The sequence below is a fragment of the Thermobia domestica genome, chromosome 16, assembly GCF_964235325.1.
Source record: "Thermobia domestica chromosome 16, izTheDome1.hap1.1, whole genome shotgun sequence".
Taxonomy (NCBI): domain Eukaryota; kingdom Metazoa; phylum Arthropoda; class Insecta; order Zygentoma; family Lepismatidae; genus Thermobia; species Thermobia domestica.
In genome coordinates, this window is record NC_137469.1 from 106,221,558 (window position 1) to 106,293,646 (window position 72,089).

A 72,089-nucleotide genomic window follows, 5' to 3' on the forward strand; every position below is an offset into this window, starting at 1 on the left:
CCGTGAAATTGTGAGTGATTTCCGGCAATCATTCAATGAAATGGGTTGCAACATGTCCCTTAAAATTCACTTTCTAGACTCCCACCTGCATTTCTTTCCTGAAAACCTTGGTGCTGTTAGTTACGAGTATGGGGAACATTTTCATCAGGACAATTCCTCCATGGAGAAGAGATACCAGTGACAGTGAAGTTCAAAAATGCTAGCTGATTACTGTTGGACACTTAAAAGAGATGTTCCAGAAACCAAACACAGAAGAAAGTCGACAACTTAAACATATTAGTTGAGGTAAGTAAGTGTCCATTTATTAAGAAGATACCATTCACTTCGTTTGTATTATTTATTAAGTAGATATAAAATGGTGACGCGGTGTATAGATCATTGAAAATATGTTTTATTTCAAATCCAATAAGATATAAACCGTGCTTATATTGTAATTTTTGTGGAAGTTATATGTAATTTTATCTGCACTAATGAATATTGTAAAATGAACAGTACACATAGCATATTTTTTATATAAATATGTTTATTTCTCTAGATAGAATAATGCTATTCTTATGAAACTTAGAGGGCTTAAGTATAAATCAAGCTAACATACAATATAATTTGTGCGTTTGTATACCTAAGGTACCCAAGCTACAAGTATGAAAATGGTTTAAAAAAAAAAAAAGAAAAAAAGAAAATTGAGGGGAAATTTTCCGAGAACACCTCTGTCACGGGAAAACTGAGGGTGATGGAGAAAAGCTGATTGCAGATTCGAATTCTACGTGAAAAGTTCTATTAGAATCAGGTATTTTCTTCCGTGTGCCAGAGAAAAAGATTTTTTTTTTCGATTAGTGTAATAGGTACCATTTTCAAACTCAGCAACCGTTATTCAAACCGGTTAACGTTGATCGCAGATATTAAATATACCCACATCCGTATATTATTTAATACAAACGAAAATTTTACCTCCACATTTCTGCACAAACGATGTATAAACGATCGCGACAATTTGTGGTTCAATCGAACATGGTGAGGCGAGCACATAGACAACTCCACTTTTTTCGTTCTGTCCACGCACCTGATAGCGTAGAAAAAAATTTTCGCCTGCGCATTACTGCACAAACGATGTATAAACAATTTAGATAATTTTCTTTTGAATCGGACGTACGGAGGTGCTACCAATTAGGTAGCCTATACTTTATTATCGTTTTGGCGCGCCCACAATTGTGTACAAACGAAAATTTCGCCTGCAAATTTCTGTACAAAACCGTAACAAACAAGTGCAACAGTTTGTGGTTGAATTGGACATCATGGGAGGCCTATCAATTAGAGCCCCCACAGTTTGTTATCGTTTTGGCGGGGCCACATTTATGTGCAAACGAAAATTTCAGCTGCATATTTATGTACAAAGGCGTACAAACAAGTGCGACAGTTTGTGGTTGAATTGGACATGGTGGAAGGGATACCATTTAGACAGACCCCACTTTGATTTCGTTCTGGCGGCGCCCCTAATTGTGTACAAACAAAAATTTCGCCTGCACATTTCTGTACAAACTATGTAGGAACGATTGCGACAATTTGTTGTTGAATTGGACATGGTGGAGGGGCTACCATTTAGACAGCCCCCACTTTATTTTCGTTCTGGCGGCGCCCCTAATTGTGTACAAACAAAAATTTTGCCTGCACATTTCTGTACAAAAGGTGTAGAAACGATTGCGATAATTTGTGATTGAATTGGACATGGTGGGGGCTAACATTTAGGCAGTCCCCCAGTTTTTTTCGTTCTGGCGGCGCCTCTAATTGTGTACAAACGAAAATTTCGCCTGCACATTTTTGTACAAACGAAGTTCAAACGATTGCGACAATTTATGATTGGATTGGACATGGGGGGCTACCATTTTGACAGCCTCCCACGTTGTTTTCGTTCTGCTGGCGCCCCTAATTGTGTACAAACGATAATTTTGCCTTCACATTTCTGTTCAAACCATTTACAAACGATTGTGACAATTTGTGACTGAATTGCACATGTTGGTGAGGGGCTACCATTTAGACAGCCCCCCCTTTATTTTCGTCCTGGTGGCGCCCCTAATTGTGTACAATCGAAAATTTCGCCTGCACATTTCTATATAAACGATGTACAAATGATTGCGACAATTTGTGCTTGAGTAGGACATGTTGTTGGGACTCTACCATTTAGACAGCCCCCACTTTGTTTTCGTTCTGACGGCACCTCCAATTGTGTACAAACGAAAATTTCGCCTGCACATTTGTGTACAAACAATTCAGACCATTTCTGATTGAGTCTGATAAGGGGGGGGGGGGCTGTCTAAATGGACGTCCCCTTTTCACCTCTACTGAAATTAAATTCTTCCTCGAGAAAATCTGTAATCAACACTGTCAGTAGCTACGTCGTATACCATGCCTAATTATGTACAAAGGCAGTTATGGATTTTAGAATGGGAGGGGTGACTACGAGAGGAGTCAATTTGTTTCTGATTGTTTCTAAGAACGTCTTGCAAAATGGAACCAACAATGCCAATTTGTTGTGCAGAATTGTATATAGTATAGACAATCATTTAACTCAGCATTATAAGATTATTCAGCAAGAGAAAACTCGATTTACGGGCCGGGCCGTTCAAAAAATTTGTTGCCACTGATCAAAAAAATATTCAATATATTTCATTCAATCAAACATTTTCTTGTACAGCCCATATTCTAAAAAGCTACATATAATCAATCTATACTAAAGCCAACAATTTACTCAGTATTATCTGCTTATTCTGTAGAAAAATATGGAAGCTTGATTTAGGTGCCTTTCAAAACTTTTCTGGCCCTCGATCACAAAAAAACAATATATTTCATTTAATCAAACATTTCCTTGTACAGCCCATATTTTAAGTACTACATATAGTTTAGCCAAACTAAAACTAATAATTTACTCAGTGTTATGTGGTTTTTCCATAAAAAATATGAAACCTCGATCTACGGGCCTATCAAAAATTTTGAGAACCCTAATCCAGAAAATTCAATATATTTTACTCAATCGAACATTTTGTTCTGCGCCTTATATCTCAAAGTAGTAATTGCAAGACTTGGCCTAACTTTGGACTTTGACCCCGACTTTTATGACGTCATAGGTCAAAGGTCAATGACCTTGGCCCGGGGTCAATGACCGAAGGGTACATAGGACCACCCCCTCTAAATTTTGGCAGGGGTACCTTGGCCCACCCCCTAAATTTTGGCAGGGGTACATAGGACCACCCCCTTTAATTTTGGAAATTGCCAAATCTAAAAATTTGGTATGGTAGCCTAGAACCATAGTATGTACCTCTATCAGTATTGGGGGTCTCTGTCGTTCCCTTTCATGGGTAAAAAATTGCCAAAAATTCAAATTTCGGGGGTTTTTGACCTAATTTATCCCCTTTGATGAGGTGCTATTACCCTATATGGTTATATGGACGTATACAGGGGTCCATTACCTTTCATTAGACATGGGAATATTAATGCACCCCTAGAAAATTTGGGAGGGGTACCTTGGCCCACCACTTAAATTTTGGAAATTGACCAATTTAAACATTGGGTATTATAGTACAGGACCCTAATATGTATTATGATAAATTTGGGTGGTCCACCTCATTTCCTTCTAGGGGTACAAAATTGCCAAAAATATAAACGTAAGCAATACGTTATACCACGTGTTTGGTTTTGGTCGATTTTATCCCCTTTGATGAGGTGTTATTATCCTATATAGTTATATTGTCATGTATAGGGGTCCATTCCCTTTCATAAGATATGGGTATATTTGTGCACCCCTTTAAAAATTTGTGAGGGGTACCTTGGCCCACCCCTTAAATTTTGGAAAATGCTCAATTTAAACATTTGGTATTATAGTACAGGACCTCAATATGTATCATGATAAATTTGGATGGTCCACATCGTTCCCTTTTAGGGGTACAAAATTGCCAAAATATAAACGTAAGAACCACGTGTTTGGTTTTTGGTCCATTTTATCCCCTTTGATGAGATCCTATGATTACAGGGGTCCATTTCCTATCATAAGACATGGGTATATTGTTGCACCCTTCTTAAATTTTGGCAATGGGGGTCCACTGAAATTGTCCAATTTAAGCATAGTACAGGACCTCAATATGTTTCGGTGGTCCTATTGTCAAAATTTTAAGTACAACCACGTGTTCGGTTACTGATTCAATTTATCCTATTTGATAAGGTTATAAGGTATGGACGGGTATCCCCTTTCAATTTCGTAGGACCCTTCGGGTGTAGTACAGTCACGTGATCGATGATTTGGTTTTGATGCGCGACGAGGTCCCTGGTCAATGTTCTCTAGGAATTAGGTGGAAACTTTGCCCAGGGTTCTCGCCTTATATCGCACAGTTCTTTAGGAGAATCTGATAACGTTGTATGTATCATATTGATGGAATGGACAATAAAAACACATAAATAAGCATAAATTGTATTTTATTCATTTTTTTCTGGTTTCTTCTTTTTCTTTCTTATTGACAATGTTTGTATATTGAGCTGGGTTTCTTCATTAGACCGCCTCCTCTTCTTGATTGTAATGATTTGTTTCCATGTTTTGCAGCATAGCACCCGTTTGCAAAGCTTCGTATTGTGAATTCTGTAAAAAAGAACGAGGAAAAAGATGATTAGTATATAAATAGATGATGATAAAACAAATACACTTACAATGATAAATATGATAAAATTACCTGGAAGGTATATTGCAGCAGTCTACGATCATTAACCGTTGGTACTGTTGTGAACAACTATTGAATTTCACGCAGAGATTTTCCTTGCGCTTTACAGCACAAATAAAAATAAGCATAATAGCCACATACAGATGAACCAAGACTTTGCATTTGGCTATTATTATATTTGTAGTACATACAATGAAGTTTTAAGAATGCAACATGTTGTGGTACATAAGGAGGAAGGCCATAGCTGTCAAAATATTCTCCAACACCGCGATTATCAATATAAATTGCAATCCAATGGCTTCCTAGTTTTGTAGGTGGATCTGTATTTACAATGATTGCCAGAGGAAGAGAAATCCGTGAGGGCAACTCATCACTTGCAAATACCCCGGTAAAATGATTTCTGAACAATGAACTACCGTTTAAAGCACTAGCTAATTGTAATGTATTCAACATCGGGAATGGAAATGATACATAACGTATACGTACCTTGTAATTTAAAAGTCCAGGATAATGTTGCGCTGGTGGTCGATCTCTAGGAGTGAGGAAAACTCCCCATACACAATACAATTTGCAGGTGCTGCTAATTTCTCTTGGAAATGAACTTCCAATCGGATGGCTCCATGTCGTTGTAAATTCCAATAGTGACAATCTCCAGCAGAAGAATCGGGAGTTAGGTCAAATTTAAACAGTGTATATCCATTCTTGTAGTCGGCTCTTGAAATTGTATTTCCAGTATTGGTAAAATGTATGCCAGAGCCTGAGAACAATGTGTGGTACGATGAAATGTAGAGATTTTCTTCAAAGTTGGGTTGCAATGGTTTTGAAGGTACAGCTTTTCCATCCACGTACAATGTAAAGAAATTAATGTTTAGATGTTGAAATTCAAATGGATTGGTGGTAATAGTTCCACTGGATGCTTCATTCGATGTAAATCCTACAATAATACGATTTGGCAATGTTCCCATAAACAGGTTATCAATAGTTTTGGATTGTATATCCTTCGGGATGGTAAATGATTTCATTTGAACCCTTGTCAGAGGATACTTTGCCGGTGTAGATTGTAAAATTTTATTGTGTGCCAATTTGACACTAGGGCTGATGCTGACTTTTTTCACCTGCAACGATGCATCTAGAATATTGATTTTTGCATTGACACCACTTTCACCGGCCATGAGACAAAAGTTTGGCTTTGCAGGAATAAGTTTCACACGTAATTCCACTCCATGAATTAAAAATTTATCTTGATTAAAAATGTCACAATGAAGATGTCCAATCATATCGAATTTCATACTTTGTTTTGTCAGTTCATAGCGTTGTTGAAATCCTTTGTTCTCACTTGTGGTTGCGTTCATATGACCAGCCGTATCTTGAAACCACATTGCTGTTTGTAAATGTGTATTTTTAGCTCCATCACTATAATTGAGCAGTTTTTCCATGTACGAACGATATGGATGATTATGTGACGGAAATGAAATCAGTTTATTGTTCAAGTAGATTTGTACTTCACTAAACATAGCATTTAGAAAATCATTGACAGGTGCAATTTCTTTATCCGTATTGATGAAGGGGGAACCATCTGGTTTCACAATTTGTGCTTGAATGTATAATAAGGTTTGTGGCAAATCAATATATTCATCACTGCTACCACTCACTACAAATTCTATTGGTGAATTTTCAGCTATTGAACTAATTGGTTTGTAGCCAATAATACGATTGTCCAGAACACTGGTTTGCGTGGGTAATGTTGAAAAAATGTCCAATTCAGTTTTTACACATTCAGAGGATTGATGATGTAAGAAAGCCATCGTTGAATTAATCAAAAATATCTGGTGACGATGCCAATGATTTCTTCTTCTTCTTATGTGATAATTTACGTCTCTTTGTAGGATTGATGGTGTTGTTGATCGTTGGAAGGTCAACCTCAAACTGAGAGCAGTCATCCCATTTTCGTTTATGATATCCACTTCCCAGCATAGTTTTCAACTTATTTTTAGCCTTTTCTTGTAAATTTGATTTTGCCTCTTGCATCCGTTGATGAAACGATTCTTCCAGCGGTTGATTCGAGATCACAACATCATTAATCATATTGGCACCTGATTTTAATAATTCTTTCCCCACAGTTTTAGCTCTTTGCTTCACAAGTGGTAACACTGAACGAAATAAGCCACCAAGGAAACTTCCAATGCCATGTCCTGCTTGATAGGGACTTCCCACATAGACGTTGCCGATACCGGATAACGCTTGTTTTTGGTAGTATTGCAAATACGGATCAGTCATAACGACGACGACGGAAATGTAGTTTTGTACACACCGTTCCAAAGGTGAATGGCATACGATGACCTGTGCTATCCCTTATATCGATTTGTATTTGCTCAAAATTCATTTTTTCCACCGGAACATAATGTGCAGGATTAAAGATTTGTACTGCATGACTTCCAAAAGTATGATTCACAGGATCCATGTTGACAATTCGTAGCAAGGGTACCATTGTATCTCCAACAATGACAGATTCAATAATGTCACAATAGACGTGCATTTGTGATGGTAAGCCTAATCGTACATCCGGTGTATATTGTCCCTTTTCCATATCTTTTAAATCACTTTTCGGTTCAAATCCAAGCATTAAACTAACACTTGGTGAGATTTGTACAGAAGTATGGATTTCCTTTTTGGGATGTCTTATGAGGCATATATTATTAGTTGCGTCATGAGATATAAATAAATTGGTTTCTTTATGATGTATATTAATTGCATGAATAAGATCCCGTATATTGTTATAATAGCGTACAGGGATCGTTACAACCTTCCACGGTTCTTGATCATTACTAATTGATGATTTGTAATATATTTTATTGTTTTTACTGTTAATGTTCAGCAAAGAATGTGGATAATGAATCTCTACAATTGCCACATCCCATTTCTGGCGAAACTCTACACGTCGTTGTAATTTCGTAATATATGAAGTCAATGTATTTTCTGGAAAATAATCCATGGAACTATTACTGGGAAGTGTAACGTAAAAATCTTGATCAGGTTCCATTCTTCTTCTTCTTCAATGAAGTTGCAGGGATCCACGAATTGAATGAGGAAGGATATCCTTTCCACTGGACGAGATACTCCTTTCTGCGACCTTTTGTTCTTGTACGTAATATTTTATCGATGAGGAACGTCGAAGGGAGCGGTACTGGTTGTAATTCCTCTCTGTAGAAAACACCATCGATGAGTTGATGATTTAAATCCTCTAGTCGATACACTGGTGGGTTTCTTGGTACAATGGCTTTTACTCTGAATATTTCCCAAGTCCAGTTCTCGAGGTAACCCTTGTCAAAGATACGTTTTGTTTTACTTATACGAACAGTATCACCAACAGATAAGTCCGTATCTTGTTTTGAACGTTGTAGCTTTTTGTCGTATAAGTTATGTCACACCTCCAGTAAATTGTCCTGAGAAACGTTTCCAGGTGCCATTTTAATACTGGAATGCCGACTTTCATTGTATGCTTTTACAAGTAAAGGCAATACTTTGATGTAATTGTATGTTTGACATTTGGTAAAGTATTTCCACATACGATGTTTCAATGTCTGATTAAATCTTTCTGCGATGCTGGCTTTAATATTTGGATCCTTTGTTGTAACAAGCTGCACGTTGTGTTTCCTGAGAAACTTTTGTACTGTCTTGTTGGTAAATTCAGTTCCTTGATCACTACGTAGCACAATTGGTTTCCTCTCCTGGAAAATCATTTCAAATGCATTCACTATATCCTCGGCACTTTTTGATTTTAGTGGTACAGCCCACCCGTACCGACTAAACACATCAATCACTGTAAGAATATAGCGGTAATTGTCATTATAATTTTGAAGTGATTGTAAATCATTTAAATCGCATTCCCATTGATCAGCAATATTGTTGACAAGATAAAAATCTCTACGGAAACGACGACGTACAGGACGATGTAACGTGTAGGTAGGTTGTTTGTTTAACCAAAGTTTTATTTTGGCTAGAGGTATAGATTTTCCTGTGGCTTGCCATAATTTCTTTGCAGTAGAAAACGATGCAGGATGTGCTGGATTGTAATAAATGGATTTCAACTTTTTGTTCATGGTTTGTACGTTGACCATTGTGGAATGATACGTTTTCTTTTTGGTCGGACTTCTAAAACATCATCATCATCATCTTCTTCTTCTTCTTCTTCTCCGGAAGAAAATAATTCAGGTGCCGGTTTTGGTGGTGCAGATCCTTCAGATGCTGTTGTACTATTATGCGTGACAATATAGTTTAATCTCCGTGGATTACCAATCAATTCTTGAGGTGTGTTTGACGATGCAAGTTAGTTGCAAAACAATTCCCAGCCTTGAGGATTAGAATGTTTCCTCGGTCGATTCACATCGCACATTAAATCTACAATATTGGATCCATGTAGTTTATTATCGTTGATGTACACTGTTCCTTTATGATCCCACGTAATTGCGTCATCTTGTTTTAAACGACGGAATAGTATTTCGGCTTTCTTACGATACATTTGTGGTATTGCGGCTAAAATTTCTTGTTTCGTGCTATCGTCAACATTCGAGACGTCACCATTAGGTTTCATTGATGTAATTGTAAGTGGTATTGGTTCTTCTTGTTTACGTATCACATAAAGATATTTCTGTAATATTCTATTGTACTGATTCCATTTTTCTTCATCACTTGGATACGATGTATTCAATATAGATTGCATTTCACGATCGAGATTAGATTCTCGATTTTCACTCACACGGGATGATGATGCATGCATTCGTTGAAGCATTTCTGGTGGCACTAAAACCATCTTCTTGCTATGTTCCATGATGTTTATTGTTTAAACAAAATACTGGATAACACACTTCCTACAATAGGTGCAAGTAATGAATTTAAGAATCCTCCTTGTTGTACGGCTAAATGTTTCTTCTTTTTATCCAATGATTTTGTATTGTCTACGAGATAGCGGAGCGTGTTCTTGTAACGCTTTAATCTTGACTTCTGCGCACTTGTCGGTGGAACATTGCCTTTTAAGACATTATAACAACATTCACAAATACTATGAATTAATGAAGCGTCTGCATTGGCAATAATAGCTTTACGCAATCTTGGTTTAGCTTTGTGCAGAGCACGTAGCAGATCAGCGTGTTTCACTGTAGGAGACATCGTGACAGACTAAGTCATTCTTTTCACATGCACAATAATTTAAACATGTTTTGTTGGTACTTAAACATAATGATGCAAATCGTCGGGAAAAATATTTGTACGAAATCGCATTTCATCGGGTGTATCTTGTTTAAGATCCATCAGTAAATAACCATGTGGATTTCTTGTTGCGTCTGCATAACTTTCTTGTAGAAACAGTGGATGCTCAAGCATGATTTGATAACTCATATGCTTGATTTGTGACTTGTCACGTGGATTTTTAAACAACACCAAATACGAACAATTTAAACTCATATTTCTATTTGCTTTACTTTGATGAAATGCATTTTGTGTTATAAAAATCACACTAATATTTCGATGATGTGATCCTTTCATGAACATATCAACAATATCACTATTCACTTCTCTCATATGGTCATCAATAATAATCAAATGTGGTCCATCTTGAGGCTGAAAATCTTTCATTCGTGGAAGTCCTTCGTGAAATTCTACTGGAACCGGCATTGTTGCATACACGTCTTGCCATTCTGCATAATACCAATATATCTTACGAAATTTTGCATTGATCATGGTTGGGAGATGTGACAGTAATCGCTTCACAAAATACGTTTTTCCACACCCACTAGGCCCTGCGAGAATACAAGTAAATGGATGTTTCCACTGTGTATCCATGATGAACACTAACACCTTGTTTCAAAAATGATGCGTATTTAAAGCGAGTACAATTTTTTTTGTTTTAGTTTGTAAATTCTTGCCCTCACTGGTGTGAAAAGGAAAAAACAGTTCATCTGTTTATCGAGTAGTTGAAAACCGTTTATTTGTTAATAGAATAGTTGAAAACCGTTTATTTGTTAATCGAATAGTTAAAAACCGGATAAAGTTTAACGGTTAACCGTGAAAGCTGATCACTGTTTCATTTAAATTTTATTTGAAAAATTTTCATTTCAAATTTGTTTTGAAATTTTTGTTTCAAATATTTTGTTTGAAAAATTTTTTTCAAATTTTTTTTTCAAATTTTTTGTTTGAAATTTTTGTTTGTAAATTTATTGTTTCAAAATTTTTACTTTGAAAATTTTTCGTTTCCAATTTTTTTTTGAAAATTTTTCGTTTCAAAATTTTTGTTTCAAATTTTTGTTTTGAAAAATTTTTTAGTGTCAAGATTTTTGTTTAAAAGTTTTCGTTTCAATTTTTGTTTTGATTTTTTTTAGTTTGAAAAGTTGAAAAAAATTTAAATGCCAAGAATCTTGTTCAAAGTTTCCACCTAATTCCTAGAGAACATTGACCAGGGACCTCGTCGCGCATCAAAACCAAATCAATGATCACGTGACTGTACTACACCCGAAGGGTCCTACCAAATTGAAAGGGGATACCCGTCCATACCTTATAACCTTATCAAATAGGATAAATTGAGTCAGTAACCGAACACGTGGTTGTACTTAAAATTTTGACAATAGGACCACCGAAACATATTGAGGTCCTGTACTATGCTTAAATTGGACAATTTCAGTAGACCCCCATTGCCAAAATTTAAGAAGGGTGCAACAATATACCCATGTCTTATGATAGGAAATGGACCCCTGTAATCATAGGATCTCATCAAAGGGGATAAAATGGACCAAAAACCAAACACGTGGTTCTTACGTTTATATTTTGGCAATTTTGTACCCCTAAAAGGGAACGATGTGGACCATCCAAATTTATCATGATACATATTGAGGTCCTGTACTATAATACCAAATGTTTAAATTGAGCATTTTCCAAAATTTAAGGGGTGGGCCAAGGTACCCCTCCCGGGGTGCACCAATGTACCCATGTCTTATGATACATAATGGACCCCTATACATGACCATATAACCATATAACGTAATAGGACCTCATCAAAGGGGGATAAAATGTACCAAATACCAAACACGTGGTTGTACTAACATTTTGGCAAATTTGTACCCCTAAAAGGGAACGAGGTGGACCACCCAAATTTATCATAATACATATTAGGGTCCAGTACTATAATACCAAATGTTTAAATTGGGCAATTTCCAAAATTTAAGGGGTGGGCCAAGGTACCCCCCCAAATTTTTAAAGGGGTGCACAAATATACCCATATCTTATGAAAGAGAATGGACCCCTATACATGACCATATAACTATATAGGATAATAACACCTCATCAAAGGGGATAAAATCGACCAAAACCAAACACGTGGTATAATGTATTGCTTACGTTTATATTTTTGGCAATTTTGTACCCCTAGAAGGAAATGAGGTGGACCACCCAAATTTATCATAATACATATTAGGGTCCTGTACTATAATACCCAATGTTTAAATTGGTCAATTTCCAAAATTTAAGTGGTGGCCCAGGTACCCCTCCCAAATTTTCTAGGGGTGCATTAATATTCCCATGTCTTATGAAAGGTAATGAACCCCTGTATACGCCCATATAACCATATAGGGTAATAACACCTCATCAAAGGGGATAAATTAGGTCAAAAACCCCCGAAATTTGAATTTTTGGCAATTTTTTACCCATGAAAGGGAACGACATAGACCCCCAATACTGATAGAGGTACATTCTATGGTCCTAGGCTACCATTCAAAATTTTTAGATTTGGCAATTTCCAAAATTAAAGGGGGTGGTCCTATGTACCCCTGCCAAAATTTAGGGGGTGGGCCAAGGTACCCCTGCCAAAATTTAGAGGGGGTGGTCCTATGTACCCTTCGGTCATTGACCCCGGGCCAAGGTCATTTGACCTATGACGTCATAAAAGTCGGGATCAAAGTCCAAAGTTAGGCCAAGTCATGCAATTACTACTCTGAACAACTACATATAGTGTAGACAAACCGAAACTATTACTGCACTCACTATTAGGTGCTTGTTCAGCAAAAAATATGAAAACTCGATTTAGGGGCCGTTCAAAAATTTTGTAGACCCTGGTCCAAAAAATTCAATATATTTAATTCCATCAAACCTTTCGTTGTTCGCTTATATCTGGAGAACTACATATAATGTATTCAAACTGAAACTAACAATTTACTCAGCATTATGTGCTTATTCAGTAAAAATATGAAAACTCGGTTTAGAGAAGGTTAAAAAATTTTGTGGCCCCTAATCCAAAAAAAATCAATATATTTCATTCAATCAAACATTTTCTTGTACGCCCCATAATTTGAGAACTTTACTCAGTATGATGTGCTTATTCCGTAAACAATATGAAAACTCGATTTAGGGGCCGTTCAAAAATGTTATGGCCCTTGATAAAAAAAATCCAATATATTTTATTCAATCAAACATACAATTTATTGTACGTCTTATATCTAAAGAACTACATATAGAGAAAAGAAACCAAAACTACCACTTAACTCAGTATTATGAGCTTATTCCGTAAAAGATACGAAAGTTCGATTTAGGGGCCATTCAAACATTTTGTAATATCTGTTCCAAAAAATTCAATATATTTAATTCAATCAAACATGTTGTACGCCTTATAACTGGAGAACGGCATATAGTGTAGACAAACCAAAACTATCACTGAACTCAGTATTATGTGCTTATTACGTAAAAAATACGAAAACTCGATTTGGGTGTCGTTCAAAAATTTTGTCAACTGATCCAAAAAATTAAATATATTTCATTCAATGAAACATTTTCTTCTACAACTCGTATTTTAAGAACTACATATAGTGTAACCAAACTAAAACAAACAATTTCCTCAGTATTATGTGCTTGATCCGTAAAAATATAGAAACTTGATTTTGGTGCTGTTCAAAATGTTGTGGCCCCTGGTCAAAAAATTTTAATATATTTCATTCAATCAAACATTTTTTGTACGCCTTATATCTGGAGAATTACACATAATATAGCCAAACTAAACTAACAATTTGCTCAGCATTATGTGCTTATTCCGCAAAAATAAGTAAACTTCATTTAGGGGACGCTCAAAAATTTTGTGGCCTCTGATCCAATAAATTCAATATTTTTCATTGAATCAAACATTTTCCTGTACGCCCAATATTTTGAGAACTAGATATAGTGTAGCCAAACCTAAACTATCACCTAACAGTATGATGTGCTTTTTCCACAAACTATACGAAAACTCGATTTAGGGGTCGTTCCAAATTTTTGTTGCCCCTGATCCAAAAATTATCCAATTTTTTGGATTATTCCTAAAATTGTTTACTTTTCAAAATATAAGTACATAAAACTTAAAATTCATGCGTTCTGTGATATATGGATACTACAATAAGAAATTCTTCTGATCACTAAAAATTCTTCATAAAACTAAAGACTTTCGGTTGACCAGAGTTTTGTAGAAAGTTTACAGAGTGGGAAAATAACAGAATAGTTACAAGTGTAAGTCCGGAAACTTTCCGAATTAGGTGAGGTGATTTTGAGTTTAACGTCCCTTTCACCAGCGATGCTATATGAGACGAGATCTAGTAATTAACGTGGAATCCGAAAACATGAGCACCCGCCGGGGATCGAACCCGGTCTGCTACCACAAAGACGCGTACGCTAACCGCTTACCCACGAAGGAACTCACTTTCGGAATTAAAACAATGTTCCAATATGTAATTGATCGGCATATTTTCTTGATATATTGCTGTTTAAAATATTTAATCCTTTATTTCAAACACCCCTCAGGCAAGCGAGCACTCAAATCTACATCTGATAAGCTTTTGAAACATTTTCAAAACTTATTATTTGTCATATGTCAGGATAATATCAAACCATTGTCTTATCTTTCCCTAATCATATCTCAGACTCTTTGAACACCCATGGTGGTCGTCAGTGTCACTGGTCTCTGAGTTTCTTCAACAATTAAGACAATATAGTACCATAAGTTGCATCTCTGTGTCAATTCATGTTGCCATCTCTTGTCGGTAATGTAATTTTAATATTCAAGAATGTTGAGTGAATTAAATTATATTAACTAACAATGATATCAAAACTACTATTTCTTCCAACAAACTATAATATTGCTTGCTAGGTTTGTTCAAGTAAACACAACTGGAATGTGAAAACAAAGGTCAAGAAGCAATGGATTTGAAAGTATGCCCTACATTAGTGAGTGTAATTTTAATAAATGTAAACTCTCAGATATGTTTTACTGTTAAAAGAACCAAATTCTAATTAGAACAGAAATAATGCACGTTCCACTCAACGACCAAAATTGTATTTTGAATTTAGTTATAATATTTTTAGCCAGGAAAGTTGTTAATATATTCTTAAATTACTTTAGGTTGATAAAGTATTATTAAACAACAAACTAAAATTATATTGATTATTTCCTGTAATCACTAGTGTTATTACCTCTATTGTTTTAGTATATTTTACTCTCGATAATACATAATATATTGAAGATAAAGGTTTGATTGAACTTAAATAAACCTATAATAAATAATCAACTAAACTCATTGATTAATAATCTTTGTTAACTTTGGCAATACGAGGCACAACCAAGATCTGGTGAATTGTACACTATAAGGTCAACATAAAAAGAAATGATTTTACTGGTATGGATTTAGCAATATATAAGACACTTTCCAACATATACACAATGCTATTAAGCTTTGTCGTAAAGCGGGATCAGCTGTTGTATGCATGTAGCAAATAATTCTACTAAGACTCGACCAGGATGGCACAACAATCTACTATTCAACTGTGCTTTCAAAACGTTGCTAGGCCAGAAATCGTTTCAGCTGGAAAAACGTATAAAAGTCAGGTGCTACATATAGGAGGAGGTCAAGCAGTACACAGAAGTGCTTCCCAGTGGCGATGCAATCGAATAAATGTTTATCTTCCTGATAACATTGCAATAGAAATGACGAAGAATTGCCAGACTTTTCTTCACGTTATCCGCCGCCAGTTGTTTTGGAATCCATTGTGCACACAACATGAGAATCCGATCACCGTGAATAGCCGGTTCTGTAGAACTAATTGCTGCATACTTTCCACGAATTCAGGAGCAAACTTGGAAGGTTGGGCATTATGGCGTATGTTATGGACGTTGCACGTTAGACGTTTATGCACACAACATGAAAAACATTTCTAACATTTTCATAACTCTGCACAGATAACATTTCATAAAATTAGTTAAGCATTAGGGTGTTTTGGACCGTTGCCTGGAAAATATTTGAAAATGGGTCTAACAACAAAAAAATACATAATTTCTATAACACTCATTAGGCTACATCCAAGAAACAATCCACAAACGCCACTGGCAGAAACTGCAAGAAAGAGAAAAAGATAGAACTAATCATTAATAGTGTTGATATTTATAATCTAATTCTGGATTCATACTTTGATTAAATTACTTAGCGAGTTGTGGTTATGATGCAACTGTTATATCTACAAGAATAATGGTAGAGTGGTACACTTTCATTACAAGAAATACTTTTCAAAGCTTAAAATAATTAAAAGAATTAACATTAAATTTAGCATATTTCATTAGCATACATAATAACATATTAAAATATTAACATATATATTAACATAGATATTAACATTAAACAGTCTACTCGTTAGGAAATTATACGTGAACATAAACACGATATTAATACTATCATCTGCCATAATTTCAGGGTCTTACTTCAAAGATTAATAAAATCCTGATAAAATTTGTTGAAATATGCGAAGATGTGTACTCTTTCAAACTAATATAGGATAATCAAAATGGACACGTCTTTCTCGAAGTTTGCGTGAACATGAAGAATATGAAGCCGGTTATTTACGATATAAACACTGCCAGCAGTTAAAAGTTTCATAGTCCAGCACAATACATTATTATTAGATCCTTATCAAGTTTAAAGAGACTACAAATAAAGCAATGCTATTTTAAACAAAACAACGAGGAATCATTAAAATCGATCCATTTATGTTGAAGTTATGAGTGCTCATACACACAATTATTGTATGAAGTCTGTCAGTTAGCTGAACCGATTATCATTAGTTAGCTGAAAAGACTATATGTAGTTTCTTTTGATGTTCGCATTGAACCAGAAGAAAAGAATACTCTTTCTAGCAAAAGAAGAATTGTCAAGGTCAGCCAATCTTTGGCGAAGTTATACGTGCTCGTACACAGAAATCTTAATGATGAACATTGTCAGTCATGAAAAATTTTCACAGTATAGCTCCGAAGATTATAGGCCAATACTTATGATATTTTGTTGACGCAACAAGAAAGGCTACTATTTCAAACAGGAAAGAATCGTCAAAATTTGTGAAATTTTGTCGAGGTCATGCGTGAGCATACACAAAATCTCTGATGAAAATTGTCAGCCACGGGTAAGTTCATGGTCCAATTTCAAAAGTAGTACACTGGTTAACAAGGAAAATGCTTTAGAGGTAAAGGTAACAAATTCTTACTAGTTTTTGGGTGCTAAACACGAATATGATAATAGGCTTTAAAGATTAGTACGAATTTCAAAGAAATATGTTAAATCCTGGATCAGTACTGGAGTGAAATATAAGGGTTAGTGGCATCAACAGCTGTGTTCATTTCAATAATTATCCGTTGTTAGACTTTTAGCTTTATCACTATCCTTCCGCTATCACTTTTTTGCTGATAATGTTACTTCAACCAAATCAAGCTTCAGTTTGTATTGAAGTGTTTGACAAGGAAAACATGATTTAGAGTGTTCCTTTTTAGTTACAATTTGAACTCTCAAATGTACTCCTGGTAAGATATTTGGTAAGTGTGAGGTGTTTCTTTTTTCGATACAACACTGTACTAACCATAAACATATGGCGTAAATATGCTAATAATGCCGAGAAAATTATTCTGTTTGCGAAAGAGTTAAATTTGTCAGTAGAAAATAAAGTTGAGTCCAATCGCAAAGAAAGCCTAGCACAAATTTTACATGCGTAGTGATTTTGCGTAGCAAATAATTTGCACTCTTAGACGTGGTCGTGGTGAAATATTATGTTAGTATATGACTGCTTTTTATCGTTAATGGCAGTACTAACCACATACATGTCGCGTAAATATGTTAACAGTGTGCATAACATTTGTTATGTTTGCGGCGAAATAATATTTGCCCATCAGAAACGAAATTTCACAACACTTGGCTACTTGAGAAAAACCAAGCATGCCTTTTTCAGTTCCAACAATTGGAGAAAGCGAATAGATCACACTTAAAACTGCTATTTTTATACAGTTTCTCCAATTACGGATCTATCCATAAAGAAAAAGTATACTTTCACTTATTCCAATATTCATTGAGCTACTCTCTCTGTACCGCATTGTGAAGAGCTAAAGTTTCCCCAACCTGAGGCATTTTATTCCAATTTCGTTCAATGAAGAGCAAGAGGTGGACAAACCCGATGAAGATACGCCAAATTCTGTTGCAGGTTCTTCGTTATCCTCCAATCCTGACTTCATAAGCAACATATCATCATCATCTAACTGCTGTATGATAAATCAACGTGAATCAAATTACCTTATAATGAACTGTGAGAAAATGGCACAGAACTTCTCGCATCCAAACTCGAGCTGAGGGTAGCTCTTGCTGAAAATCTACAAGTGTCCGCGTTTCGGACATGTCAGAAGTTCCTAGGAGAGTATTTTTCAAGGAATGTGACAGAGTGCGTAATAAAAATATAACTGAGTTTATGAATAATCATAACATGAAATATTTCCGATGCATAGCGGATGTTCAAGGACGAATTAAAACTAAGTATGAAAGTTGTCTTAGTAAACAATGAAAATACGTTGCCATTAATTCCAATTTGGTATGCAGTGCACTGTAAGGATATCTTTTTCAACATGAAAGAAACTCATAAAAGGCATAATTATAAAACCAATGCAATTAGAATATTCGTGGCGACCTCAAAGCTCTAGCCATTCTTCCTGGTTTACTGCACTGCGTTACGAAACACTGCTGTTTTAATTCACGTGCCATAGCCGGATAAGGCTTCTCACTACGTACAAAAAGACTGAACAGTTCATAAATCTTCAGGAACAGAAAACATTTAACATGTTCTTTGATATATTCCAGCAGTGTATTAGTTCCTCCTTGACATGTTAAATTGGGTTTAATTAAGACCTTCTTTAAGAGTATGATCTAATTCTGTAATTATTTATGTAATGATCTAGTTCTGTAATGATCTAATTCTGACTACATTCTACGCTAACTTGCAGAAATTTGTGAAACTATAACAAGGAAGGGAATATATATTAACCCTCAAATTCGTCAATGTCACAATGATCCCCAGTTGGGTGCAGTGTTAGAAGATAAGGAGAACCATTCAAGTTATTATTTCCGAAATGTGACATTCTTTTTATAATCGTACGGGATTACAACCATAAGGAGTCAGTGACGTAAATCCTTTCAAGCAATGGGATGTAATATGTCGCTAAAATACATATAATACACTCTAATATAGACTTATTCCAAGAAAACTTCAGAGCAGTCAGATTTGAAGATGACGAACATTTCCGCTAAGTTATATCTACAAAAGGAGAAAAGATATTAAGGTCACTGAAGTATATGCTTGATGATTATTGTTGGACAATCCTTAGAGATGTTTCAAAACAACAATACAAGTGACATGTAAAGAGATGCCGCCTTTAGTATCAACACGAGTTAGTTTTCATCACTTGCTATTTGTACACACGTGTTAATTAGTTATTAGCGCCACGTATCACATATTTCTTACGATTGAACTTAAACTGTAAGCAATATCATCATTCTCGTTTTCATTGCCTCAATTACATGCGGAAATCTACTTTAAGTTTCCGAAGCAAATAGAAAGTTAAAATTTCTTAGCTAATGTTATCATCTCCTTATTAAGTTTACACAAAACCGCAAGGAAAGAGTACCCTCTCAAAGAAAAAAAGAATCGTCACAATCGGTGCATCTACGTCTATGCGTAAACGTACGCATGTTAAAGTTGCCTAACAACAATTCTTACATTTCACCCATTGTTGTGTTTTATGGTCTAACTCCAAAGACCAGCACTACGTTCAAATGAAATTTGTATGGAACAGCCGGGAAAGTGTACTCTTTCAAACACAAAAGTCATCAATATCAGAACATCAATATTACAGTTATGTAACAACATAAACGCAGTATATATATATATATATATATATATATATATATATATATATATATATATATATATATATATATATATATATGTGTGTGTGTGTGTGTGTGTGTGTGTGTGCGTGCGTGCGTGTACCGTATATATACTATATAAAGGACATTTTAAAGTCCGTTAAAAAACCCAAGTCTCTCACGATAGTTATTTGAAACACGTGGAAGGAAAGACATTCTTCCGAGGCAGTTCTAATTCACTGGTTAAATTGTCACTGGAGCTTTGTATGAAGAAATTCTCAAATATCTGCTGCGGAAAATCACACACGTGGAACGGGAGTATCAAAATGACTTCTAGGGAAAGCTACTGCTTGCGAATAACCCGTCCCACACTACATTAAGTTTTGAGTAGAAAAGACGTATTTTTGTCTTACAACACTTTACGTACTTTTAAGTCCTTTCCTACTATGATTACTTCATCTTCCCCAAATTATGTTCACTCTTAAGTGGATTTTCTTTCTAGCGATATTTTCGCCATCTAGAAAGCATGGACAAAAAACGTGAATGACAACACTATTCAGAACTTCTAGAAGTAATTCCATGACTTACTGTTTCATGCAAAACAATGATTAGACAAAGGATATATCTCAGTGTGTATAAACTGAAGTATAATCACCCTATTTCTTATTCATTTTTTTGTAGATGTAATTTCGTTTCCTAATTGTCATATTCTGAATATTACAAAAAGAAAGCATTGAATATTAAAAACAATTGTTTATTTGCAACGCAACGATGATAATGCAATTTAAAACCTTGTTTTTCAAATTATGTGATGGTTGATTAGGAATATGGTTTTATCCAGTGATTATAACTCTTACATTTAGCTCTTCCGCTCTCTCTTGCGTGTAGTAAACCCTAATTTTGAAAAATTAAATTCATTATCTATAATACACACACACACACACACACACACACATATATATATATATATATATATATATATATATATATTGTACATAATCATTATTTTCGTTATATAATTTTTACTTCATTCAAATGATCGAGTTTCTTGTAAAATTATGCTGGATAGTATTTGTGTTTGTAGTTTACCACTTATTATTCTTCTGTAATATTAAAACAGTTTTCTCATGTAAGAACGGAGTAAATAAAAATATAATAAATGTGCACTGTTTTCTAGAATATTCTGTAAATCAGTTCATTAAAAGCAATCTGTGTGTCACTGCTTAGAGATTGTTTGACAATAATGTAATTCGACAGAATAATAACTGTGGATTACTATTAGCAATAAACCACGACATATTTCATATTATTAAAGTGCATCTGTCAATTTTATTGAAAAGTACGCATGACATTTTACTCTAATTTGGGGCTGCTGGATGTACTGTATTGATTTCTTGTCTTTCAGCTGTATTATAGTTTTAGAAAATATTAGAGTTTAAGAATTACGCATAATTTTGGGTTATATATTTTTAAACACATTGTTGAGTTGAATCTGAAAAGTGGTATAATGAAAAGCTTAAGTAGTATATACTTGTGTACCTGTTTTATTTAAAGCAGATTCCGTGGTTATTGTACAACAATATTTTTTAGGTTTAGAAATAAATTAGTTTTTCTCGGCTGTCTCGGGAACTAGGTATGGCGGTATAAGGATTTAGACTCACACACATAATTTTGTTTAGGTCAATGGATTCTATGTACTATGTTTCTAAATTTCTTCAATACTAATAATATGGTGTAGTTATTAACTAACTAACTAACTAACTCTATGGCCTATGAAACCCGGAGGTTCAATGCCGCGTTCACAAAAGTTCTCCACTGACTTCTATCCTTAGCTAACTGCATCCAGTTTCTACTTTGTATTCCAATCTCTGCGAGATACATCTTAATATTGTCCTCCCATCTGCGCCTAGGTCTTCCTAATGGTCGTTTTCCGATTGGTCTTCCAGTCAGGACTTTGAAAGCGTTTCTACTTTTTTCCATCCTAGCTACATGACCCGCCCACCTAAGGCTCCTAGACTTAACGACCCTAACAATGTTGGGTAGACCATATAAATTATGTAGTTCCTCGTTATGAAATTTCCGCCATTCCCCATTCCCGTTCTTCTTGGGTCTGAATATTCGTCTCAGGATCTTGTTCTCAAATACTTTCAGTCTATGTTCTTCCCTCAGAGTAAGTGACCATGTTTCGCAGCCATACAGAACAACAGGCATAATTATCGTTTTGTATATTTTAAGCTTCAAATTCGTCGATAGAATTCGCGACGACAAGAGATTTTGAACCGAATAGTAACACGAATTCCCTGCTTTTAGTCGACATTTAATTTCTTCGTGAATATGATTTTCCTCTGTTAATATTGATCCTAGATATTTGAAACTATCCACTTCATCAAAAGTATTATTAAATATTTTAATGCATCCATAATTTGCTGTATTCCGGTCCCGACGCACATCCATGTATTTAGTTTCCTCTGCATTTACTTCTAAACCCATGTCCCTGCAAGCGTTTAATAAGATCTCTGCATTTCTTTCTATTGTTCTCCTATCATCCCCTATTAAATTTACATCATCAGCATATGTCATAACCTGGTGAATACCGTTCAACTGTAGGCCCTGATTGCTATCTTTGATTTTCCTTATAGAGTATTCCAGAACGAAGTTGAATAATAATGGCGACAACGCATCTCCTTGTTTCAGGCCATTTTCGACGTGAAAGCTCGTGGACAAAAATTTTCCTACACGGACTTTACTTTGGGATTCATTTAAACATATCTTAATTAATCTAATTAGCTTTCTCGGTATTGCAAGTTCTGTAAGGACGTTGTATAATGTTTCTCTCCTAACCGAGTCGTACACCTTTCTAAAATCAATAAATAGTTGATGTACCGGGGTATTGTATTCCCACTTTTTTTCGAGTATTTGGCGAATGGTAAATATTTGGTCGATAGTTGATCGATTTCGTCTAAATCCGCACTGTTAATCTCCAATAATTTCATCTGCCTATGGGGTCAGTCTTGCTAACAGAATATTTGAAAGGATTTTATAGGATGTTGACAGAAGAGAAATGCCTCGATAATTATTACAGTCAGTTTTGTCGCCTTTCTTGTGAATTGGAACAATGATTGATTCTTTTCACTCTTGTGGCAATTCTTCCGTGTTCCAGATAAGGAGAATGAGTTTGTGTATCTTGTTCCACAATTTTTCGCCTCCAGCTAAAATTAACTCAGCCGGAATTTCATCTACACCCGGAGATTTGTGTTTCTTTAATTTCTTTATAGCGATTTCTACTTCTATTCGGTTGAGTTCTGGAATATACGGTTCTGCGGTGTGTATCACCTTTTCTCCACGTACACTAGTTTTTGGTTGCGTGTTAAGCAAATCGTCAAAGAAATCTTTCCATCTATTTAAGATGCTATCCGTATCAGTGAGCACTGTACCGTCAGATTTCTTTAATATATAAGCAAGAGGTTGATAGCCTTTCTTAAATTCGTTGATTCCCTTATACATGTCCCGAATGTTTTTATTTTTACTATTATCTTCAAGTTCCTTAATTTTAGCTTTCAGAAGATCGCGTTTCTTTGTTCTAAAAGTTTTGGAAGTTTCCCGCCTGATATCTGCGAAATTTTGTGTAGTTATTTCATTCGGATTTTGTAGCCAGCGTAATTTTGCCTGTTTTCTCTTCTCTGCTAGTGTAATTATTACTTCTATCAAATTTTTAAAATTACATTCGTACTTTAAAAATATACTCAAATCTTAACATAAGGTAAAGATAACTCACACTTAATTAAACAAACATACATAAACTATACAATATGAAAGGAATATTGTCAAGAATGACCCTCGCGTACCTCGATAATACTAGATCTGTAATTATTGTTGAAAGTGATAATGCTTGTAGCGGTGGACGTTGTTCAAAACTTGTTTCGCACGATGGGGTGTATAGGTACGTGAAATCGCGTGCGACCGTGATATTATAGAAACAATTCCAGTATGATGAGGAAAATGTAAAACTAATTTTAGAAACATAACACAGCTGACAACAGGTGTTTGTATGTTTTCTTTGTCATCCTTTATACATTTTTCTGATTCTGAAGTATAATTATAAACTCTGCTATTAAAATAATAAACAAAATTAACGCATAAAACGCATTGATGTAAACATTTACATCAGAACCGTAGCTATGGCACTAAGAAAGGAGAAGCGAAATCAGTTTGGGGGTTAGGCTAGAGTTTACCCATCATGCATAGCGGTAGATTGCATTACACAACTGAAAGTTTCAGTAAGTTGAAAGGGGATACGGAGGTCAATTAGTCTCCGGCTACTCTCTAGATATATGCGTGATGTAGATATCTGTTGTTAGATATTCACTCATTACTCTCTCATCAAGTTAATGAACTATATTCATTCACGATCTATCCTATTATTCCGTTTAATGAATGTCTGCGCAATCCCTTCGATTTTATGGTAAGAAGAACTGTTCTATTTTGAAAGAGAATAACAAACACCTATAGGTTAGTTTGAAATTTTCACACTGGCGGTAAACTACGTACAACCCTAATTTCGGCAATGAAATAAAAACGCAAAACACGTTTTGAGTATTTGAGGTCTCAACAGTCCTATGAATTTATACCAACCCTGCGGGAAGATATCTGGACTTATTTTACACCTTACCCCAATACGTCGAATGTTTGCCACGGCAATCAGCTTGTATCGACACAAGAATTTAACTGACGACTGTTTCAAAAGTTGCCAATTCTCCGTTCGCATGAATTCACAACCCACTTTTCTTATCCCTCTCAGCCCTCACACGAACTTTCTTGTCACGCAACCTCTCCTGACTTCATCATAGATTATTTCATAATTAAGTAATTCAATTTTGGGTATTAGCTTTTCTTACCAACTATATCCAGCATTCCTCTCATCACTCGTAACTGTGTCCTTTGTTGACCTAATCGAAAAATTATTTTGTCGTATGTATAGTTAGATCCAGATTCATCTCTGAAATTTAAGAAAAGGATGTATTATTAAGTCATTAATTTACTAAATAGCCACGTCAATATTTAAGAAAAACTTAAGAGTTAGGTTTCACATATAGCAATATATTTTCTTATAAATGCTTTTTGCTGTTTTGCGGATTGGAAATAAATCAGAATATATATATATAGTGTGCTTTTGAAAGTGCAATCATGAACCAAATCAACAAATAGCTTTCTTTAGTTAGTATGTGAAACGTATACACAGCTTGACACGTGAACTCCCACAAACAATAAAATCAAGGACTCCTTATTGAAACCATGTGTGCTTACCATATATGTAAGTGCAAGCCCAAAAACATTTGTAAGTTTATAGTTTAGTCATTTAGTATAACTACAGATCCCGAATATTCATCACCATGAGTAAAACATTGAGAAAGAGGTAACACGTTAACTGAAAAGATGAACACTTAGTTTTATGTATAATGCCTCGTGAAATTCAAATTTTACCTACGTATGAAACAAAGAACAAATATCGGGAATGTAATAATTTTGGAAACGTACGAGTTTCGCCTCACATTCGTAAACTGTAGTAGTCTTCCAAGGTATTGAGGTACACAGTAATATTCTAAAGAGAATTAATACCTGGGTAGAGCTATCAGTTCCAATTTCAATAGAAGGATAGCGATAAAACATGAGTACAAAGGTGCTTTTTCTTCGTATGTTCTAGCGCATAAAAAAGTTCTTTGTTCAACTACTTTTGATTAGAATCCACTACTTTAAAAAGAGATAAGAATGTGCTTAGTTCTGAATCGAAGAAAATGTTTCAGCCTATTTGTAACGATAGGGTTCATATCATCATTGAGAACAAAATATTCAATGATACCGTAAGTTCAGATTGTGATTTACTTACATATTAGAAGTTACCTAATTCTAAAATGAGTGTGAGCAATTTTACCACATTAAACGTTCAACAATCACTACAAAACCCTAAAAAATAATGCCAGTATAAAAATATAATGGTTGTTCTAGGTAGATTGATATATCTGGTTTCTTTGATAAAGTGTTTTACTAGTTATACCAACAACTAATGTCTTTTACACATACAGAACAATAACATTATTGCTAGAATGCTTGACAAGGAATTCAGGTAATTTTGCCAGTTCACTAAAATAACATCTGAGAGCGGATTATTTCATTAAAAAAGAAGAATAACTCTAGCTGCAAAATTATTTCATTTTTTTATAAAGCTATAAACAAGACCAATTGCACCCAACGTTTTGAGTGAAATGATAGACGAAATGATTTCAGCACCGCATTATTCTCCGTGTTACATTTAACTCTTCATATTAAGGGATAACACCTAAATAATCGCTATGGCTTCTGAAACTGGAAGTAGTAGTAAATAATGATATGATACGAGAAAACCAAGAAAATCCCAAATCGTTCAAGTAGAGAAAACTCACTTTAAATTTAAAATGTTTCTCAAAATCTGAACCTATCTAGAAGGTTTAGATTTCCACTTACGTTATAGACTCATCTACGACATACGTTACAATTAGAAGATTTTTTTAAACTCAGAACAATAGATTAGTGCCCAACACACAATTCGTACATATCGTCTCAGTCAAATACCTTCTGCTTGTCTATCAATTTAGCTAGCACGAAAGGGTTGACTAAATAATGACAGATGTTGACTAATCATTTGTCAGACTTTCGCTATAACGGGTCTAGGCACACACCTCTTTTGTCAATAATTTCACGTTAAACCAAGCTCTAAATTAGATTAGAAAAACAATTCCAATAGGTAATTTATATATATTACATTACCTGAGAATGACATTGAAAACACTTCTAAACGTTCTTTCTACACAACTTCGTAAGCAGTCGCACTTAATACCTTCTCCACTTTTTGGATTCACTGCGTCAAACATATCTGGAATAAACACGATTTATCACAACATAGATCTCCGATGTTTGTCGCATAAGTTGTAAAGATTGTGAGTTTTTATACAATAAGACAAGCACAGAATGAAGGTACACTATGTAGAAGAAGTTTGATTTTATGATGTAATATTTTCTCTATGTTAAAGAATAGAACTGGAAGTTCATTTCTACCACTTTCCCTTTCAAGATATTACAATGCCGCTGGAATATATTATTCGAACACTTAATTGAATGAACTTCTCGCTATTTATTAGACTTTTTCTTTATGATTATCTACGTTAAAAACCAGAAGCGGTTTACTTCTGTCATTTCAGGTTTTAAAATATTGTTAAGAAATAATAATGTAACTATCCTTAGAACTTCAAATTGTTTCCCGAAAAATTAGCACTTCTAGCTGTGTCTTAACCTTTTCACTCTATGCCATCAACTTTAGAACTGGAAACGGTGCTTTCTAATACTTCCGCTTGCATATCATCGGGCTCAATTCCTAACATCTTAATTTTACTGCTGGAGATGAACTAAGTAATTATTGAGATTTTGTGTGCCACACCAGGAGGGACACGTGGATAGACTTGATAAAATATATAAAGGAGATTTGATCGTTAACCTGAACTACTTAAATTGAAAGTTTAAAAATGTGGTTTCGTATCTCGGCGTGTCTTGGTGGAAGTTCAAAGACACCAAGAATAAATCGTGTCTTAGGAACAGAACAGAGATAATTCTCCAATTTTAAAGAATTAAGTAAGATAAGAACAAGCTAGCGACTAAGCAGTAAAAATTGCGTCATATTTAAGAAGCCCAATAATAATATGCATTTAAGGCACAAAGTCGATCTCCGCAAACGTTGTGTCTGCACATCTTGGGGAAAGTGACTTTATGCCCACCCTGTATTGCTGATGGCCTCACCGGTATTAGAATAAACTCTCTGTTTCTGAGATGAGTAGTAGTTCTGAAAGTAGTGGAATTCATAACCATTAGGCATTCAATATTGGCTTCCACCCTGTATATACAATATATATATATATATATATATATATATATATATATATATATATATAGACCAACTAAACTTCGGGAGTTTTGGTTTCCATATGATTTAGGTATTCAAATACTTCACGCGACCACAGCTTGTCACATGATTCCATTAGTTATTGTAAGCACACCATGCCAGGGCATATTAGATTCTTTTTTATAGAAATATACGCCACGTTTTATCTAGAGTTAGTTGACAAAATAAGTGGATATAATGAAACCCAAATGATTTAAATTTACATTAGAATATTAAATATGAAATATACATAATAAAGTGAATTTTGTTCGAGCTGACTATTACAGGAGTATTGCAGCGATTTGAGGTTCTGCGATTATATTTACTTTGATAGTAGATGTAAATTATTAACTTGCCGAAAAATAGTAAGGTAAACTCAATTGGTTGCATTTGATGTTTTTGCGTTAAGGTATTTGGTTAATGATAGTTGAACAATGTTGGACCATTGTGCTTGTACATTATAGTGGATCACCAATATAAATTATTATTCTACTGATAACTGGTATTATAGAGGAAATGTAAGTAGTTGATTACGTAGGATCTTTTGATATGGTTTTCAAGTCCCCTTCTGCTGCAGTAGTTACTTGATATTTGCATTATTACTTGTGATTATTTTCTTTCTGATAAGTACATACCTCCGTAATTTTTCAAGCAATCCACTCCATTCTTATTACATAATGGTTGCCGTTCTGAAACATAAAATAATGTAATTTATACTTATCTTTATTGTACAGCTTATTGTTTATGAAAATATATAATGCAGCTAATGCTATCATTCGCGTAGGTATTATCACTAGTATGAAGGAACAGCTATCCACTTGTCTGTAAAAACTATTACAGGCTCTGTTCTAATGGGCATATAAATTCAGTATCACATCTAATAGAGGCAGCTAGGGTATTCTGATCATAAGTTGCTTGTAAACTTGAGAAATGACTTTAAATACAGAATTCGAAGTGCTGATTAATGCTTGAAGAGAGCAAGTGGATATCTATCTTATTGCATAGTTTAGATTTCATCCTGTAAAGTATAAGTCATAAATGAAGATATCACGTAATCAAATAATGGTATAAATATTCTCATAAAGGGAATCAGCTTGACAATAGAGCCCCAATTTTTCTACACACACATAAAAAAGTAGGGTAGGTTTAGAAAGTGTACAGAAAAGTAGAATACAATAAGGAACAATAGAGTGAAGTACGTCAATGTTAAGTTAGGGCAAGGTAAGTTTGCACTTATTAAGTAAAACTTATTCCAGTGCTATTTGTTGAGCCTACTTATGGATAGCAACTGAAGAGGGCTTTGTAAAATTGACCCCGTAAAATGTTACTCATAATACAACCTCGTTCCAATACTCAGCTATTCAATTAGATATATATTCTAGTACAGACTATAAAACTCAAATTATTCCACTTTCGCCAGTGTACATGCATTTAAATTATATATAAAGTGAAAAATTATTTATATCACACTCGTTAAACAAAAACTAAATTTTATTGGGTATCGTAATAAATTGTTTGTAGGTATTTTGACTGTGAATGAATAAGAGTTCAAATTTGCTCGTGTGATGTTATAGCACAAACTAGACAAAAGAAATGTTATTAGGATCCTTTCATTATTTCAGTTATTTTATTTGACAAAACAAAACGTTGCTTTCTCTTTTTAATTAACATCTTCGAAATACTAACACTGAAGACTCATACACAACTTAGGATTTCAGATCAAAAGGGAGGCAAATGTACATTACAGACTCTGAGAAATATTCATAGAATTTGTAAGGGATCCTTATGAGTACATCGTAAAGTTTACATAGATCTCTTTCCGTTTACATTATAAAAATTATTTACAAGGTCTTGTTCATGAGTTTTTAGTTCTTAAATAAGCTTCGCTATAGATAGCAAAGAAATGTGTGTATAATGAAGATAAGTAGACTTGAGTTCCTCATACACATACCATGCCTGCATATACGTTAAGATAAGGCATTTTGATCAATATCTTTACCATGAATTACTCTAATATTTTGCTGCTTGAATTTAAAGTGCATAACTTGTACTTAATGATTGACACTTAGACCCATGTCATGCCTTAAAACAAGTCAACATTTATGCAAACGTTTTTTCATTTTAGAAGTAAACATTCAACCCACATACATTTTCGCAAATTTTTCACTTCGTCTGAATGTTACAAGCAAGAACGCTTGGTCTCCCGAAGGTGGTCTACGGTATTGTAACAGCACCCAAACAGCACTGTATAGTCTCTGCATGTTTGGCATGACAACTGTTGTAGTGACTCGTATCGTTGACTTATACTGTCGTTTCTTCCATTTCAATGCTTCCGTTTTTACAAAGATGCCATTTAGGGAACGAATCTGCTCTCTGAAAATTTTGCGTCTTCTATCTACTAGTTTTAAAGTTACAAGACCGTATCAAGATATATGATCAGTTTTATATGTATCATGAAATAGCATGTAATGGCACAAAACAGCATGCATGGCAGTATGTTTGGCATGAAATATCGTTAGTGGAGAAATAAATAAAATCTCAGGGTATGATTCGCATTGGAGCAGTTCTCACACAATTTGATAGGAATCGAGACAATAATATATGCAAAACGAATTAGAGTTTTTATAATCAAATGTTACTCATTGCACCGCGAAGCTGTGTGAAATTTCCGTAAAACGGAACTACATTTTGAAGTTTCATTACGATAATTAGGCAAATTCTTCGAATACCATTATCAAGAAAATGTTCTGTTTAAGGGAAACATACGTTTTGAAAAATTAACAAGCAAACAATCTTCAGTCATATTCCTTCTGAAAATCTCGATGTCTAGTAATGGGCGACCAATCACAGAAATATGATGTTATTCTGGAAAACTCGAAGGGACACAAAAGTACCTATGATGTCACCAATCATCTAAACGTTCACTACTAAATGGTGACAAACCATTCGGAGAAATCTGGCCACGAAAACAAGCTCAACTTTGAATGCCACATGATCTGGCTAAAATCATTCATTAGATTGAATTCCTATCTGCGAATCTCTACAGAAACAATACCATATCGAACCAGAGGAGGTTTAACATGAGTGATAAAAACTGGATAGTACGCAACACCAATGTTTGATAAGCATCCTAGTTAAAGTGAGGAGAATTACCACAGCCTGTGGAAATATACATATTGACGGCCAGCAAGGCAATGTTGTCTGTTTGGTAGGATTGGAAGGACATCCTGAGTCATGAACTGCTGTCCCCAGGCAGATCAACAGATTTGGTATGAACTGTCGATAAGTAGAGCAAGTGTACCTAGCAATTTAAAAAATGGCTGAAACTGAGCAATGCGTACCGTATACTATGCTTACAGCATACATTTTTTAACAACATGTCATCCCGTCTGCCTCAGAAGAATTCTATCGAGATATTAAGTTAGTTTGAAAACAAGCCGTTAAAAACCAAATATCACAATTTTTGTTACCAGAAACAACAGATGATCTACAGTGACAGGATTACGATGTTGCTCGAACAATGGTAGACGGTGATTGAATAAAATTCTCACAACCTGGTATTATCAAATGCAAACTTACGGACATTCGATAATTTTCTTATCTTACTACGTCGTGCTCCACCATACTATTAGTGTATTTGGTTGATTGATCTAATAATTAATTCGGTTCTAATGTAACTTTCTATCATTGTTTTTATGTAAGAGGGGACTTTCAAGTGTAATACAAAACAGTACTCGATTTTTATTCCTAGCTAAGCACCTTTCACATGCAGGAATTAGTATTATATATCGAAATTATAATAGGAACAACGTAAATATTTCTTCATTCATTTCCACGAAAATAATGATTTTACAGACATAAAGAACAGAAAGAAAAAACAGAAAACAAATTAGCAATGACATTTGTTAGCAGAATAATTTTGTGTTGCGAAAGTGATGATAAGAGCTGCATAATTTGAATTTCGTGTCTCCTTCAGCAGCAACCTTATATGAGACGTAGATTGACAACTCAATGTGGGATGTGAACCATGTAAGCTCTTACCTGGTTCATTGAGCTTCAGTGGGTGATAATAGGATGGTGAAGATACTTAATACTCTATTCTCAGATATGTCATTTTACATTTACGATTCATATAATATTGTTTCCTAATCGAATTTCAAAACAAAACAGTTGATAAACAGTTATTCAAAGGAATGTTCTAAGTCTTTCACTTAGGTTTGGAGAACGCAAGAAAAAAAACATGACCTGCTCTTGGATTGTAACACACGAGCACTTGATTAACTAAATATTCACCCGAACCGCTCAATTATTTCGTAAGCTACGTCACATTCACTGTGTGTAAAATGGTTTTCTGTCCCAGACTAGGTTATATTTTTAATAAGATACGATTGAGTCTGTGGAAATTATTGGAAGTTACATTCCATGCAATCTGTAAATGTATTTTTGCACATGTCACATTTTCTTTTGTTTCACACTAACTGATGAAAAACGGGTTGAAACTGTGAATTTATATGTGTTGGAATTATTGTTAATAATAATAACGTAATAACTTAATTACAATAGCAATTTCCTAAAAATGGGATTTGATGAAGAACTTTAATTAACTCAACAAATGGTATTCTCTTCATTGTTTATAGACCCGAATGGTACCTCTTCAAAGGGACTAAATGGTTCGTCAAGACTTACTAGTTAACAATTTTTGTGTAAACTGAAGAAACTGATAAACAAAAGTAAGTTGTTGAAGAATTAGATTTTCATGCAAACTACTCGGGTATGATTCCCGGCAGATTCGAAATTTATAACATGCTTCGATTTCAAGTTTAATCCACATTCAGTGAGATAATTAACATATTTTTTGTGGAGAAGGAAAAAGATATTTGAATTAACAAAATTGAAGTAGGGCCATGAATGAAGATAACAATTTACACATGTATTTTCTTCCATTGTCCCAGATTTCATATTTTCAGTTTATATAAAATATTTTCTAACTCATGTATGATCAGTATTTTCTCTTTTTTTCTCATATGCTGTACGTAATGAAGTAATTCATTATATAGACAACAAGTTATATCTTTGATATATGGCAACAATAGAGATACATCTTAAATTGAAATATTTTTCGTGAGACAGTAGACACATTTTGTACTCCACAGCTTTTGCACTTGTAAGATGGACGTAAACATATCCAAGGTATCGCTATCACCATTTAGATTACAATAAAGTTACCAATTACTTGATGATATCTCTGTGAATCTTTTGTTTTGAAATATGAATTTAAAATCATCTTAGAAGATGTAATGATCTTAGATGATGTACTACTTAGGAGTTTGGACATCTTTTCAGCACTTTGGTATTACATGCATTTTTATAGCATATACAAAGTATATTTTACCATATGTAATAAACAAGCTGCTCATGCTATCTTGTTGATGTAACTGTATATGTATTACCTGGTTCTTGAGATTTTATTGCAAAATTTGAAAAAACTTTTAGACGAAGTACAATGTGTTAGTTTTCATTTGATACATAATTTCTAGGTTTTGTCTAAAATGTTATATATTATTTCGTATCCATAGGCGTTGTAATTACACTGGTATCATAAATTAATGGTATATGATTTGGACAACATACATTTATTAGATCTAAGCAAATACGTGTTTCCGATAACATTATATTGGGAAACCAGTTATGAAAAATGTTTCTTGATACGTGAAACCAATTCAATCTAGAAAGTTGTACGCAAAACGTCTCACATATGAACACTTTTTTTTTTATCAATTTAAAAGTTTCAAGGGAACGAAAGTTGTACAGAGTAATTTTAAAACGAACTTTTTTTTTTATAGGTAACGAAATATTTTTGAGGATTAAGTTTCATATATATTTGTCAATCAACGACTTGGAACTTGAAAGTAAAAAGTAGCAAATGAATCGTAAACACGTTTAAACAGAAATATTGTAAGTAAAAAAAAACAAACTTTTAACAAAATAAACATTTGTTTAAATATAAAATGTTTATCAAATAAAAATATTAAATTCATTATAGAAATATCGTGACATGCCAATAAAGTTATTGTTTCACTAACAAGAAACATCACGTTTTCCATACCACATAGTTGAAAATATTGACATAGATTGGTTGCTCGATACGAGAGTAATACTGAAAGTGAAACGATTCGTCTGCACAATAATATGTGCATTGTTTTCGTATACGAAGAATACGTATAATACAGAACCTATTTATTGTTTTCTTTCGTCCTAAATTAAAGAATTAAACAAATATTATATGGCTTTTATTTAAAGCTAGTAATCACCTTTATGATATCCCACTTGTCTGTCAGTGCAATTGCATAATTTAAGTTTTGTTTCCACTTTGCACTGTGAGATACACGCTGAGTAGCTGTAGTACTTATACACCCACATTCCACCGTTTTCTTCAGGAAACTTGCATTGTCTGGATTCAATTGAAACTGATCTAACGTCATCGTCAGCTGATTCATCACTCAAAATTATAATTCCTTCGAAATGGTTAAAAGAAAAACGTGAATCTCCCATATATTTGTTATAAATTGGTACTTCGACAGGACTCATAAATTGATGCTGCAAGTGGAGAAGATACATTTATATTACATTTAGTATCTAAGATTTTATTATACTAATCATTTTAGATTATCAGGCTAATTCCAATAAAGCATATGTTAAAGCTTCATCAATAATAATAATAATGCCATATACTTCGTAATTAATTATCTTGTGAATCTTGCTGTGTTTATATCTATCATTTTCTCACATTACAAATTTAAAAAGAAAACTCTTAAACTTCAATTTGCTACATTTGTTTCTTTTCTCAGCTTACCATATATTGCATCATTAGTAGGTGAAAATATAACCTTCTTTCTCGACTAAGTAATGAAGTTTAATACATATCTTATGAATGAAATTTGTTGTGTAATGATTAGAACAATACATATTATGCTTCATTTGAATTTGTTTTTAACATAAACCAATGAACAGAAATTAAATGTTGCTCACCAATATTATGAATTTATTTTCAGCAATCATATCAAATAGTGTAAAGTTATACAAGTGCGCATGGTAAAAGTAGTACTACAATATTTAATGATGAAAATATGACGATATATGTCACTCCCCATCACTTTACCTACACTACCAACAAGATTGTGTTTAATTGTCAGTTTTAGGTATGTCTCAGTGTTTTCTTCCGTGAAACGTAATCTTTGAGAATTCATGTTACAATTGAGGTAGGATAGCTTCTGTCAATTGAATAACAGGATGGATGAATCATAAATGCATTCATTCACAACTTAGCAGAGCTATAGTAGTGAAACGTTTGTCAGAAAAATAAAAAAAAAATAAGGGACAATTTTTCAATATACAACTGCAAAAAATGTTGAAATGTTTGCAATTGGAGCATGAATAAGATCAAACGTTTCACTTCTTCTAAAGGAAAGTTGAAAGATATTTTTTCAAGAACGGTAGGTTTAAAATTTCTGAACTTCATTTCAAACTTTAATGGCAGGACACTTCCTTCTGTACATCTTACAAAATATTTACATGCTGCACCTGAACTTGAACCATCTTAGAAAATACGTGAGGACAAAAGAAGTAGCCTGGCCTGTGTAACATCAATGTTATTGACTTCAAAACTTCTATTTACTTACAAGGTCCTTGAGAAACTTCAGATTTAGCGCTGAATTGAAGTCGACTGATTTCACTTTGAACAAGCGGGTTTAAATCTATTACAGCAATAAATAGATCCTATTTTTACCAGTATTGAAAAATATGCTGTGATATTTGCATGTATCAACGATAAGTAGAAGAAATATTTGCTTATTTTAAATAGTCCTGAAATATCTCCCTTCTGAAGGAATTCTTAGTACAATTTAATGTCTTTAGCACGAAGGTGTTATATATGGGTCCAACGAGTATAATATCAAAGCAGAGATACAACTTGGCCAACCAGTAGAATGTCAGCAGAACGTATATACGTTTCACTATCTGTATTAAAAGAAACAGAAAGAGGTCTACGATTTCAAATATTAAGTGTTCTATAACAGCAACATATGAATCTTGAAAAATATTTTTGTACGTAAGAGGAAGTATTTCACTCATAATACTCAATTGAGAAACAAGAATATTCATCAGTTTACGAGTCTTTATATGTGACATATTATCAACCATCAAAATCATTCCTTCGCATTATGAATTAAATTCCTAAAAAAATCCTTCAACACATAGCAAGATATTTTCGAAAAGTATTTAACAGGAAGCCAAATTCATACTTCTTGCTGTTGCTAGTTTTGTACACACATATCCATCAATGAGATATTTAATAACACAAGCTGATATCAAAGACGTGCACGATTTTGTATCATATATATATATATATATATACAATTGTATATTAATATCCTAAATTCGCTCTTTTACCTACATTTAATTCGGAATTTTCAAATAGACAGTTTCAAGTTCAAAAATTAAGGGTCTATTCAGATACTCTAGTTTCGGTTTGGTGGTCGTGATGGCTCAGTGATAGAATGTTCACTTCTTATGGGACGATCCCAACTTGCGACAAGTGAGCTTTGTAGTGGACGAACATCGTGTATGTGGGTTTCCAAGGACTTCTCCCATTTCCTCTCACTTCCAGTTCATTCATTTCTCATCATCTCCTTCTCCTTTAGCCTAGCCGGCATAACGTGAAACATAAAACTTCAGATTTCATTTTTTATTTTTATTTCCTTTAGCTTCGGCCTATATTTTAATCCTTCGCTCTCCTTTTCCAGAATACACCTATTAATGGAAGCGACATGACCAAATTCCATTTCAAACTCGTCACTAACTAGATGCAAAAACTTATTTCAAACAGTTCAACTCTTTCGCAATGACGTGATTATAGCGAATACCACTTTCAATTATTTTTTTTAAATATAATAAGTATATTTCTCCATGTTTCAGTTCAATATACTTGTTTATACTACGTAACACTATAAGAGAGCTTCAACCAATTTAGCATTTATCTTCTTAACATTACTGTAAAAATTGGAAGGATTGTTTTCCTTTCAGGTTTCTGCTGACTTTTGTGGATGGGTTCATATATCTTTTGAAACTTTTATTGAATCTACAGATCTTTTTAAATATATTCAAAATCGAAGATTTGAATGAATTTATACCTTTGAAGCATTTACCCAATTAAAATTAATTTTTCGTTGTTTGTTCTTCCGGATGTATACACAGTTCCCTAAACACCGATGTTTTCAACAGATTCGGACCCAATTTTAACCTTAACGCTTATATAGGTTCTCTAGGTTGAAGAAGTGTCAATTTTCTTTAGAGCTTAGTAATAAGACTACCTTCCTAGTAAATAATAAATAAAAGAGTCCTATTTTCTAAAAGATGTTTCAATTAGAGCGCTATATTGAAAACTGATGTTAATATGTTTCAGGGCACCATTCGAGTTACATGTCGTTCAAGTATCAACATATTTTTTAAGTTTAAAAATAATAATAATAATAATAATAATAATAATAATAATAATAATAATAATAATAATAATATCAATAATAATATCAATAATAATATCAATAATAAATTAAATAAATTAGATAAAATTAAATAAAAAGTTTGTATTTTAGCCTAGCCACACTATTAGGAAAACAGCAAAATGAAGTTGGTAACGGTAATTTAGTCAAATTGTGTACAACTATGTTTAAAGACAAATTTCGTTTTTCCATTCTAGAAAGGTAGTTGCAAAATTTTCTTACATGTAGAGATCCATCTATAGTGTTGTCAACTCTTAGTGTTACTTATAAAGCGAATATTTATATATTACAAAATTGTTTTGAAATCGTAATTTGTTATTTATCACTTGTATATCATTTACGTTTAAGTTGCCAATTCTCATGAGAGGTGTCAATGTTGAAACTGTTCTACTACACTATATAAACTCTGCTCTCTATATTTGTGGTTTACGCATTGCAAATACTTTTCCGTTATTATGTTGAACACATTCCTATATAAATTGTTGAATTATCAGAACATTTATCTCCACCAAAGTTTCGAGTATTTTTATTTGCATCGTCTTAACTGTCTTAAGATTGTAAAGTAAAGTAATCGAGCCTGTAGAATTGATAAAATGCTAATTTCCAGATACATATGATCAAGATTAACGCATATATTGCGAACTATCAAATAATGGTCGTGTTCCTGTGACAAGTGACGATATGAAAATGAAGTTGTTTGCTGCGCATGGATTGAAAATTTAGAATTTAGCAAATAAACTTTTTTGTACGCATAAAGAAATAACTTATAGGAAATGCAATCAAGGGCTTTTAGCAACAATGTTTTTTCTGAACATTCTAGTCTTTCAAGTTGCAAAGGTTGCTTCAACTTTACTTAAATGCCATAAAGTGACTCCTTATTTAAATCTATTGTATAGTTTAGGTAGTATTTAAGGACAAATCTAAAAGGCATAGTTTACATTAGGGACGATGTTTTCAATTGGTTTCCTGAGAAACAACTCATTGAGTTTAATTCATATGTCATTCAAAACCCTACAACAGGGCATAATGCATTCAGCTTGAAACATTTCGCAACGATTAATTTATTTCTGCAAGAGAAATATCTTCTGAAACAAATTTCCGACAACAACTGACATAAGATTGTTTATATTTTCTTAATAATATTAATTGTATCACAAGACTGGACCTCAGATAAAGGAGTAAAAAAGTTTAGCGCGTGTGTCCCATCATTCATTTTTGTTTATGGAAATTATTCTTATATCCAAACGCATCGTTTAAAGCCTATTCTACTCATATATAAACTGAAAGACAGTAATATTAACATACGCTTACAATATTAGCAAATACTGAAGACCATTACTCCAAAAAATCTAGTTTCAAGTATTGTACTTACACCCATTGACGATCCATATTTGATGGTTTTTAATTCAACCACAATATCAGTTGAAATGCTCATGGTAGCATTGTAGTATGGTGCGCTGAGAAAACAAATTTCACTCTTTATGAAAGGAGAATATAAACATAATGTTTAATACTAACATTACAAACTACTGTGAATGTGAAATTTGCGAATGCATCACAATACCAACATTAAGGAACAATTTCTATTCTCTTCTCCAACTTACTTCACGAGTTTAGTCTACGTTTGATTAGTTTTGGAAAGTGGTTTCAAATTATTATTAGCTTAACACTTAAACGAATTGTGTGAATTACCACATCACCATCAGCGCCAACAAGTGACGTTATAAAAGCATTATAAGCCCTTGGCAAACGAGTGTGCGTGGGACCGTATGACTGAATTTCATATTTAATACATGCAATTTTAGTTGTGGGGTTTTTGGCAAGTGACCATTGGGCCCTTGTGTTAAAATGACCCTACTCTATAATAATATCTAGTACATTTCTGTTACATACCACGTTAACATGATGATTAACAAAATCATGTCTCTTTATTCTATTTCACTGTGGGTCTTCCTCTTACTAACTTTATTTTTCCAACGCAATTATCATTTAATTCTTTATTTTTCTGGGCTTTCCAATCATCCCTACTACAGAAATAATTCAAATTGGAAATCAACCATGAAAATAGGTTTGAATACAACCCTAACTAATTTTTGAAACGCTAGGATTTACTTCACATTACAATTGTTTAGTTTGACAATAATATATAATATTATTTTTGTGGATTTTCTAAATTGTACCTATTGCTTGGCGTAAAGGTACCAAGGATTAGAGGGTGAATTTCCATCTCCACAGTTTAGAAGAAAATAAATCAAGAACTTTACTATAAATTCTGGAGCAGTTCTTGATGATTTGGTGGCTAGCTTGCACCTTTGCTGCACATAGCTGCAGGTTCGATTTCCACCAGGATAATATTGAATACATTATGGTGAATCGGATTATAGCTTAAACTGTACGCCTATACCCGGTATCATCTTGCTGTTTTAAAAGTAGGCTAATACTCAACGAACAAAAGCGACAAATTTTACCAACTTTTTTGATTATTTGTGGAGCATCTAGGCGCAGATGGGAGGACAATATTAGGATGGGCCTAGAAGAAACACGAATATAAAGTATTAACTAAATCTAATTGACTAAGAACAGAAGTCAACGAAAAACGTTTGTTAATGCTTCAACGGAAAGCAGAGAATCTTCAACCTCACAGTTCACAGAATTAGTAAGTTTTATAAATGGATAGCCCCTACATATTTTGTACTTACACAATAAATTAAATCTCTCTGGCAGATTATTAATTTGATATCCATGGGACCTGATCACAAAGCTCAACTTTCAAATTGGATAAGTTGACCAGAAGAGGTTGTGAAATTCCCCACAAAAACCACCATACGCCCAATTGTAAAATCAATCAGAACACCTAATTTTCAAAAAGGTCAATTCGCCAATAAGATCGGCCAAAACACGGAGTAAATGGGAAAACACAACAGAAGATATACCAGAAGGCATATAGCCCATTGGTCACAATGTATGACAATCAAAACGGACAAATTAGCCTTAACATTGTCATATCTTCCGACAGAGTAAAGAAATAGAGAAAATGCATGATTCTCGAAACTATAGAACACTCTAAGTTAAAATGGTCAGAACCTATAATTGCCAAAATAGTCATATCGTCCAATCCCAAACCGATTCAAACGCCCGTGAGAATGGTTTAGGAGAATTGATTTCTTCTCAGAGAACGAGAGCGAAGCCGAGTGATCCAATATTCCTTGTGACTTTATAGGTAATATTTTGATAAACTTTATTTTTCCTGGATATCTTTTTCTTGAGTTGAAATCTATTTTGAGGCAGAAGGCTTTCCTTATTTCTTTTGAAATGGTTAAAGAATATAACAAAAATAAAAATGTGGAATAAAAATTAAAGAAATATATTTATGTTGCTAATTAATAGGAATGAACTTAATATTGATAGATTTGAAATACTACTCATTAAGAATTTTGAGAAATACAACTCATTAAGAATTTGTTGAATATATTATTGAATAATATATAGGATATTCGAAAATTATTCGACCTGAAAGTTTCTTTAAATTTATTTTGAAAATAGGAGATTGCGATTGAAGAGATTTTGCCTGTGAGTTAAATTTCATTACTTAATTCTGAAAAATTGAGAAGACTAAGCTGAAATTGAATTATTTTTTAAAAAACTGAAGAAATCTAAATTTATCGAATTAGTTCAATTTTTTGATATCTATTCGACCGATTATTTTCTTTAGATAGCATTTTACGATATCGAAACTGGAAATCCATTTAATTAATAAACTTTCATTTGACTATTTTGAAATGGATTATTAGGTGATGGAGGTAGAGGATCCGTACCATAAAGTTCCTTCTGCCGTAGCATTCTGATCGAGTTCAAATAGATTATTATTATTATTATTATTATTATTATTATTATTATTATTATTATTATTATTATTATTTTACTCTGGAGTTGAATTCGGTTGGGGTTAAACGGCAATATAAATTATAGGGCTGTACGGCATGTTCATTAGACAATGCGTTTTCGAATTATGTAAAAATTAATATACGTTAATAATTACATATAATAGTTGTATAAGTTATCTATTGAACATGCAAATGTATTCGGCTATTCTAGTCCTTCACTAAATATAATTTATTTACCTCGCTTGTTTTGAGTTGATAGCAAAACATAATTCGTCATCTGTTGCCATTTTCTCCGCATACTTACAGCAATCAAATGGATTACCATTGACGTTACAATCAATGAAGAATTCCGCACATGAGCTGAAATGTGTGATTAAAAGTGAACAGTAAAAATTATATATAAGTATAGTCAACTGAGAATTACTATCAAACATTATAAGCACACCGGACTAAAAATTACGAAGTGGGAGCATTCGCTAGACCATGAGACAACAGGCCTGATATAGCAATATGTTTGTCGATACTGCAAATTAGGATCTTGTAAGTTATTGTTGACATTGTCACGCTGGTACGATCTGTATACTGATGCGACATGCTTTCACTGCAGGATGAACCATGGGCCGAAGGAAGGATATGACCGAGTGTCAAAAAGGAGCTATTGTGTCGGGCGTGAACATGGACGTTCCCTGCAGGAGGTGGCTAAGTTTGTTAGTGTGTTCCAGTCCACGGTCAGTGCTGTCCATGCACAGTGGAGGACGTCGGGTAGCAAGCAATCCTCTCGGAGCAACTGTGGCCGAAACCCCATCATGGACGAGCGCGACCTTCGATGTCTAGGGAGATTAGCGACCTCTCAATGGTTTCAAACCCGACAGGAACTGCTGGAGGAGTGCAATGCAGGATCTATTCATCCAGTGACTGAGAGAGCACTGCGCCGAGAACTGCAAAGTGTAGGCATATATAGTCACGTTGCCTGGGTACGTCCCAGGCTGACTGCCACACAGAAGAAAAAGCGCATGTTGTGGGCGAAACAATACCGCCACTGGACTACGCATCATCTGGTCCGACGAGTCCCGATTCTACCTCGATTCAAATGACTGCCGGGGAAGGGTGATGCGGTGGACCGGAAAAACCTACAAAGCAGAGTGTGTGCAATGGGTACATTTTTACTCTTTTACCATCTCTTGGCTCAGCCAAGCCTTTACATTGAGTTGTCGTTACACACTAAGCTTCACACAAGAAAGTCAGCGAGAGTTTGGAACGATAATTGAACACTGACTTGTTTTTATGTGATGTACTCGGACGGTTCGAGAGGAGATAATTCTGTGTGCTGTGTCTACGCTTCAAAGGATGGTTTCGAATTCAATCTACATCACTTGTGTTCCAAAAAATGCTGGTGAATGAACAGCTTTTAAGCTTCCCTTCAACCATGAACAGCTTTTAAGCTTGGTCTCTTGCTACGTAATGTGTTATCTGCACTGACTTGCAAACCGTTATTAAACGCCTTTAAAATGTATTTAGTAAACACAGCTTCGTATAAGAGAGTCTTCTAAGATACCGTCACCTGCATCAACAGGGCTATGCCATCTTTGTCTGCGTACAAGAACATGTCGGCATTCTCTGAAACGAGCGTACTGACACACCAACCCAGACCAATCCAGACGCATTCACAGATATTGCAATAGTACATGCTCTTCTTGTACAGCGGGGGACACTTCTAAGTGGTACAGCCATATGGAGATTTACAGCTAAAGTGCTCCACCAGTTGAGTCCAATGTATTTGCCGGGAAGTATTGCAACCGAATTAACTTTAAAAGAAGGCGGGTAGCATAATCGCCAGGCACTGAAAATTCCCGTACACTTGGGCGAAATTCCCACTATCGTCTACAGCATCATTTTTCCAAATGAAATGGATCTACTTCTTATATCAAACATATTACTTGATATTTGTTCTATTTGTGGAGATAAATTGAAACAAAAATTGAAGTCCAATCCTGTTGCTGTGGGAATGAACACTCTTTCTGTCGTTTGATCTGAAATGACTTTGCAGAGTCTGAATTAATATTTTGTCACTTCAGGAGGGTAGGAAGAGCGGATACCCCCTCCCCTCCATGAGTGTGAAAACACATACATTTAATTAAATGCTTAGTGAGAGTGAGCCCATTGGTATAGCACTTTTATGATTTCAAGTTTTGTTCCAAAGTCATCTTATGTCATAGCTGATGACAATGGAGAACGAGAGATGCAAATATGATGAAAGAGAGAGATAGTCACATGCGCAAATTTAGAATTTGAGACAAAATGATCAGATAGCATCCATGTTTTGTCGAAAATTTTGATTTTGTAAGTAGACATGTAAAAGCTCACCCGAACCTGAGAGCATCCCACTACCAATTGTTGAATTCAAGTGGAGAACTCAGTTGAGAGTATCAGATGATTACAGAGGGGGAGAAACATCATCAGATATGGGAAACAAACAATGAAAAAATTGAACTGGCCCGAGCAGGACTTGAACCATCATCCTCACTATTACGAAGCAACTACTCTACTCACTCATCCACGGATCCACACAGAAAGGTAGGCAGTCACAAGTCAGACACAGAACGTTTGTTACTTACGAAACGTTTATTTCTAAGGGGGAAAGCTAAGCAAATTCCCCGTGTCTAGTTTTTCTTTCCCTGACACTAACTTAATTACTGTTGTTCCAGCCTGGGAAGAATATTTTCCACCCCTCCATAAACTTTCCTAACAATTTTTATACATTTATATATAGCAGCACAAAACATTTATCCATGTCTGTTCTGCACAATTATACTTATACAAAACAATTACTTCCAATTCTATTAATTCCAGCGATGTGAATTGTCATCCGAGCGATGTGAAAATGTAAAAACAAAATCAAACTACTTATTTTTGAGATTAATATTGATTGCATACCTCATGCACAGTTCCAATATGCAAAATCAACCATTATCTTAAGTAGAAATGGCTGAAAACGACAAAAAAATGGATATTTAAACATCCAAGTAGAAACCTGTGCTGGAGAGATTCTATTATCAATATTATAACACAATTTCTTGTAAGTTGTGTCTGTGGTCAAGCGGGTTTAGTACTGCTACTAACATTTCTGGAACGAAGGGCGACGGTTCGAGCCTCCGTGCGGAAAGTTAAAGTTTCTCTTCCTATTTTTAAATATATGAGAACTTTTTTTATAAATATAAATTTCTACTGTGAAGTGATTGAAAACACATTGTCCGACAAACTGTCACTTTTCAAATCCCTGTCCCATTTACTAGCCCGCCATGTCCATAATTCATATACGAAAACGCTAAAAATGAGAATATGAACACAGTTGAATACCTAGTACCACACGTCAAAAATGAAAATTATTCATATATATATTTCGGGGGTCTTTGCTAACTTCATTCTTCGAAATGGCAACAGTCTACAAAATACTTCATTCACTTTACAATATTTTATTTGAATAAACATAAAAATTTGGTGGGGGAAGGCCCGGAAGTCCCCTAAAATACACCTATATATATATATATATATATATATATATATATTTATATATATATATATATATATATATATATATATATATATATATATATATATATGTATATATATATATATATATATATATATATATGCTTGTATTTTTTCTTTTTTTTTTTTTTGCATTATAAAAACTTAGGGTACCTCATAATCTGGATTCTTATAAAGCAATTTGAACAATTATTTAGAAAATACGTACTGCTTAAAATCGGATTAAATCGCAATGCAAGTAATCTGTAATATCTTACATTTTTATTTATTTACATTGAATGTGTACTTGTTTTATACTGTATAGCATGAATATTAGCTGCTACATAAGAAAATTATCTATAATTGAATTTAAGTAGGAAATCGATATAGTTATTATAAGAAGCTTGTGAAAATGAAGTGTATAATAATGGTTGTATCTGAAATAGATGTAGTGTAATGGTGTAGTTAGTTACCCCGCCAGCTTTGGAATATTGGGCTCTTCAAACTGTCCATCCTTAGGGATGCACAGAGTCGAGTCGAGACAGAATTTTCCTGACAAAATTCGAGTCGAGGCACAGCTCTTCCAATTGAAAAATATACATTTTTCGAGTCGAGACATCACTTTTATTGCATATTGTCGAGACGAGATGGCCAAAAATCTTGTCTTGTGCGCATCCCTATCCATCCTATCTAGATAAAATCAATGTTGGATACGAATATTCAATATCTTTTAACGATAATTGTAATCTACGATAGATATACTGGCTTGAATATACGATAGATATATTGGCTTGAATCAAGATATTGGCTTGAACTGGTTTATTACCCACTTATCCTTCGTATACTGCAATTATATCTAAGTTTGGCAAAAATATTTATTAGAATGCAAACACTGCAGAATATATATTAACGCACAATGCTCGTAGCAATTAACAAATTGGTTGCATGTTTATTTAAAATTAACTTCCTTGAAATCTAAATCATCATTATTAGAAAAAAAGTAAGAGAACCGTTTTGTTAATTTGGACATATTATAAGGGATTGAGGAATGTGTATGTAATCGAACAGAATATATGAAACTAAATGGAATGGCATGTAGAACTGAACTTGAAAGAGGATAGGATCAGGCACGCAGCCAAGGGGGGGGGTCCGGACCCCCGGACCCCCCCTTCGAGACCAGAAATGAAAGAATAAGAAAGGGTAAAACGAAATGAAATGAAAAAAGAAGAATCGACGTTAAAAATTAAACAAAAACTACAGAAAGCTTTTGGTTACTCTTTCTTATGAAGAAATTTGTATTACTTGCAATACATGGTGGCAAGGTGAGTGGGATATCCTGGAAGAGTCATGGAATTTGAAATTTCCGGAAGTTACGCAATTCTTAGAATTTCTGCTACTAGTCAGGGAGATTTCAAGCTTCTGAAAGCATAATGCCGGTTGTGTAACAGCGTGGACATTTTTGATAATAATTTTTCGTCATCGCATCCTTGCAGCATCAATCATGTTATTTCAAAAACATTTTCTACAACTCCTTTAACCTGTCATTTGGAACAGACAATAGTTGAAGGAATATTAAAAACAAAAAATTATGTAAAAAGAAAGTTCTGTTAGCATTTGATTCAACAGAGAAAGGAACGCAGATATTGTAAAATATTTTACAATACATTATTAAGTTTGTACATTCATGTCCAAAATTATTGTCGCAAGTCTATAAATATGTTGTTGTAGGAGTATAATTTGATAACGAATTCGCCCTGTATTTCTTACAATGTTAGTATGTGTATAATCGGCAAAGACATGTAAATGACAAATTTTGTCAAAAGATCAGTAAATAAGAACAATAAAAAAAAATAAAACTTCCTTGTTCATTTAGCAACATTTTATTTTACTCACTCTAATTTTCGTATTTATAATTCTTTTTCTATGAAATTTACCATAAATAGAGTCTATACATTTCCCGATTATACACATGGTATCAGTATTAAAAGTACCCTGAAAAATCATTATCAAATGATATTCTTACAAGAAGGCAGTCATAGATATGCGACAATCATTTTGGACATGAGTGTACTTTTTATAATAGTGAATATGTACTTTTTATAATAGTTGAGATCGTGATGAAAGGAAAATTGTTATATTTGAATGTTCAGAGGAAGAACGTAAATATTGTAAAATCATTTTCAATACATTTTTTTTATTATTTTACTCGAGATTTCTTCGTAGTTTGTTATTAAAATACTTAGTAACATATCCTCATTTTATTGTCCTAACAAAGCAATATATGTTGATTGTAAAGTAGTTTAGATTGATCGGGCCTTCAGTGTTTCATGTCACGTCTCCCCCGCTTCCCCGTTACGAAATCCTGGCTAAACGAACCAGTATATGTTCCAGTAAAATAGTTTAGAATGATCGAGCCCTGGTGTGATGACCACAGTATTTCATGTCACGGACCCCCCCTTCACGAAATCCTGGCTACGTGCCTGATAGGATGTGTAAATGAAAAATTAAAGAAAGCAATGGTTTACAGCAGTAGTTACTACTTACAGCAGATGAGTGCAATCTACCCTCCCTCCCCCCCAAAAAAGTTCAACAATTCTGAAACATAAAGGCGTCACATTTTTTGTTTCCTGACAAAATTGAAAAATGGATTTTGCATATTTTTCGTCTAAACCCCTTCAATAACGTAAAACAGATCTAATTTGTAATTTCTAAAAGGAAAACAAAATAAATCAGAAAAGAGTAAAAAGGAAATAATCAAGAAACGCGATTATTCTAAATTTAATTTTACATTGCATAGAAACGATTTCTTTTCGTGTCTCATGCAATTAGCTTGCAATCGTTCAACATTAGCCGGAAGCAAACATGCAGATAGAGCAGAAAATAGAAAAAAAACATACAATGAAACTGCAGACATAAGATGGAAACACACTGAAGAGAACGTTCTCATCACAGGCAATTGATTTGCTGAGATAGGGACGCCAGATCCTTCGAACAACGCCGAGCGAACTTACAAATAGAAGCAAGAACTTGTAACACTAAGCTTTTTACCTCGGTATTTCAAACTCGCAACATCTCCGTGTGCGAGATACTCCGATTTGTCTTATTTTGTTATTCAAGCATATACGAATCTGAAGAAGAAAATACCTAAAATGAGAAAAGAACTGTCATAGACTTTTAGGGTATTTTAGAACCTTAGGAGACACCCTCGTGGTCCTCCCAAAAGAGGGAAAATCACCGAAAACTTCACCCATACAGAAAAGATGGAAGAGATGGTTGCCTAGCAGTCAACGATGCTGGAGTCAAGATTCCTAATTGGTCGCCGCCCAGAGCTAATCTCCAAGTAATTTAGATGCTTAATGGACTAAAGACCTTCCCACCTCATTTTTCGGACTAATACAAGTGCCACTTAACAACCTTCAGGAACTGTGTATTAGTGAAGTGCTAGTGTGAGTGTTAATACAGACTACTACGAACTGGAATGGATGGAACCAAATCCGTAAGTAGTACTCATTTATTGGCAAATCCGAGTCAGTTGCAGTTTCTATACATATATTCTCCATTCTGCTCTCATATCTGAATGTTTCCTTTTAGGCTGTGTTGTTTCCCATCTAACACTAACCCAAAATTTTATCGGGAATTAAATTTCAAATTAGATTCGTTTTAAGAAACAAAGGCACTCGCATTAAAGCCTCACACATTGCCTTTGCTGTGAGTGAATGTTTCCTTTCTACTCGCACATTTCCTCGTCGAAAACTGTGTACCTTTCATTCACCCAAAATGCTCTCCCTAATAACTTAAAAATGAAGATACGTTCTAGGTTGCAGGTACGGAAACCACATCTAGACAAGAACGTTTAATGTGCGCTGTGCCCTGAGACCAGGTAAGACTCAGGAGCATATGCACACAACGATATAGTTAGCTAACAAACCAAGTACGATCAACTGACTAGACGTCACGTGAGTGAAATTTACATAGGAAGTTTTGATACAGCGTTCACCGAAGTGACGCAGACGTGGTGTTGAAGCTTCTGGTAGGTCCTATTTCGTAATGGATTTTAGGTCAGTGAGATTTCTTTATACGTATCAGAAAGCTCTTTAACTCCATACTAAAGGCGTGTCGTATGATTTATTCAAATCGTCAGGTATTCGGACAACCATGAACCCAATTCGTTTTGCTTCACTGCTCACAAGTTTAACTTGAAGTAAATTCTTACTTTTCCACGGAAACATAAACTGTTTGAATGCTTATTTCATTATGGGTGAAATGTATAATTCTGTAAGTAATAAAACTTTCATGTCCTTCTCAGAGATTCGATCCCTCGTCCTTTGGCTCAGCAGTTCGACACGTATACAACTAGACTAATTGTCGTTGTGTAACAGCTCGCAGGAAAATCGGTTTCAACTGCACGAAGGAAATTGAGGGCATTCGTTATAAAGTTCGTAGTGCCACTTGCTGTATTTGGAAGATGAGGACAGCCTTAGGGAAATCACGTGTACTGATTGCAAGCACCTGGAAGATTTTGTCGTAGATTTTGACAGCTCCAAATCAATACATTCAGTGAGTGAATTACGACTGCAATGATACTAATAGTCTATTTTACTTTGATTGGTGTTGTTTTTATAAAGATGGAAAACGAAATTATTTTACCGTTCCAACATTTGAAAGAATACTTTTTTCTTAAGAGCTCAGGATGATGGTGTACAGAATTTAAAAGTAAACAGTCTGAACTGCCCCGGCTGAAAATATTTATCAACAACTAGGGTGCTATAATTAACGATTTATAGTAAGGGGTTAATATGAATAAACTGTGTTCTGATGAGCAGGCCTACTTTATTACTAGAAAATAGTTTGCTGATGGTATGTAATATTGGAGTTCTTTCAGATCAGTTTACTTATGCTAGAGTCCCGTTGATTATAGAGTTTGAAATTAGCTTTAAAAAGCATGTATCGATTTTAGAGTTACTGGCAAGTTTTGATTCACTCTCAGTTCATTGTTCTCATTTTATTAGTTGTAATGTAATGTTTCTCTAGATTCTGTATTTTTAATTTTACATAACAGCATTGTGATTATTATATAATTAGTTTAGCAGAATAATAATAAGCAACCATTTTTCTAACGCATAGGGATGAGCACGAGTCAAGCTAAAACTCTACTCGACTCGAATTCAAATTGAGTTGCGAGTAAAGTCAAAGGTAATAACCTCGAGTCGAGTTCCGAGCCGATTCAGTTTTCCGCGTCGAGTTTCGAGTTCAGTCGAGTTTGACAAATGGTTTGTTCGTTTTAACTCGTCTTGAAATCATGGCCTGATTACACTGGAAAACGAAAGCCATGAGAAAAGAAAGCTAAACAGTAATATGGAATATTTTTAGTGTTGCTCACGAGAGGGGACACTGCTCGCATCTCGTCTCGTATCGATAGCGAAACAACAAGAGATTTTTCATAACAAGCTCAGCTCGGCTCGGCTAAATTGAGAAGATGGCTCGAGCCGGCTCACTTAGGGTGAACCATCAGCTCGAGCTGGCTTGGTAGGGATGAGCCATCAGCTCGGTTCGGCTCAAATGAGCCGAGGGCTCTAGCCGAGTCGTTGGGTGAGCTGTTGGCTCAGCTCACTTCTCGGTTCGGGTCGATAGTGAATGAGCTGTGAGCCGAGCTGGTCGAGTCGTTGACAATTCTAAACCCGGACCGACCAGTTTTGAAGACATTTGGACAGTGCCCTATTACTTTTAACAGTGTTAGCTCGAGGCCAAATACTCAACCTAGATCCTCAACCCAAATTCAGAAGCTCGTGAACAATATCCTTGACTCCTAGACTTCACGACTACCGAGGTTCTCATTTAACTAGTTTTTTAGTATTCAAATTCAAACCGCCTATCTTTCATGTTTACATACAGAGTTGTTGTTGTTGTTGTTATTATTATTATTATTATTAATAATAATAATAATAATAATAATAATAATAATAATAATAATAATAAGTTGTAGTAATAGTAGTGTCATTGATAATAATTATACTGTCTAGGTAATATACTTCAAGAATGTACTCGAAACTACACACCGGATTTGGCTCGACTCGAATCGAATTGGAGGAAATTGTTCGAGCCTAGTTCTCGGTTCGAGCTCAAAGATGTCTGTTTCTAGTCGAGTTTCAAAGAAAATTCGCTCGAACTCACTTGTGTCCATCCCTATGAGTAACAACACAGTATGGCATTTTAACATTGTTACATTATATGAAAATGTTCATATATCGGTAAAATGTTACCGAAGAGACCTCGTAATCGAGGTCGAGGTATAGGTCGCGGTCGCACCCTCGATACTGGCACAAACACAGTGCCTCGATACTGGCACTGTTCACTGGAACAAACACCCATGTGAATTTGAAACAGATCGATTCAAATGGGTATGCTCATGCCGAAGATGTACGCTACATCGCGATCTAGAGGTCGACCGCGAGGGTGAATTAGTGGTCACGATGATAAACAACCGAGTATGTTTTTACATCGATGTTCAGCGGTAGCATCGCTGTGCGTCATGTTCTCTTTGGTTCTCCCTGAAGCGCTGCACGGAATAAAATCTTCATTTGTTTAAAATTTCATCTGGAGAGGATTCTGTATGTCTATACTCAAGAGGTCTTGCTGCACTGTTAAATTTGATTATGAAAGACATATTAATAGAACTGGTGAGGAATCCAGCAATATTGTAAAAGAAACACAAATAACATCATAATAGACACGTTTTAAATAGAGAATGAAAGAAAATAACAACTGAAATGTGAATGTCAGATAAGTTATTCATATTTATTTGAGAATTATACTGTAGGATATTATTATATTTGGTCTAGGAATTAATTCGTGCGGTTGGTACGCACACATTGAAGCTGTAGTACAAACACAAAATACATAAATACCTTAAGAAAAATATTGTCCATCGCTAGCCACCATTTTCGCCCATCTGTCAGGCAATGTACGGATTCCGTGGCGAAAGAAGTCCTCATCCTTGGAAGCGATCCAGTCAGAGACCCATGTTTCGATATCTTCTGAAGAAGTAAACCGCTGTCCAATCAAATCGTTGTTCATGCAATCGAACAAGTAGTAGTCCGAAGGAGCAACGTCTGGTGAATACGGCGGGTGGGGTAAAACTTCCCATCCGACATTTTCTAAATAGGTTTTGACCGGTTTTGCGACATGTGGGCGAGCGTTATCATGTTGAACAATAAGTTTATCATGTCTGTTCTCCCATTCTGGTCGTGTTCTGGCCAGAGCTTGCTTCAAACGCATTAATTGTCGTCGATAACGTTCTCCATTCATAGTTTCACCCGGTTGCAGCAGCTCATAGTACACCACACCTTTCATATCCCACCATATGCACAGCATAACCTTTGCACAGTGAATATCTCGTTTTGGTTGTGATGGACCTGGTTCACCTGGTTTCACCCAGGCCTTTTTTCGTTTAGGGTTCTCGTAATGGATCCACTTCTCATCACCCGTAATAATTCAATGCAGAAACCCCTTTCTGCTCTGTCGTTGAAGCAGCAATTCGCAAATGGTTTTTCGTCTTTCAACGTCTCTGTCTTTCAATTCAAGTGGAACCCAATGTGACATCTTTTGAATCATTCCCATGGCTTTCAAGCGTTTGGAGACTGTTGTTTGATCAACGCCTAATGCTGGTGCAAGTTGTTCCTGCGTTTGACACGAATCCTGCTCGAGCAATGCTGTCAATTCTTTGTCTTGAAATTTTTTTGGCTGTCCAGCTCGCTCTTGGTCTGCCAAGCCGAAATCACCACTTCTAAACCGTGCAAACAACTTCTGACACGTTCGCTCAGCTAGAGCATGGTCACCATACACTTCCACCAAAATACGATGACTTTCAGTCGCACTTTTCTGCATGTTAAAGTAATGCAGCAGGACACCCCGCAAAAACACTTTATCAAGCACAAATTGCGCCATGTTCACTTAACTACAAACTGGTGTTGTTGACGCTTTAATCCACTGCCCTATACTACGAACGATACGAGATGACAGGGGTTTGCAACACATGTGTGGATACACGGAACTGTGGGACGCTCCGTTCGTTGCGCCATCTCTTGTCCACCTGCACGAATTAATTCCTAGACCAAATATAAAGCAGTGGCGGTTACAGGAAGGGGGTGTTTGGCTGAAGTCCGTAAAGTGTGGAATTTCTACCGAAAAAAAAAAATACTGTTAATTATATCTATGTTTAAAAACTCCACTTCTCTCCCCCAATTCCGAGATTATTAGAAAAGGATTTCTTCTAAATTCGTTACTGATATAAGGTAAAGAAATACCCGTAAAGACAGGCACATATCCATAGGGAGAAAATGTCGGATAAAGGAATTGCAGTGACGAAACTTCATTTGCTGCAGTTAATACCGCCTCCAAACCGAAACCTGAAGATATACGGTACCTGTTTTTTTTTATTTATTTATTTTACTGGGAAATGATTACCCGCCTGAGTGCTGAATGAAGGCATTTCTTCACAGAAAATTGAAAAAATGTAAATGTCTGATTTATTGATGGAGATGGACAAGAGATGAGACTCAAATATTTTTGCGAAACAAGAGAGGAGACTTTAGCATTTCACATGTCTCGTCTCGCGTCCATCCCTATCTATAAACTGCTTGGTCCTTTCAATTTCAAAATGTTGTTTTGCAGTGATTTTTATGCAATAATTTCAGACGTGTTACAGTAATGTTTCTCCTCAAACTGAGGACTTACAGCGGGGGTGTGACCTCCCCGTTATGTGCGCCCTACATCCATTCAGACCACTGGTGTCCAATTATAATGAGCCTGAGGGCCATAACCGTCTTTACTAGTAAAGTGGAGGGCCGCAGCTAATAATAATAATAATAATAATAATAATAATAATTATTATTATTATTATTATTATTATTATTATTATTATTATTATTATTATTATTATTATTATTATTATTATTTTATTATTATTATTATTATTACGCCAGAAAAAATATTTAAAACATGTATTTGTAATCTTATATACATATTCAACGTGACAAATGAAAGTAACTAGCAATGTTAACAAGGGCTGGGATATCTACATCAATTCCTGTGTTGTTGTGAGCCGCAGAAGATGTAAAAGAGAAGAATCTCCAAAGCAGCTTCCGAAGCGATTCTTCACAATTTTCATGGTGGAAAATGCACTTTCACACAAATAAGTACTATTAAACGCTGACTTCTTTTCCGACCAAATTCGAAGATTTAGGGGAAGGTGTTCCCGTGGATTCCAGCGCCTTTTTGTTATATAGAATCGCTAAATAGATGCCTTATTTCGAAAGGAGAGTGGAAACATTAAAAGAATGAATAAATATAAATGAAAATAGTATCAGTAATACCAATCGTAAATCTTGAGAGCTTTGTGGGCTGCAGAAAATGGGTGGGGGGCCGCAAGCGGCCCGCGGGCCTCTATTTGGACAGCACTGATCTGGGCCTAGGCATCGAGGTAGCGACCACTAATTAAACCCGACCTCAATCGCGAGGTATGTCTTCAGCCTAAGATTGCAGTTTTATTAAAAATTTATCCGGGGCTGAACCCCAGACTCCCCCAAATGAACATTTAGCCAGCAATCCCCCGAAATTAAATCCTTCTATGTACGAGACATGCAAATCACTGTGGAATTCATTAGAGGAGGGGAGGAATCTCGTTAACAATTTAGGCACTCTTTTTCTGGTGGGGAAAGGAGAAGATAAATTTGAGAGAAAGTTTGCCCAAGTACCTGGAGGGATGGTCACCCCTGGCCCAGGAGGGGAGCTTCAATTTTTAAGTTGCCAACAGCTAGCCAAGAGTCTAAGTTCTTTCCCCTCCAGAAAATCAGTAAACAAAACATTGGTTACTACTGTGTTAGTTAAGTTTCATTTGGAAGAACCGTGTCTTAAAAACTACTACCAAATAATCAAACATAAAGCATAGCTAATACTCAAAAATGTCCGAAACATGTGATAGTTATTAAACATAAGAGAGAGAAAGAGAGAGAATTAGACCTGCACATAATAGTGCCCTTCGGTTATAATTTTAAACAAAGGAACACTTTCGATAGGTTTCTTGGATGAGTGATTAGCGTACTGGAATTCTACACAGAGAGTCACGGGTTCGAGTCCACGCAAAGGACATTGGTTTTTAGCAACATTTATTCTGCGCATTCCACAAATACTGTTACGACTTATATATAGTCTCAGGGAGTTTGAGCCGAATTTATTTTCAAATATGAGACTTCTTATTATATGTTTTTCTTTTACTTCCAATATTGCCAATTTGATTTCAAAACTTGCAACATTAATTTCACTCATTGTCCTCCGTCAGATTATGATGAAATTGTGCACAGCGACGGCAGTCGGGTGGTACTATAATATTTGATTCTTACTGTGATACGTTTCAATATGGTGCTGAAACGTAACTAAGAAAAAAAGTTTGTTAGCTCGTACGATACACCATAGACCCCTGGAGGAATTTCATACAAATTTAGCATACGTTTATATTACCAATGGAAAAAATTACTGCAGGGGCAAGACACTAAAATTCTCTTGGAGCAGGGGATAATCAGGCGAAGGGTTCGGGGAGTGTGGACCTCAAACTTTGTAAAAATATTTATAAGAATTCATGTAGTGTTTTGTTGCACTTTCTGTCCTGATAATAGTTCTGAGACAAATAGATCCACAAATTCCGAGGGTGCACGTTTATAACAAATACCTCAAAATGCCAAATTGGCATTGAATTAATATTATAATCAATAATAAGAATCTGTGAAGCATCAACACTTGAATAGCTTAGGCCTGCTACGGAATTAGTATAAATGAAGGGGGAAAAAGTGGAACCATGGCTTCTCACAGCGGGGGCAAGGGGTTGAAGTTGCCCCCATTCCAGATACGTGTCAAAATACATTAGATTTGCTTACATTCTATACTAGTATTGAAGTATTTACTGTAGTTATGCAATGTGCGTAAATAATAGCTGAGGTCGCTAGTTTGATTCCATCTCGCGCCAAGTGGTCTCTGTAGTAGACAAACACGGTGTGGTGGGTTTTCTTAGGATTCTCCCGTTTCCTCCCATCCTTTTGATTCCGCCATTTCATTATTTTCATCATTACTGTCTTCCTTAGCCTGCTCGGCATAATCATGGGACGAAAACCTGCAAGATTTCATTTTACATTAAGTATTATGTGATTCAAGGTCTGTGTATTCGCAACTTAGGTTACGTCAAGTTTCTTAAAGACCACTTTCAGTGACCATGCTTCCTAATACATGCCTCCATTGAATTTCACCTGGCAGAAATGTGCATCACAGTAAAACCAAGTGAAATTTCACCACTCATTTGCAAAATGATAAAATAATAGAAAGAAACTCGAACGTGGGACTGCTGCGTGGAAAGCAAAGAGTTTTCCAATACACCATTATGACACTCTGTGATACATTTAATTTATATTCGTTTTAATTTGATAAAAATAGCGTACTACTTTCCCACAAACATCACACGACTTGTTGCCTCCAAATTGCAATTCACGTGGAAACGTATAATATCTTTTCTCACGAACATGAACAACATCAGAAACGTCTGACGATTAGGAAAAAAAGCAGAAAAACACATACCCAGAATCGAACATAGCACCATGGGATCGGGGGGAAAGCCACTCTAACCACACGACTACGAAACAACTACTTTGTAGCCTTATTCAATTATTTCCAGCAACTATTTCCAACCACAAAATTATCTATTACACGTAACAAACAGCGAGGGATCATTTTGTTTATTGGTCACTTACATACATAACATGTAATCACCTTGTTAGCAATTTTATGTTAGCTATTTTATCATACTATACACGCGTTCTGTTAAAACACTTTGAATTGTGCTACGAGAGGAAAAAAAAACGAAACGGTAGTAAAGAAACAGAATTGTCATAAATCACAATGAAAAAGCTTCGTAAGTTTATAATATAGCAACGAAACTTCCCGCGTCTCAAGTCAACATGTATATAGTGTAGTGGTTAAACCACGAGATTCCTGTTTGGCGGACTCGGGTTCGAATCCACGGTACTGTAGCTTGATTTTTTCTTCAGTAAAAAGACATCATTCTTGAAAATAGCTGCAACGTAATGTGGAAATCCGTCAGTTCCATGCAGAAAAACAAAAATGCAGGATTCAGAAGTGTCCTATTCAACAACGATAGTGTGCAAGCCGAGTTCAATTACCTGGCATTTAATACATCTTACCATCATATCTGAGTGAGCTATTACTGGCCTTCCTTCCAGTGATCTCAGCAATAAAGTGAAAATGACATAAAATTAACAGAGGCAAACACTTCATTTCTTTCACATCATTTCTTTGTCCATGTTTTCTTTGTAGAAAAGTTATTTGACAGTTGGCTGTACACAATATTACCCATATAGTTTAAAATAATTTGATCAGTCCGTCATTGTAGTAAATTTGAATTGCGAACGTGTAAGGGGTGGGGGTACATTTTGTATTAAGAAATTGGTTTCCAACATTCGTCAATGTTCGCATTATGCAAGTATGTAAGTGCCAAATTTCACAGAAGTAAATCCCCACGTTAAGCGGGTTTCCATATCCAGGCTCCTAACTATGAAAACATTTACGATCACTCCAACCTCAATCATTTCACAGATCCAACCTGTTGTATATAAGTTATTAGGACGTAAAATTAAATGTAGTTTATACGAAAAAGACTTTTATGCATTGCAAGACCTGTAATGCCCAAATATTCACCACAAACCTATAGTCGTATCGACACAAAAAAAAGTGTGGTGCAGGAAACCACTTTACACAAGTCTAAAAAAAGCTTAATGAAGACGTACGAACTCAGTTCGGTCTGTGCAATCGCGGTGTGCACATCGCTCGTCTGCTGTGTGCTTATAAGTTGTGTGTAGCTGCGAACGCTTTGTTTTTGTTCCTCGTGTTTGGCACATTTGTGTGTAGAATTGGACTGTGAACGTCTTTATTACGACCCAGTGCTATTCTTTTGGTCTTTTGATAACGGTTTTGCGACATGGTTAGTTAACGAGTGAATACTATAGGAATTAATTTTCGTCCTGTCAGTAATCGGCCCACGTCGATTAAACTCCATGAATGGATTGCTTCAACCTTCAAATTATCCCCGGACCAGGTTATCTCAATAGAAATGAACTTCAACAGGAAAATATTGTATATTAAACTCTTAAACCAGATTACTTATGAGCAAATACTACGTGATTCACAGGGTAAAGTGGTGTACAAAGATGATGACAGTGAATTTGTTCTGGACCTTGATTCTGCTAGTAATATATCGCAATTAGTTAAACTACATGTTTGTCCTAGTGAACTTGATAATTCTAAAATCATCAGTGTGCTTTCTAAGTACGGCGAGGTGCAACATATTGAAGACGAATACTATGATGCAGGTCACATTTATAAAACTCGTACTGGCAGGAAGCTGATACGCATGAACTTAAGCATTCCGTACCTTCCTATGTGACAATCGCAGGTTTACGATTGTGGGCCACTTATAATGGTCAAATCAAGACATGCAGTTTCTGTGATAGTCCTCTACATTTTTCCAAGATTGTGATAAGCGTCGCTCTAGTACCCTTCCCCTATCCTCTCGTACCGTACTCCGATCTTCCCCTTTGTCACGCCCTGCTCCTGTTAATCTTCCTTCCGCAACGCCCACACCAGAATTACTAAATTTCAACACCTTCCCAATTTTGACCTCGCCTCGTGACATTCCTGCTGTCAAATCGCTTGACCCTCCCGTGCACCTTCCTTGTGATTCCATGATGCATACAGCTCAGTTGACTTCTGATACTATTGATTCTGCTAACGGCGCAGTGAATATTGAAGAGGCCCCTCCCATTAGTGAAGACCACATTGTTGATCCTCCAAAGGAACCTGATACAGGTTTATGTTCACTTTCTGACCAACGTGTGCTCAACAGTGATGAAGTTCCCTCTGTGCACCGCTAATCTGATGTGACAACTATTACCTCTATGTCCCCTTCTGGTGCCCCACCTAGTGTCAACGAATCACTTACTAGTGTTAGTGTTTTGCCCAGTTGTGTGGTTGTTTCTACTGCTAGTAACCTTAGTGCAAGTGAAAATGTCTTTTTGTTCCAAACCCGGCGCAAGAAAAAGAAAACTGAAAGTGGTGACAGTGATTTTTCTTTGAAATTAATAAAGTCTCAAGATAGTTATATTGTAGAGTCCACTCGTACCCGTTCAAAGTCTCGTCCTAGGAAAGGGATTGACAGTGCATCGGATCCTTCGTAATATCCCTTCTCTCTCTAATGTCCTCTTCTTTCTCTTTCCTACACTTTTTTTCTTTGGTGGATCCAAATGTATAGTTTTCGTATCGCCACTCTAAACTTAAACGGTTTAAGTTCCTTGGTTAAGCAACATGCTTTGAGTGATTTCATACGTAAAGCAGAGATAGATATTCTCTTCACACAGGAAGTGGTTTTGCCTGAATTTTCCAATCTCTTTACTCACTCCTGGTGCTCTAATTTTAATCCCCAAGGCTTAGGAACTGCAATTATCTATAGAAGTGATATAGACTTTATTGAACATCCTACTCCTCTAACCGATAGACTTACTGTGGGCCAACTACGGACTATACGGTTATGTAACACTTATGCTCCTGCTGGGAACTCTCAAACTAGGGCACGGAACAATTTCTTCGAAACTGATCTCATGCAGGTGCTATACAATGGGTCCAACCCCTGTATCCTCGCTGGAGACTTCAATGCAGTACTTTCCGAGATAGATGCCCAGCCTCATTACCCCTTCTCACCTTCCCTCCACAAAGTGATTGAAACATACGACCTCGTCGATGTGTGGCGTTTCTATTTTCCCAGCGTTCCGCGTCATACTTTTTGGACATCGCATTCATCCTCGAGACTCGATCAAATTTACGTCAGCCGCATCTTATTGCCTTACGTCAAGGACATCAAAATTGAACCTGTGATTTTTAGTGATCATTATCGTGTCGTTATGACTATCAATTTACCCGTAACTAAATTGCTTAAAAGTAATTCATTGTGGTATTTTAATACGTCGACACTCGCTGAAGCGGACTACCAATCTGTCATTCGTGCTGAGTGGGCATCCTTAATGGAGGAGAAACGCAGCTATAAACGTACTCTTATGAACTTTTGGGAGAAACGCGTAAAACCTGTGTTTCGTTTTGTTAGTAAACAATACAGTATTCATCGTCATCAGGCCTTCTGTGAACAGTATGCATACTATTCTAAGCTTTTACGGGACTATGTGAAGGCGCAGGCTCAAGGCGAATGTGTTCGGCCTCAAATTCATCAAATTGAGGCTTTTCTTCTCTCTATGCATCGCCGACGTATGTACGGCCATATTGTTCGTAGCAAGATTCCTTCGACCGATTCCACAGAATCTGTTAGTACTGTCCACCTACAGCGAGAACGCAGTAGAGGTAAACAACAGCTGATTTCGCATCTTAAAGACCCCGATGGACATTTATATGAGGGACCTCATGTGACTGCATATCTTATAGAACATTTTAAACATCTCTATGCCAAGCCTTCTTTGTTTGTCAGTGATTATACTATTTTTGATCACATACCAGATACTTTAACCGATGGTGACAGGGAGCGTCTTAGCCAGCCCTTCACGGTAGACGAGGTTATGACATCTATTAAACTTGGTAAGCGAGGCAAATCCACTGGTGTCGATTCCTTGCCCGTGGAATTCTATGTCACTTTTCTTGACATCCTTGCTCCCTTTCTCACTGACCTTTTTAAGGAGTATCGTGATAGTTGCATTTTAGGAACCTCCTTACGAACGGGTATCACTGTGTTGGTTCCCAAACATGCAAACGCCCATGACGTTGATGCCCTTCGACCCCTCAGCTTACTGTGTACGGACCTCAAAATTTTGACCCGTTGCCTCACTCTGCGAATGAAAACATACATTGAAGACCTCTTAAGCCCCTGCCAATATGGTCATGGACAGACTCGACGTATATATGAAGCGCTATCCAATCTTCGAGATTTTATAGCATATTATGAGTGTAAAACTGATCATACAGTGGCTATTCTTTCAACGGACTACTCTAAGGATTTTGATAGAATTCAGCATCAATATTTGTTTAATGTGCTAACTCGCTTTGGCTTTGGTGACAAATTTATTTCTATGATTAAAGGTGTCTATTCTCAGAGAATCACTAAGATGAAGATTAATGGTGACTTAAGTGTAGCGATTCCTTTTAATAACGGAATCCTTCAGGGCGATAGCATGTCCAGTATTTTATTTAGTTTATCTCTGGCTCCTTTGTTATTTTCTGTTCAATCTCTTTTACCAGGGGTCCCTGTATATAATACTAAAATTGTTGCACAAAGCTACGTTGACGACACACATTACTTAGTGAACAGCCCTGTAGAAATTCAACATATTCTGCATTTATTAACTAAGTATCAAACAGTATCTGGTGCAAAATTAAATGACAGTAAAACGAAAATTATGTGTTTAAATGACAATTGTACTCAAGAGTATGGGGTTTATTTTTCGGTTGTCGACTCTCTTAAAATACTAGGAATTGAATGGTTTCCTAATACCACCCGTACCATTACTACTAACTTCGCCCACGTTGCTGCAAAAATTAGAAATATTCTTTATTTTCATAAACATCGTCATTTTAGTTTATTAGGCAGAATGTTGTTTCTTAAACAGACTGGGTATAGCGTACTCTGGCACTTCGCCCAGATTTATCCCCTCCCCCACAATATCGCCCGCTCCTTACATAGTTCTGCGTTGTTTTTCCTTTGGCACGGCAAATTATTACGTGTTTCTTCTACTCAGTTACGTTTGCTTCCCAAGGACGGGGGCATTGGCTTTCTAGATGTAAACATTCAAGCCAAAGCTCTCTTGTTACATCGCAGCTGTCAGGTCGCGTGTTCTACTCACAGCACTGTCTCTGCAGCGGTGTTTGCAGTGTGTTTTGCCTGTATTGACCTTGAGGGACCTATCAATGCCTTCCCGTGGAGTTGGAAATATCCTCACCTGAAAGATGTCATAATAGACATGGCTTATGCACTTTTGGCAAAATGTGAAATAGAATGCATGTCTGTTAAGGACTTGTATCGGTACTATTTAAACATTCATCCCGCAGTAACACCACATATAATAGTCAAGCAACCCTCTCATAACTGGTCTCGTATCTGGTTGTAAAAGGGAAAGTCGTCGTTGCCATAGAAACTACCGTTTCCATAACAACGAATCCTGTCACTGCTTGTCAGTCTAAAACTGTTTGAAGAAAAGAATAAGTCGTAAGTGGGAACCCTTCACCCCTGGTGGGGATGTTCATGAAGCTATCAGCTTATGTCTAATTACGTTGGAATATATTAGCCGTTTCTTAATTTTGAACATACTAGATTCGATTGAAACGAGAAAACTTTTTATCGGACTTCTAAAGAGAATGAAATAAAATAACTAAATACATGACCGTGTTTATTACATCTAGGATTCCCAGTCACGACCCCCTTTTCAGTTTTATTAAAAAATAGAAGAAGAAGATGAAGAAAGGAAAAGGAAAATAGAAAAGGAAAGAGGTAAAGTAAGAAGGTGATAAAGAGGAAGCTGTTACTGAATATTTTGAAAAATATGGTAAAGAAAAGTGAATAATTATCGAATTCCAATAGCTATTGGGTTAATATTTGGTATTAAGGTGATCAAGGGTAGACACATGTTAACCCATACATCCCCGATCTAGATCCATTTAACCCTAACCACCAAATTATCCCGATCTAGATCTGAGATAGATGAGAAAGTTTAATTCTACAGTTTATTCAATATTTCCACTAATATCCAATATTTGAAAAATAAACGACAAAGTTGATGGCATGTTAGAATCGACCACAAAGAAAAAAAAAATCAGAGTATTACATATTCGTAGAAGATTTTGACTCTCACAGTTCTCCCATGCTGATCATTCGTTCAGGCTACTTCAGTCCTTTTTACTTCCTTCATAGAGCCAACTTAAGTTAGTATTAACATTCAATGAGTTTAATTGATAACTACCATTAATTATAATAAATCACACATATATGTCAAAATAATGGATGCACTTAATACTAAACCTACATTTCACTCACACACACATTCATACAGGACAATGTATACTTCGGGTTGTATTTAGTTAAATTAAACTAACCTAACTACATTACTATATACATTTATTACATTTCAATAAAAGAAAAATTAGTTGGACATAACAGGGAAAAAATTTAATACATGGAAAGAATGTTTCATTAACATGCATAGAAATTCGCTAATTTTATCAAGACCAAATAACACATTTCTCTTCCTATATATATATTAAAAGTTGAATTACATAAAAGAGAATTTGACAAAAAAAAATGAAAGACAAAAATAAAAAAATTCAAAGATCAATACATTTAGGATTCAATGTAATGAATATATATATATATCGTTGCGGAAAAAGAAAGAAAAAATAAATAAAAAAAAAAATATATATATATAATTGGTTAATCATTCTAAAAAAAAACACTTTAGTAACATTTTATTAGGTCTCTGTCCCAAGAGGAGACATTTCGACGATTTTATGAGTTTTTGTTCTCACATCGATAATAGCTCCTTTTTCCAACTCTCTTTTCGCACTGTGGTTTGTGTCCATGAGAGTGTTTAATTGTTTTTGTTTTAGCTATAGACAAATAGTCGCTTCATATCACATATATATTTATATTTCTCATTTCGTCACTCGACGCACTCAATATAAAATTTCAAAGTTTATCAAGGTTAAAAAAAAAATTTTGAATCCAGTCACAGATATTGAGAACATATTTCCATATTCCGGTATTCACATTAAGTTATCAACTAAATTTCTCTTCATTAACTTTAAGACCAGTAATTTTCTTTATAGTATAGATCTTGTAGTCAAAAGATTCTAGTCACTGAATAGTTAAATTTCCGATCGTAGGGGAAGGATTTGTTTCAGAGTCTACTGATAGAAGATTCGTTGGTGGGGCACACTGTTTCGTAGGTTATTAATTTCACTTTGATCTTGCGAATAAATTTGGATGAGGATTAGGGTTATTTTACTTATCTTACGACCTGCTACTCGTTTTACTTACATGCGGTATTTAACATTATATTCAACTTTAATAGTTACAGACATCAGTAACCACTCAACAAAATGTAATTTATTACAATATACGCGGTAACACTATATGTCACAAATAGTTGGTAACGGTCGGGTGTCAAAAACCTATGGCAACCTAAACAAAACCAGGGTAAATACCGAGCCCATTACATACATACTCGTATATATATATATATTCATATTATTCAATACAATAAATTTCACTTTAATATCCATCGTAGTATTTTGTCGACGTTTAAATTCTACATAACCGTTCATATTCGACAAGTATTCATATTTTATAAATGTTTATATTTTATTGGCTCAAAGACAAAACAAAAACCCTGACTATCAAAATTCACTTTTTTCTCTCATAAGGTTGCAACATTGTACTTTCTATGTATAAACCCGATAATCAATAATCATTTTCAATTTACTAAAGATCCGCATATATATATATAAAAAATAGTTGGTGTTATTTAGTGACATAAGAGGTGGAAATGTAACAAATTGAGCAGGCACGTAACTTTTAAAACTATGTAAGCACATATATAGATGTATATAAAAAAAAAATCAATGTTATTGGAAACTAGTGGGCCCAGACTACTAATACATACACACTATATGACCAATCAATAGAAATAAAAACCAGAAATCAGTTGTCAATGGATATAATTTGTATGATCCATGAATAACAAATGTTTCTAGGAATCCGAAAGCATAGTGTACCTTCCCATCAATTTCTCCAGTGGTGGATTGGATATCGCGAAAATGGTCCCGAGATGTGCTGCAATACCTCCACGAATTGCATCCCTCGATGTCTCAGTTAGTACATACGATCGAAATAAGTTATATGAAATATTGTACATTTTCATGAGTTTCAGAAACCGGGGGGGGGGGGGCAAGGTTGAAAAATTTAAAAAAAAAATCTCTAAGTAATGAAGACAGAGAGAGAGATAGAAAAGAAAGACGAAGAATAGTGGCGCCAAAGACTTAAGTGAGAAATAACTAACGCTACAAAGACAAAAGTCGAATTTCTATCTCAACAAATCCATAGCCAAAATATTCTTAACATGCCAAAAGGGTGGTCTACTCAAATACGTAGACTCAAGGAACGCCCTGCTGCCAAGGATGCAAGTTCTGTGTCCATCAGATCCCAATCCCACAAGAATTTGGTTGTAAGATTGAAATCCGATCCCCGTATCCGGCCCAAACCAGCAGGTTCCCGGAAATCGTCCGGAAGGTTAGAGAAGGCGCTAATTTAGAATTTCAAGAAAAAAAAAATCATCCGACCTCTTGGAAACTAGAAGATTCCAGAATAGGGATGAAATTAGAGTAATAGCTAAGGTATCCCTAATTAGTGATTTGCCAAAATTAAAAAAAAAATTAAATAAATAAACTGAATTTTGGACCGGTGATTTCAATTACCGAAACATCACCGATGGCTACCCAGCGCAGACATGCCACCGTCTGGGACGTCGTTAATTTCCCTCATCTAATTAAACTAAGAAAAGACATGAAAATACTTAAGGGGACTAGGGGTCGACGTCCGGGTACGCTACATTTAGTAGCAGTTAATTTAATCGGATAGTCCGAACTGAGTTATATGAACACTGCACAATAAATAAATAAGGTAAGCAACAAAAACAAAAAAAAAAATCTCGGAAAGGCTATGAATGCTAAAGATACAAATGACCGAAACCTGTACTTTTCGATGATCACAGGATATAGCAGTTGGTTTTCTTAATTATCATTTCTGTCATCCTTTAGAAGTAATTCCCACATGATACTACTCTATCTATTGAAAGGCTTAAGATCTGGGGCTGTTATTATGAGGTACATAAATGCAAAGTAACACACAATTCCCAACTATAATTTACATTCAAGTAGCAAACTCGGTTGGATGAATGCACTGGTGTGGAAGTCAAAACGCGAGAGATTTTTTTTTTTTTTTCGTAAACATATTCATATTTTCACTATATAAAATTCACTAGGCCTATCCATTTAAATATAGGGGTCGTCATCTCGTTCATATTATATATCATATTATTAACATATCATTACGTTCATTCATTATCTACTAATTTTCGCACGAAGTAATATTTTATAAACACCCTATTTCGTACATTTTACACGCAGGCCATACACATATCTACATTACGCAGTAATAAATATATATATATATATATAACTATCACAATCTATCACGCTCAAACCACCACACGATCACATTCATCGAACCACGTACTCTTTATTTCGAAGCACCCAAATTGTATTTACCTTGCAGGTTTAAAAAAAAATCATACATGTATTTACGGAAAGTTAAATTGTCAATGATTAATCTATTTCTGATTTGTTGATAAAACTGAAGCAACAATGGAATTTTCGACAGCCACGGGAAAAAAGAATTTAATACTACATTTTGAACCAAACAGTAACAGCATATGGGCTTTACTTCTATTAAGAAAATAGGTATTCTTTATTTCGGCGGATATTTCAATTTCTACTGACCCTAGCAAGCTGAAATTTTCAGTACAGTAAGATCTCATGCTATTTTATACGAAGGTATACTCATCTGACCCGAAATCCATGTCCAATGAAAGTACTTTTTGAATAAATGACTAAAATCCAACAACCTAGATCACTAAGTTATGCGATGTCGTATTGTCAACAAACAATTGAGTACCGAAACCGGACGCTGTGGCGCTGTAGTGGAGGCATAATTTACCGTGTACTGAAATGTATACTTGTACTCATTAATCAGAAATTTAATATTTACTCTGGTTTATTTCTGTTAGGAAAATGGTACTAAATTAACACATATTTATACACTGTCCAAATCGAAAATTCACACACTCACACAAAACTACTAACTACATACACCACTGCTAATACTATACATAAAACAACTAACTAAACCAAACATGCACCATTTAGTTACATGCATGTTGACAAAATAAATACTCCCTTCTGATATATACCGTCGGCTCTATTAAATTTAGAGGGGGCAAAATGAGAAAGGTAAACACTAGGTCCAATTGACCTGACCAATTGTTTACATAATGACTACCAAAAGTTGATGCCCGGGGGGCACCTTAAGGAGGTTTATGTAGGGACCCTTCCCCTGAAAGGGGAAAAGGCCCTAAAACGAACAATAACTAACCCATTCCCCCGCTAGAACCGGTTCAATTCAGAAAAGGGGATAGGAGCCCTTTTGAACTAACTTAAGCTGCCATTATGATTATTTACAGTACTATTAAACCTACTACATACATGCAATTACGAAATAAATAATAATAATTCACATTTACTTAATACACGACCAACATGCACTAATCAGGTCGTAATTTCCCTAATCCCTAATTGAATTTGAAAAGATAAAAAAAAAATCACTTTCCTATATTGTCTATCCTATCTGGGCAGCAAACATGGCTTCCTGCAAACCGAAATCCTGAATCAGATATTTTCCCCTGGTTTTGCAGTTCTTTCAACAAAAATATGGGTTTCCTGGCTCCTGATTGATCACACGACGTTTACGATGACATTTAGTCTAAATTTTACCTGTTTTACACTCGAAATCCACGTCTTTACCAGCCAGTATAGCGTAGTTGATTTCCACGGCTGTGCTCGTAGAGTCGTTCTTGATTATTCCGATAACATTGCGCCGAAAAAGCCAGAGGTAGGAGAATTCCTCCAATCAGAAAGAAAACTTTAGCCGCGGAAATTACAAAGCGAATGGAAATTTGGTAAATCCAGATATAACCGGATCTGAAAGTGACTAAGGACTACTGAGAGGGGGTGAGGAAAAAGGTTAGGTACCTGACTAAATTCTACATTGGTCTGAAATTAAGAAAATTTATATCCAATGACAGAACTATGTTTCGGTATGACGTCAGAATGGTAAACCTTGAAACTTTTCAACTTATATATCAGAAAATGGGATTTACACTTAATCAAAATGTAAATAAATATATTATACAGTGGGAAATATGGTTATTAATGAAACCTTTCGATTCATTATATTTAATTCGAAGTAAAGGGAGTAAATAAATTGTGTAGCTAAACCGAAATTGAATAAAAAAAAAATTACTAGGTACAGGGTGCGTAAAAAAAATTGCCATTACTTTCAACTGTAATGGTACATTACAGTTTTCCCCGGCCCATTAACAAAATTTTGTTAGAATAACAAAATTTTGCTAATTGGGAATACTAACTACTGATGCTTGTTAAATTAACACACTCATTCATCTCATTCAAACATTACCAGTCACACTAGGACAGTATATTATATCTACTTGGGGTATTGCGCGAGTAATTCATTACGTTTATCTTCTGTACAATTGAAAATTTTTAAATTTCGAAAATTGTGAGTTCCGATACTTTTTTTTTTTCAGTAGTGTTCATATAGCAATAGAACGGACAGAAGTCCTAACTGTGACATCAACAGAGACAACTCGTGAGGCTTCACTCGCCGAGTAGCATATCTGATGACATTAGGCCGCAGTTTCCCGTCTATCACTTCCATTTAATATTGTTCTAGGCTCACCGTTACCACGCACCTGCGAAGGGACTGAATTCTGGGGTAGATTTACATTATTGTTACTATTATTGTTATTATTATTGCCCTGACTATTACCGTTCTCCCTTCTTCCGTACGTCCTGTTAAAATTCCTCCTGGTGTTATCGCCCCTATCCGGGTTCGATGCCATGTTGGTACGGTCATAGGGACGATAACTCCGGCGATTGTTGAACATGGGCCGATTCCTAAATAGTCGCCGGCCATTATTGTTGTTTTCTGAGCCATACCCACTAGGATAACGAGATCCAGCTTGGGTATAACTCAGGAAATCCGTCTGGCAACTTGCCGTTACCTTCGTCTTCGTCGGTTTTAGAATCTTTGCCTGTCGGGCGAAGTATCGTTTTGGTGGACCACCAACTTCCTTACCGCACAAGGCAGCTAACCGTGAGGTGACTTCTCGCACCGTTTGGCACAAGTGGGACGCTATGGCCCGGGACTCATCAGGTGGAAGAGCGTTAACTATAATATCTACCAGTTCGGCCTGAGAGGGATGTTCAGCTATCTGATAATATAGTTCGATAATTTTCCAAGCATAGTCCAAGAGGGATCCATACTTGGAGCGATCATACCGGAGTGATTGTAAGTTTCTTTTTTGGAGTCGTTCGATGTGCTCATTACAATATTCTTCTTTGAAAAGAATCAAAAAATCACCGAACGTCCGGATTTGGTATTTAACCGAGGCAAACCATGCGCCCGAAGCGGCGATCAAACATTTTTCAACTATTTGTAGGCGTTCTCCATCAGTAAGTTTGTACATGTCTAGATATTGCTGCAATCTTCGCAGAAAAACTCTAGGTAACCCGTTAGTAATGTTCCCATCGAAAGTGGGGAAACGTTCAATATCCCGGAGGGAAAGGAAAAGAATCTAGTGGAATCAACGCATTATCCTGAGCGGTTGGGGTTGTCACCGGATTTGTCACCGACGGAGTGGTCACTGAACTGAACGCTCCCATATGACCAAGAGAGGTTTTATAATTAGTATTGACCATGTAAGGTTCGAATTTAGGACCCACCACTGCAGTAACTGACGGTCCGGCACATCTCCTTTCCCCTCCTGGCAGCACGCTGTAAGATTGTACCATTCCAAAGGTAGAGTGAGCATTTACGCTAGTGACTGTTGTAGTCACAACACTCGACTGCATCGGTACATCGAAATTACTCAACCATGATTTCGAGGTTGGCTGATGCGGGGGACAATACATGGTTGTGTCCCGTGCATCAGGCAACACTTGACTCTTTCCCGGGAGGACGTTACTCGTTTCGGGGAAATTTTTCCCTATAGAATCGCTATCAGGAAAAGGATAGGAGATGTCAGACTTGACGATTTCCAGTTTAGTAATCTTCCCCTTAATACTGTCTACCTCAGTTTGAATTCGACTAATTCTTTGATCAACCGACTCTAGTTTAGTTTCTATTGATAGGTCGGATATTACAACATTCAATTTACTTATTTCAGCCTGCTGCTGTTCAACCTTTCGTTCGATGTCACCAAATCTTTTGTTTGTACCCTCAAACCTTACATCTATTTCGTTTAGTTTCTCATTTGTTTCGTCTCTGAGCTGCTCGATAGACTGTTGGGCCTGGTATCTAACCTGCTCCAGTTCAGTAGACGTTTGTTCTTTCAATTTACTAATCGAAGAAGCAAAGTCTAAACAAATCTGGTCAAATTTGTTGTTTAATACCTCGAATCGAGCGTCGGTCTCTCGTTTCGAGGTATCAAACTTCTCATTTATCTCACGCCTTAAGTTTTCACTATTCTGATTTATCTCACGCCTCATTTCTGTATTATTTTGTTCCATGTTAGAAAATTTTTCATGCATCATTTCCATCATCTGGCGAATTAATGCAGACGTGTCAGACCCTCCAGATGACATTCCTTCCTTCGGGTTTGCCGTCTGATCCCGAGAATCACTGTGATTTTCATTTTTTCCTCATCGTCGAGGTCAGATATCTCCGCTGGAGATATTTGGCCTCGGTCCTTTTCACAATCCTCACAATATTTTTCTATTTCGCCGGTTTGCACCTTTTCTGCATTTTCAGCAGTGTCATCTAAATTGGAACAAGCAAAGTGGATCCATTTTAGTCCACAACCGGTGCATCTAATTAATCTTCGCGGGGCGCGAGATCTTTTCTCTCTTTCATCTAATGTGCATTGAGTGCACGTGACTTCACACTCGCCCTGTGACACCACAACCTTTTTTGTTGCCATAGCTTTGAGACACTTTACACTTTACAAAAGACAAGATATATATAGCAAAAATACACATATACTATAAAATACTTATTTGCTATCCAGACAAGTATTATTCATGACTTAAAGGACTCCCATTCTCTTTCCTTCCTTGAAACCCTTCTAGCGTTTAATTCTAATTTTAGAAAAATTTGGACACTCCTTCTCTTTCTCCCCCTTAAGAAAAGGAAACAAAAATGACAAAGTAGCCAACGACTCTACTTATTTCATTTGACTATAAAATTTCTCTTATTAATTTCAATGTTGTAATCAATTCAACATGCCTTCAACCTCACTCTTTGACATTCTTAAAAAAAATTTCAAATCTATCGGTTGCCATTTAAACTGAGATCCGTTGCCATGGAAACAAACGTTGCCATAACAACCATTCTTATCGCGGTTCACCAACTCAAACTGATTGGCATGATAACTGGTATTATTCAATAAGCATTTTCAGATCCGTTACCACAGTAAACATGGTTACCATAGCAACAGTCTTGTCACGTGTCGCCAATTTAAAACTGTAAAAGGGAAAGTCGTCGTTGCCATAGAAACTACCGTTTCCATAACAACGAATCCTGTCACTGCTTGTCAGTCTAAAACGTTTGAAGAAAAGAATAAGTCGTAAGTGGGAACCCTTCACCCCTGGTGGGGATGTTCATGAAGCTATCAGCTTATGTCTAATTACGTTGGAATATATTAGCCGTTTCTTAATTTTGAACATACTAGATTCGATTGAAACGAGAAAACTTTTTATCGGACTTCTAAAGAGAATGAAATAAAATAACTAAATACATGACCGTGTTTATTACATCTAGGATTCCCAGTCACGACCCCCTTTTCAGTTTTATTAAAAAATAGAAGAAGAAGATGAAGAAAGGAAAAGGAAAATAGAAAAGGAAAGAGGTAAAGTAAGAAGGTGATAAAGAGGAAGCTGTTACTGAATATTTTGAAAAATATGGTAAAGAAAAGTGAATAATTATCGAATTCCAATAGCTATTGGGTTAATATTTGGTATTAAGGTGATCAAGGGTAGACACATGTTAACCCATACATCCCCGATCTAGATCCATTTAACCCTAACCACCAAATTATCCCGATCTAGATCTGAGATAGATGAGAAAGTTTAATTCTACAGTTTATTCAATATTTCCACTAATATCCAATATTTGAAAAATAAACGACAAAGTTGATGGCATGTTAGAATCGACCACAAAGAAAAAAAAAATCAGAGTATTACAAATTCGTAGAAGATTTTGACTCTCACAGTTC

General features: G+C 35.4%; 1 protein-coding gene across 1 annotated transcript; it reads right to left on the reverse strand.

The window, feature by feature from the left end:
• Positions 1 to 15,319: 15,319 nt before the first annotated feature.
• LOC145672557 (sodium channel protein Nach-like) lies at positions 15,320 to 58,663 on the reverse strand. The gene is made up of 7 exons (XM_081741716.1): positions 58,475 to 58,663; positions 38,823 to 38,927; positions 34,205 to 34,490; positions 28,529 to 28,582; positions 26,729 to 26,834; positions 24,823 to 24,923; positions 15,320 to 16,093 (listed from the first exon to the last, which is right to left on the reverse strand). The coding sequence occupies exons 1-7, from the start codon at positions 58,661 to 58,663 to the stop codon at positions 15,960 to 15,962; spliced, it is 975 nt and encodes a 324-aa protein (XP_081597842.1). The 3' UTR covers positions 15,320 to 15,959.
• Between the last annotated feature and the right edge of the window lie 13,426 nt (positions 58,664 to 72,089).

Coding starts and splice junctions, on each gene's coding strand:
- LOC145672557 (XM_081741716.1), bottom strand. CDS start 58,663: ATGGAATCACAAGGAAGGTGCACGGGAGGGTCAAGCGATTTGACAGCA. Junction 38,928..58,474: donor TACGAGAGGATAGGGGAAGG/GTACTAGAGCGA, acceptor CCTTTCATAAAG/AGTGAAATTTGTTTTCTCAG. Junction 26,835..28,528: donor TTGCTTGAAAAATTACGGAG/GTATGTACTTAT, acceptor TGTTTATTCCAG/ATATGTTTGACGCAGTGAAT.